This window comes from Mugil cephalus, chromosome 11 (assembly GCF_022458985.1).
Source record: "Mugil cephalus isolate CIBA_MC_2020 chromosome 11, CIBA_Mcephalus_1.1, whole genome shotgun sequence".
Taxonomy (NCBI): Eukaryota; Metazoa; Chordata; class Actinopteri; order Mugiliformes; family Mugilidae; genus Mugil; species Mugil cephalus.
The window spans coordinates 19,246,825-19,307,772 of NC_061780.1; the positions used below are offsets into that span (position 1 = coordinate 19,246,825).

The following is a 60,948-nucleotide window of genomic DNA, read 5'->3' on the forward strand; positions in this document are numbered from 1 at the left end:
GCATCACTGACAAAAGCTTGTACGTGTGACGAACACTGTAATTCATGCATGTTTACGTCTTGACTTTCTATCCTAGTACACTAATTTTGGGGTTGTTTGTTCGGTTTTGGGAAGTCTACAAGCTGCAGCTAGCAGTGTACATCGATACATATACAAACACATTGTTTCCCAACACTGTTTCTTGCTGACCTATTTTTCGTTTTGGCCTCTGCGTACTTCCTCAGTCCATCCGAGGTGTGTCTTTTTTACTTAACATCAGTCTTGCATTAGGAACTGACTGAGCGCACTTGCCTGTTCGTGCACAAGGACTGATGAATCACACCTCCAGAGCGAATAAATTGTTTCAAGTCTGTTAACTAAACTTCGCCACTGAGTCATAAGTGATTCCTGCTTCATGCTCCAAGCGTTACATAGACTAAACACACACGCAGACAGGGAGTTTGGAGAGTGTGAGGAATCCTGGGAAACTCTGTTTTCCTGTTGACTGGCATCGAGCCAGGAGGGGTTTCCACATTTCTGGGGACGGCTGAGGAGCAAATCTCTGCAGTCTCATATGAGGACGGCATGGTCCACACCTGGATAATCCTGCGCTCTGTATAATTTAACACTACCCACATCCAATGAAGCGCAAAGCTCCCTGGAGACGGGTCAACCCGACGCCGCAGCAGCAAGCTAACGAAGAGCTAACAGTGTGTTCTTACTGCTACTTCTGTAATTCTAGGCAATGTAGCTTCCACAGGTGAGTCACTTTTCCCATCTTTATATGAAATGAAAGATCCTGCAGGGAGAAGGAGATGCTATTTTTATGAACATTTAATTACTTGCCACTGTGCAACACAGCTTTCAGAAGAGTTCACTAGTGGTGGTTTAAACCAAATCAGAGAAGTAAATCAAATTTTGCGCATCATTTAGCCCATGCTGCCTGTGAAGCAGTCACTGGAGCAGCATGGTGATAAGTTACGCACACTTACTGAGCAATTTGTCAGGATTTATCTGCCAGGGTATGACTCTGAATCAAGCTTGTTGCTAACATTTTGGCTACTTGGTCTAAACTTTGGCATGACTGCAGCAAAATAGAGGTCTAGCGTGATCTATTTATCCGTCAGGCGTCGTCCACAGCTGGGCTCTTAGTGCGGAGGGGTCCTCAGAGTCCAGAGAGGCCGTCTGCTGAGCTGCTAATGGGTCTACACTTTAACCGTCACCTCATTAGTCAGCTTCAGGGAAAGCATGTTTGGAAAATAGGGGAGTGAAGTCCCTTGTCATGACTTTACTCTTTAAGCCATTGTCATCATCTTAGTTTAGGTTGTTAACATGCGACGTTAGAAAATAACCAACAGCACTGGAATGAAAGTAAGTGGATTTAATCAAGTGTTGTAGTGTACAGACACACACAACTAAGCTACAGGAATCAAATTATGTAAACGTTACAAATTACCTCCACCACAACCTGGTAATAGTAACAATGTAATCCTTCTTGGTTATACCAAGCAATAACCTGAAACCTAAAAAATGAAGCTTTTAAGATGGTAGTAAAACTCTTTAGTACCAGCTTTAAATCCTGGTACAGCTACAATTGTAGTTACTCAGGGAAACATTTTAGAATGAGCTTCCCGTCCTCCCTCTGCTTCAGAATCGAACTTGTCTTGTCCGAACTCCCAAGTAAGCAAGTCTGGAGTCAGCAGACTGGGTATTCATAAACGGTCCAAGTTTCCCCCACAAAGTTTTGCGGGTGGGGAAAGTTTGAGCTGGCTTCCAGTCTTCTTACACGCTCTTATTCGAGCAACAAATGTTGTCGTGTGTGTCATCTGTGCTGAGGGATCCAATAAATGAACACGCATCTGAACAAACAAACAGACATTTGGTTTTCGTTAAATGTGTTCATTAAAATAAGTGAGACACGTACTTTCTGCATTACACCATGACCATCTCCCTAATATATATTTTTTTGAATACATGAATACCAGTGTGGTGGAAATTGTGTGAAAGATAGCACCCCAGACAAATAATAATCACATACCGTAACACTGAAAGAGTTAAGGTATTAGGGTATATCATAATAACAACATGAGACCAATGTACCTCAACACAGGGTTCCTACACGCCTGAAATTTCAAATTTCCATACTTTTTCCAGACCCTAAGTTCCAGATTTATAATTAGAATAAAAATAAATAAAATTTCTGGTATTTGAGTAAATAGTTGTGTGTCATGTAAATCATTAATCTGAATATCTATGCTGTTATGTTGCCAAATAGTTTCCAGAAGATTAAAGCTAGGTAATGTGGTTCATTGAAATATGTAAAGAGCAAAGCCAGATAAATTCAGTGCAAATTCTTTTTTTCTTTTTTTATGATCATCTATGTAGTATACTGCGTGCTCTCACACAAACATCTAGGCTCTGCTGCCAAGTGCTTTAAAAAAAACAAAAAACACACTGATACATTTATTTTTTCTTTAAGATATTCATAATTTTAAGTTATAGAAAATCTAACAGTGATAACAGTCTTGGAAACATATTTTTTTCATACACTAGTTTGCATCTTTCATACTTTTCCGGACCTGGAAATTGATAAAATCAAATTCAATGCTTTTCCATAATTGCATAGGAACCCTGTCAACACACGAATTATTCTCAAAGGTTCAACAGAGAAACATTCACTTACAGCGTTTGCAAAGAGAGAGTTTGTCATGCGATTGTCTGGCTTCCCAAAGTAAGAATACACAAGTCCACTTGGCATGAGTGCTCACAGAGATGACCATAACTATACATACATACGTAAACCACATTCCTGTAACAACTAGTCACACAAAAAATAGGAAGAGGCCCCTTTCTATAACATCAAACACCTAGACAGTATCTCCTCTTACACTGAGGAACTTGTGTCCAGTAAATCATCAGAAGGGGACAGTAATTAACTCAACAGTAACACTATCTTTGTGAGAATAACACAGTAAGGAGGACAACAGCAAACCATTTCGAATTAATGATCAACTGCTAACTCCACTTCCTCACCAGGTCCAAAAGTTTCTCAGCAGAACATTTAATTGTCGCAGATTGTCAATGTTATTTACTTCTCCTGTCAGTGGTTTTAATGCCGTGGCTGATCAGTGTATCTCAAGCATTAAATAAAGCCATGTATCATAAAAATTATGCATAATCAGCATCTTAAAGTACCCAGCCTTTGTACACATATAAATATATATATATATTTTGTCCTGGACATCCATTTGCTCCTCCATTCTCACAGCTCTCCCATAGCAGGTCTGCTCTTTCTCACCGCTGCATGCCAGACATTTGCCTAACAGAGAAAAAATGTCATCTCTTTTGAAACCTTTGATAGTCTGCAAGCTCATTGCTATGAAAGGGAACAGATCAAATGCACGTTTTACACAATGCCACCTCCGACCTTCTGCGGTTTGGAGAGCCGTACCGTGTATTCCCTCAGCTGTCAAAAGCGAAGTATCTTTTTAACGACATATATGTTTTTAACAATGTACCATGGTTTTCATTTTGGCAAACACGGAAGCGTATCTTGTTTTATTATGAGCAAAGTGAAATAGCAAAAGACCAGTCGACTGAAGAAGAAGAAGAAGAAGAAATAAAAAGAAAAAAAAGATCAATTCAACAATTCCACTCTGGACTGAATATGTGTTTTGTGTGGAGGCAAATGAAAGGAGAGAACTTTTATGTAACACCAGGTGACAGTAAACACAGTGACCTTTCATGGCAACAATGCAAATGGCACACAGGGGACAGGTGGCTAAACAAGTACAAAGAGATCAGCTAGTCAACAGGGAAGGGACAAGGAGAGTCAAAAGAGAGACAAAGTGACCTCTGCATCATCAATCTGCCTCTCCGTTCATTCATGAATTAGTGCTTTTCTCATGTAGCCTGACTCTCTGCCCGTCGTGCCTCTGTCTTTAAATCAAAAACTGTTGCACATTGGAATCTCAGGGTCCTAGTTCAAGTGAAGGCACCCCTGACTGCACCTCCTTTTTAACCACTGAACACCACTGTCTCCATTTCCTTAATCAGGGCAGCCCCAGCCTATAGAGGAGCCTGTTTCCCTGGCCTTGAAAAGGAGCACGGGTTACGTTGTCACAGAGGGACATGCAAGCTGCAACTGACTCATACTCAAACAAAGTCAGGTGCTGCTTTAAGAAAGACTTATGTAAATACGCCTGTTTTGTCTCTAAAGGGATGTGTTGGAAGACGCTGTGTTTCATGATACATCTAATGTCATGTGTATTAACTATTTTCCAGCCAACTCCGATTCATGCTGGCTAAGTGGAGAACCTGCGGCCAGAAAAAAAACTCACAAAAAAAAAAAAAACGTCCTCATCCATCTTACTTTCTGGCAGCAGCCATTTGGAAATCTGTATCTCTTTCAGGTCTCTCTAAACATAGCCAGTGACCTTAGTCATTTAGCATTCACATTACTGTGTTTTTCTGGTGTCCACAGGAAGCTAAGTTGGTGTGTGCAACCGTTCTTCTTCCCTCACCCACTCTGTCATCTCAAGTGTGATTACACCATGGAAGAAATTAGCTTATTCATGCTTTAACACATGCTACTGGGAGATGTCACATAACCGCATAAAGACTGACGCTTTAGCCAGCGCACAGTCACTATCATACTTCATCGTGTTAGTAATGCAAGCTGTCACACCACAACGTGAAATACACCAAACAAAACCTTCATGAAGCAGTTGTTTGTCTGAAGGCTTTTTACCATCCGTCGTATTAATTAATTCAGTGAGAGAATGTGTGGGTCCATATGTGCGGCACATATGGGCAGGTTCACGCTGGTCATGTCACGCAACATGCATGCAAGTATGTATGAGGAATGTTGCAGAAATGTGTTATCATTGTGATTCATGAATGTACCTGACCTCCCTCTGTAAAACATATACAGAAGACAGGTTTTCCACAACCAACCTTCAAATGGCTTTTGAATAAAACCCAGTAAGATCAGTTTTTGCTTTACATTTAAACAAATGGTCGAAGAGGTCCACACCACTATCACAGCAGATTATGTTTTTCCTCTTGGGATGGCAGAACAAGCCGTAAATAAAACACTGATATACCAATACAAGTCGATATGTCTGGCCACGTGCATTCTTTTGGAGAGGCATCACTGGACACAAGTTTCACTCTAAATTATCAACTTACTATGAGCTCCTGGAGGAAATATCTAACGGCCTATCTATGCCCCTCTGTTTTCCCATTAGTTGGCATTCTTTGCTAGGCTAGTGGTGTTATCATATACATATATCTATCAAATCGGTTTGATAAGAGCTGAAATTATGGTGGAGATGAGGAAACCTTCTTTGAGGGTTTGTCTCCACAACCGAAATTGTTCCCATTTTATGTTTTCCATCCTTTAATGTCAAAACATTGTTTAGTTTAAGACTTAAGACTTTAAGAATGCAGTAAAAAGGACGCCTTAGTAGAAAACATGATTGCTTTAGTCGTCAGTAAATTGGAATGACAGGATCGAGTCTCCTGAGAGCTGACTCCAAAAAGTAAAACGATCACACAGAAAGAACACACAGATCATCTGCAGCACAATGCACTTATTTAGAGTAAGTGCTAACAGGTGAAAAGGTAACCCTTGGGACTGTTGTGGGAAATACACCACCAAAAAAAAAAGTTGCACGCTCTTTGATGCATGCATTTGCTGTGGCATTGACTCGATAAGTTTCTGCAGTGTCATAAGATTTATTTCCATTCAGTGTTGCATTCATTTTTCACCAACATCTTGTATTGATGATGGGAGAATCCCAATGATTCTCAGTGGGAATCTGGACTCTGTGGTGGTCATTCCATGTGTGAAAATGATGTCTCCCTGAACCACTCTTTCACAGTTTGAGCCCCATGAATCCTGGCATTGTCATCTTGGAATATACCTGTGTCATCAGGGAAGAAGAAATCCATTGATGGAATAACCCCCACAGGTTTGTACAGTAGACACCAGGCATGATAGGTGCATCACTTAGTCTGCCTCTCTTCTTACCCTGATGCCCCATCACTCTCGAACAGGGTAGATCCAGAGTCTAATTTCTATACTCCGTAGCAAAGACTACACAGTTGTTCAGTCCCAATTCCTTGAGCTCCCTTCACATTGTACATGGGGAAATGTTCTTGCTTTCGCTAGTAAACATAATATGGTTTATGTAATCACCGATCACAATCAATCAGGATGTTTTTCCGACCACAATCCTTCCTCTACATTTCTGCCTTTTTTTTTTGGCCAGGCAGTGTACCACTGACATGATGCAAGAGAAAAGTAGAAACTGCAGGGGGGAAAAAAACGGCAACATGTAATCTCAAAGAGAGGGCGACGATACAATGTAGATGAATCGCAGACTAAATTGTAAATTTCTTTCTCGACACCGTCAGCGAGAATTTGTCAGACGGGGTGCACGACGAAAGTGGTTGGCTTCCCCGTGAAACCTCAATTCGCTGCAGTGCTGGAGCACTCTGGTATATTGGGTTTCCATTTCTAAGCTTCTTTGGTGCCAAGGTTGTTTTGTGCAATAATATAATCTTTTAAAGGGACAGACACTCAAGAAGAGGTCTCGATTGGCTTATTGTGAGCAATCGCCCGGTTTGGAAGTGTCAGTGTTTTGTGTTATGTCTCCATGGCCCCATCCACGAAGCCACTGCCATGTTTAACAGAATTCGATCTGCGAGGCTGAAGGCTGGCTATTGGAGCCAGAGATTCTGTATTGGTTGGCTAATTGTAGGTGATGGTGTTTCCTGTTGTGGGAAGGGACATGCTGGCTCTATCACAGCGCAGGGTCGTTTGCGGTCATGCCTAATAAGAAGCAGAATTAGATTCCTCACATGTCTGGAAACCAAGCACACAGAGGAGTCATACAACCGAGAGAAGAAGGGGAGGAGGAGGAGAAGGATGTTGGGAAGGGTAAAATAAAACAGGTCAGTACAAATATTGGCATGAAGAAGAGGAGAGGAGAAGAAAAGCGAGGCATCGATCCTTTTATTGTTTCAGCTGAGGATCGTCTGTAGCCAGGAAGTTTTAAACAAAACCTTTGCGGTGGGGCTAAGTGTCTACAATTATAGCACTATATCATAAAAGATGTGAACGGTATATGTGTGGTTACACATGTCAGGAGAGATGAATACAGTGTAGCAACCCATCCTGTGTCAGTTTTATGCCTCTGTGGTTATTGCAGGTATTATCACTGCGCTTGGAGGCAGTCAGTCGACGCCTGTTCTCACTCCACAGCGGTTAGAGCAGAGGGACTGGAGTCCAGCGGAGCCAGTTCAAAAGTACATGAAAGATGAGTCGCTGAACTTGAGGCGCGGTGCATCCAAGATGAGATCTGCTCCAAAGTAAAGGTACAGCATAATACCTCAAAAGACCAAATAGACCTGGTGCCATTGGTTTTTTTGCTCAACTTAGTTCAACAAATGGCGGTTCCATGGTAGTACAAATGCAACCGAGACTACACATTTTGAGAGCCATGACTTTTATTCTGGGTTCGGTTTAATAAATAAGCCTGTTAGCCAACAGAGGCTCCATACACTATTACTCTTTTAACAGGCATGGATTTATGGGGCAGAAACCCACAACACCAGAATACAGCTGAGCGCCAGAAACCGATATAATGCCTGTTTAGCACTTGGCATGGCAAACACCACCGGACATGTTTTGGACTGCACTGGTGCTTTTCTCTGTTTTCTACCCATGCAGAGTCCTCTTTAATCTGTCTGTCTCTCCCTCGCTTTCCCTCCCACTCCCCATTTTTCTTGCTTTCCAGATTTTTCTCCGAAGTTGTCAACATTTGAACACTCGAGCACTGGCGCGGCTGGATCCCAGAACAACAGGCAACAGTCACATGAGGCCTCAGCGTGAACTGGACCGGCCCATGACCCAGAGTGGGACTGTAACTCAGATACAATGACCTCATGAAGCACCGGGGAGATGGCCTGTTCTCTGACAAAACAAACCACTTGGAGCGCTGTGCAGATACTGGAAGAGGAGTAATCTAAAAATAAGATGTAAAATATCTATACCACTATCACATTTTTGTCCCATTAATGGAGATTTAGCTGGGAGCCCTATTAGCATAAAGACTGGCAGCAGAGAGCAAAAACTGCATCCAAAATGTAAAACCTAAAATGAACCTGGAGAAGGGTGAACAAGGTTTTCAACATCAGTGATAACAGCTAAAATAACAATACACACTAGGAACTGGGATGAAGGCGCAATCAAGTCACAATTACATTAAGTTCCAGTATTTTCTTTGTATCTACAGTGTTTTGTAAGATAACAAACTAATTTTAATATTGAGAAAGCTTCAATTTGGAGTGCAGCGGAGAATGTCAGTTCATCACCAGTAGAGCACTGAGATAAAAATGACAATACACTGATCAACCATAACATTATGACCCTATAGCCCTAATATTAGGTATCCCTTGTGACTCCGAGGTATACTGAGGTAATAAACTTTCATTCACTTTATTGAATGGTCCTTCCTGGAGGTGCACTCCACACACTACGAGAATGACGTGAACGTGGACTTTGTGGAATTCCATTCATAGAATGGAAGCGTCTGTCATTTGAGTTGAAGACTCGTTGCACTGCAGGAGGGTTATACTTAACCAGCTCTGGGGCAGGTGTGGATGGTGTGGTAAGGGTTCTGCAGGTACAGGTATGACGATGGAAAACCTGATAATTACTGTTATCTTTATCTCAGGTAAGTATAGCTGTGCGTGGGCGGCTCTGGATCTGCACGCTGCCCCACTGCCGGAGCACGGAGGCTTGTCCAGGGGAAACAGGAATGGCTTTCCCCGTCAAGCTGTTGCGATACAGCGGTTTATAAGCCTTTAACTGGTGTAATTTTAGCTTTAATGAGCGCTTGAGGAGAGAGGTATGTTGAAAATTGGTACTCTGTTCCAATAAAACATTAAAAACAACGCTCCTGGTAGCCCATATCTTTCAAAGTCCCCGTCATTGCGCCACTTGCAGGGTTTTCGACTGTAATTCCTCCACTACTGTGGTGGCCGCAAATTGCTGGTGGCAGTGCTGTCCCACAGCCTCAAACACGCTTGTCGTTTAACACCTAGAAAACATATTATAATATGGAAAAAAATTATGTTACCAAACCAAAGCAAATCGTCCCAGTCCATCCCATCTTCTCATGAACATTTGGGTGGTGCTATTAGTAGCTTTTTGCGGTCTTTAGAATGTTGCTCAATTGGCAAATTGGATTTAAAGAAGCATTGCTAATTGATCTTTGAAACTAAAGCTTGTCCAAACTCTGACGCTTACAGTTAAGTCACTAAAGACCTTGCATAACATCACTGTTGGCTGAAAACCTAGCATTTCAAGAAGTTCTCCAGCCAGAGATAAACGGCATCTATAAATGTTTTTTTGCTCCCCCAGTGAGTTAGAATAGAGTTTCATGAGGACTAAGAGGCCGGACAATGCGCTAGATCCATTTAATCCCTCAGCTGCACCGAAACCATGAAAAATCACCTCTAAGTTGGTTTTATGAGGGTTTTACACCCAATCAATGATATGAATTCTGCTGTCCTGTTGAGCAGTTTTCATCACGCTCGACACTGAGGCGAATGCAGTGATGTCGCACCATCTGGGCAAAATCACCCCAGGGCTCCCCCCGCAAATGACCTCTCCAGGCGGTCCAGTTAAACATCCTGTCTACAAATTAAGGGCAGAAACAGTGTCCAAACCGAGTCGGGCTGTGTTACAAGCTACCCTCCACAGGGGTTTGGGTCATCCAGACAGGAAATGAAAGGGAAAATGGTTGTAAAATGGGTTCTGCTCATGACTCATCAGGAGACCTGGCACTCAGAGCGGAGCAGCCTGGAGCTCATCCCTCAGCATGTTCTGACCTGGACTGTTTAGCAGTGCCATCACTTGAATCCAGTCACAAGTTACAAGATGTTTATGTTTGAAATGTGAAAGGTCTACATTTAATGAGGTTCAAACTGTAAGCCCAGTTTATTTGTATGACAACATGGGGAATGAACGCATTCATAACACTGTCAAACAGGGCTGGTAAAGTTCAGTGTTTGACAGACTTATTACATTTAACAAAGTAAGGCTGGAATTATGGTTCTCTGAAGATAGCTGCAAATGTCTGGGCAGTTCTGCTCACGGCATTATGGGTAACTTTAGCTTTGTGAAGGCTCACAGATTGAGTCGCCAACTGTCTGCTGCTAAATCTCAAAAAAAGCATAAAGAGGCTGGTTAAAAAATAAAGCAGAAACAAAAAATTAATAGAACGTAACACTCAAAATCCATCCATGCACAAAACATATAGCTACATTAAAGTCTCAGAACAAGCCTGTGCACATTCACTTCTATGTTAGCCGTGTTAAGATGAGATGATGATGTTAAAGAAATCAGTACCTGCAGATAATTTGTTAAGGGAAAAAAGGGAGATAATTGAAACTGTGTCAACTTTGCATTTAAAGGACACGTGAGATGGACTTAAATATCTACCAGATTCAACCTTATTTGTATTTTATTTGGAACGTTATTTGGATTTTTTTTGTAACTTATTTTTTTCTTGGACACTTTTCTAGTTTCTGAAACATTCTCACCGCTCTGGTAAATATTACCTTGCAAAACGCCAGCATAGTCACATGTGACTGCAGAGGTGTGGCTCCCTTTAAAATCGGATCTGGATGATGACTAACACTTATTTGTGAATCAGAGCTGCAGATGCCTTTTATATGCGTATTTTATGCTGCTGCTATACAGCACTATTGATTTTACATGTAAATCTTATAAACCTAGATGACAGTCATGCTGTGGTGTACACTGCAAGCAGCTGGAGCTAAAAGATGAAGCACATGTTTATGAAGACGTCCAAAAATCTATTAAAATCCACTCGGACACATAATTGAATTAAAACTCTAATTCAATTACGGATCCACTGGAGTTTGGTTTTATGTATTCTGGACATGTAACAGGTGGATACAAACTGACTGGAAGAGCAGTGTGTCGATTTCTGGACCACTGATGCACTATTGGTGCTATTTACTGGCGAATGTGTCAGCACTGGGCTCAGTAAGTTTTTTTTTTTTTTTCTTTTTCTTTTCGGTAAAACCTCCAGCTGGCCCTGTGTGTGGAATTACACCCCAGGATCCAAGCAGGGCAGTCTCACAGAAAAGAAAACAGCTGTCAGACAATGAATTACTGTGCTTTCCTGAGGAATGGATGAGGAAGTCGGGAGTGTGTCAGACTTCAGAAACACACACACACACACACACTCACGTGCACATGCTACACACAGATACTGTATGCACAGATACTGTATGCACGCTCGTTCATGTCGAGAACTTCAAGACATACAGGGAAAAGCTACTGTGATTCACAAGTTGAAGTACGACTCTTGTTCGAACGGAACCTCTAAAGCGTATGATATCGTACACGTCAGGCTCAGCTAAGCAAATGCAGCACAAACTTTATAGCAAGGACTTCCCCACTGTATATAAACAACCATGTGTTCACTGCTGTGGCTATCACTTAAATCTGTGTGTGTGTGTGAGAGGGAGTGAGGGAGTGAGGGAGTGGGGGGTGGGGGGGTTAGACTTTCCAAAAATGTTGTTCTTTTTCTGGCGACGGCTCTAAAGGCTCACTTTGGCAGCGATGTGACTTTGCAGTGCAAACAGAGCATATCCTCAGACTGACCCCTGTGAACCAAGAACCTGAGCGCCTGCAGATCTTAATGCCGCCTCAGTCTCGCACATGACTCTGAGTGACGGACACGCAATGGAGAAGAAGAAGATCTTGCAAGAGCCCAATGCTTGTGTTGAAATTGGATAAACACATTATTGAATGAGAGGCTTAGGAAATACTTTAAATCTCTATATCGCATTTTGCGTAGAGCCACTCAGTTGGTGATGATCAGATCTCTCATCGAGACGTGACTGTGTGACAACGAGCTAGCATGCACAGTAAAAACACACCTGAAACCTCATAAGCTAAACCAACAATAGTCAACTTTCATTTGAGTTGGAACACATGTCCAGTGTTGAGAAGAATGTTTGTAAAATATTACGTTACAGAGTACATAACATGCAATGTGTCACGTATCCCATTTACATTACTCAATCTGAGTAATGTATCCTGAATACTTGGATTACTTTTATATAGAATTTTGAATTTGAATTGATTGTGGGAGACCGTGTTGGTCCTACTGTCTTGATAAAAGCCCACAAATACCTAGTATGACGCTATCCTAACTATTAAAAACTATTTATACAGTCTATAAAATGTCTGGACATAAAGTTAGAGCGTGTAACAACACGCATGCTGGGTTTAGCAATAAGTAACAGCAGCCTGTGCAGTTATAGGAATACTAAACATAATGCCGGTGAGACAAATTTATGAACACATTTATGTGGCATTAAATAAAGTATCAGCAAATAAATCTTAATTAATAGTAAGCAGTTGACTTTCAATTTAACTGTGAAAAATATCTCTTTTAGCTACCTTAGCTAGTCATTGTTACATCTGGAGTCGCTTCCTCCAGGTTTTGACCAACTTGCTTAAAATAACTGAAAATCATCTAAAAAATCAAGAGCACAAACGGTGGATTTTAAACAGTGGTGGTAACGTCTGTTTTTATTAATGAATGACACAAATAGCACAAAAAATGTTATTTCACATTTGGTGAAGATGGATGGTAAGTTCATTTAACTGTATGGAGTTTTCTTCCTTTTATGATGTGTCTCTGGAAAATATAGAGATTTCCAATGGAGTCCTAGATTTTCATTGTCCATGTTTCCTACAGTGAGTCATCCTGTTAATACCTGATCATTAACTTGCATCTCATGTCCTCGTGACTTAAAGCTGATTGCTGCCTTTAAATGGAACTCGTAAGCTTATGGTTGCAACATGGGAGATGTCATGTACACAAGAGTCTTTGGCTTGAAAGGGGTAACATCGACTCACGGGTGTCGTCACTATCGCTCTTATACAGGCAACCAATCATATGGGTGGGACTTGTCATCATGTCAGGTGGAAATTGCCTTTGCAGAGTGTTGTCACCATGTTGTGTGTTGAAACACAATTTTCCGAAGAGGCATTTGCAAGCGTCCTACAGGTCTGTCAAAAGAGAAACACCATAGACATACGTCATAAACCTCAATTCCATCTTCTTTTTTGGAGCCTTTCCTTTATGGAGGTGCTTAGAATCATTGTCTTGTTGAAAGGTATATGCCCTCACATTATCCTCAAGCGCTCTTTGACGTGATTCACAAGTCAAAGCTGGATCACTGACTGCAAGCTGTCCAGCCCGTGAGGCAGTGGAGCAAACCTAAACCATAACATTTCCACCACCGTGCTTCACAGACATGAGGATCTTCTCCGGGCTTTGGTCTGAGCCAAACAGGTCATCTGTAACTGTTGTAAAACAGTTCCATCTTCGATTCGTCTGCTTGGAACAAATTAATCCAGCGGTGGTCTTTACATCACGGCCTGTACTTCAAGTGGTTTATTGTTTAAATATGTTGAAGAAGTCACGTTCCCATGTGGGGTCTCTTCATTTCACATAACTATATGAATTTAGGATTGTGGGAAAATGCCGTCCTCATTTGATAGCCAAACACTTGCATACATAAGCTCGTATCTCATGTATAAGGTATGCACCGTTTGTGTGTGTGTGCGTTCTTGTGTTTAAGCATGGCTGCGTGTGACAATTGAATTTAACAGTAATAATCACATCAGCCCTCTGTCTCAGCCGTGCTCATCTAGTTGCATTGTGCTGCTTTCAAAAGAAAATCAATCTCTCTTGCCAGGGAGTTCTCCGCATTTGTCCTCGCCTCACAAGGCTCTCCTCTAAACAATTGGATTTAATTGGAAAGTGATGAAATTTCTTTGTAAGGAAATGATAGAAGTTTACGAGGATCATCTCGCTGGGCAGAAACAGGATAGCCTTATCTCCGTTCGGTTTTACGCGAGGCTAGAGAGTCTGCAACAGTCTGCACCAAATCAGACGAGACGCGTCTAGTCCTTTCACAGTGCCCTCGTATGAAATTACCTGGCTTTTATATCAGCTCTACCATCTGGGTCCTATTACCTCAGCAACTGATGAGCCGGTCTAAAATGGTTTCATTTGTCTCTGAGAAGAATATTGTGGTTTACCCAGCAAAGGTTATGTTTGTTATATGGGGCACGCTAAAATGCACTCCAAATTGCTTGGATCACATTCAGTAGTATTTTTCTCCCGTTGTAAATAAAAAGATATTTTGAGACCTAAATTGATAGCAGAAATGATAATGAAATTATTGTTTTCCCCAGGGAACCAGACAGGAAACTGGTGTCTTTGGTAACAAAACCAAGAATATTTTTCGGATGGTTGGGACAGAATATGGTATGTTTTATTTATTGAGAGTTTGCAGTCAAGTGTATAAATATAACGTCTTAAAGCTGCTATTAGTGGTCTGAAGAATGTGTCTTTATATAAAGCAGCTGGTACATTCAAGGCAGTGGTGGGTTGCATCAGAGCCAAGGATGTCATCTGTTTCTAGGGAAAGACAGTTACAGCAGAGGGTCAAAGAGCCACAGAAACATGCAGGATGATACATGACAGCCAGTCAGAAAGACTTTTCTTGGCCTCATGTTAAGAGAACCACACAAACCATGGTATATAATTCCAGTAAAATTTAAAGAAAATGTCTCAAGATAAACATTAAATGTCTCAACTGTGTCATGTCATGCCGAAGGCTTTAAGTTCACTTTTTAGCCATGTGTTGATAATGTCCTGAAGACTGGCGTCCACTAGTTTGGTCAAGGAAAAACTATGGTGTTGTGTCCCTCTGCAAACCACTGGCCTTGCAGTGCAAATGCTTTCAGGTGGTGCACAGGGCTTAATTGTCTTAAAGAGCCACACCTGCAAGAGGTGTAGGAAAAAAGGCATGTCTGAAGAGGCCTAGAAGTCAACAGAGGCTCGCCATATCCCGCCTGTCTTTGTGTTTCTTCTGAAAAGAAACACTCTCTTTTTGTAAATCTGTCATCATCTCTGCCATATGTTGAGACTCTCAAACCACGTTGTAACATGTTGCAAGAGAAAGATTTTCAGCAATTTCAATTCACATTCCTCACTGTATATACAGAATGTCTATATATTTTCCAGAGTGCTGTTATTTTTTTGCATATTCTTTCAAATTTGATATTGTTTTATTGTTTTTTGTATATATTCTTAATATATACTCCTAATTCCACGCTATTCTGACAAGGAAATTTCACATATGTGGGATAAATAAACAGTGTGTTATGGCGCTCTTCCAGGATAGTCCAGGAAACTTTTGGACCTGTGGATGTTGCTTTGACATGTACCACCCATGTAGACCAGACCAGGTACCCCCACCCCATTGCAATCACTTGATGGAGTGTGGACAACTCAACCCATGGGACCCAAAAGCCACCACAGGACACCCTCAGGAGGTCCATTCCCTGATACTCAGAACTGTTTTGATCAATATTAGGAAGATGGTTATAATGTTATGCCTAGTAACTTCACTCAGATCTTATTTCTACAGTACAGCATCTTCTCATATCACAACTCAAAACTCTCTAATATCTGACTGGCATGAAAGAATGAGAATGTGATAATTATATGAGGGTACAACTCGTGAAATTTCTTGGTTCACAGTAAAACAAAAATCCAACTTTTCCCTTTCTTTGCATTATAAAAAAAAACCATGAAAGCAATGCACCGATGCACACTCCGCCGTGCGTGATCGTTGTGCTGAAATGGGTGCAATATTGTTTACTCTGGCCGCGTGACAGCATAACATTTTCTAGTCACTTGTCAACAGTGGCTAACGTGGGCCGCCCACGTTTATAGGCGTCACATTAGAGACGTGTGCAGCGACAAGTGGCTGCTCTTAACAACCGCGGCACACAAAAACACATCCGTGACACGTGCTGTGAACATTTGTCAGAAGCATTAGCAACGACAGTACGGTAAAATCTAAATAGGTCTCTTAACAGTGATTTTGGGCGACTGCTTCCGTGCTTGTCTATTCCAGCAAATGCTGTACAGCAAATGTGTCACAAAAGGGGTTCTATCAGGACATGGTATTATAATCTTATTCTTATTAAAAAAAAACTCAAAACAACTTTAATTTTATTGGTTTAATGTTTCAAATTCAGCTTTTCTCTGTTCACCACGCTCACACATCTGCCCCCGGCATGTTGGTCGTCCACTTTATATTCAGAGAATGCAGATGTTTTCACCACAGTGTGTTTAAATCCATGTTGGGAAAAGATTTTCCCCTTTATATCTGATTCCCAGTTTAGTCAGTATGCGACATCAGATTCAAACTGCACACAAAGCGCAGAACACAAGCCGCTGAGCCGTGTGCGTATAAAGAGCGTATTGTTTATCAAATGATATTCAACTGTCATGGTTTAATAAGACGGACAGAGGACTCTTTCTCTAGCAGCGAGAGACGACGCTCATCTGAGACTTATATAAGATAAACCTACTAACCTCAATGACACTAATCTCTTAGACGAGAGGATCACCTTCCCTCCCTGCACTCCCTTACCTTCCCTACACACACAAACCCCTCTTTTATTATCAGCTACTCTTTACGGCCCCTCCCTCCAGTCTTTTTCTCCTTTTCCACCTCATTCCTGCTCTGTTCCTCCCGCCCCACTGATAGCCTCGTCCAGGATCCATGAATCACTCCCTTCCATTCAGTCGCCTCAGCTATGTGTTTCCTCCCTGCTCGGGCTTTTCACCTGAGGTGCGGGTTTACAGCAGTCGATACTTCACACATCAGCAACAACAGCTATCAGCTCCTCTTCACTCCCACTGACAGCTGCTGTTGACCTCTTTGCATGTGTTTCTCTTTTGGTGTCTGGTTTCTTTTGGGTTTTCAGCAAATGGGTGACTCCGGGTCAACAGTAAACTGGTGTAACAATCCAGCAGAAGTGTCTAGAATTACCCTCTACTTGACACGCCTTTCGCTACAAAAACTTTCCCAGCTTGGCTCACGCTTACTCCAGATCCACATGATGCATTCACAATTAAACTCCACAAGCAACATAAAAAATGATACTATAATTCAAATCATCTCTTATTGTTGACACCTGGCAATAAATCTGAGTCTGTCACAACAGTAAATCTGTTTTCTCATATAATTTGTGTTGGTTCACGTCCAGTGTTTGCTGTGTTGGGCAACTCAAAGCTTATTGAATACTGAAGGTAAATGGAGCACTGCTACAGTATTTTAATCCAAAGGTGCAATTGCTCCAGTTTATTGATATCGGTTACTTCTGAGCATACGACAAACAAAACAAATAAGCATACATGTATAAATACTAGAAACCCAGACCCAGACAAATCAAAAAAGTGACTTATATACAAGTTGAAGTGCAGTTACAAGTATTGCAAGTAGTTTATTTCAATATTCACTACTCAAAAACTGAAAGTAAAAGTATCATGTAATGTAGTTATTAAAGAGAGCAGTCAAAACTTTGAATCAATATTTCATTTGTTAAGCCTAAAAGGCACTCACAATTTCTTTGGCTGTAACAACAGTAAGGGCAGGTACATGTACATGTCACTAGCCTTGAGAGTAGCCTGTCCGTTCAAAAAAATGGTACATTAAAGATGAAAACAAATTTAGTTTGAATTGCCTGTCGGGATCCTAATTTCCACTTTGATGTAAACTGGGGAAACATTACGTTAAAAAAAGCTCCCAGCATTGAGACCCAATGCAACAGTTAAAGCTAGCTAGTGAACGTGAACTCGCTGGCTAGTTTGCTAGCTAGGTAGCCAGCATTATGTTAACTGACATTAGTTAATCATTACTATTACTAATATTTTCCAACAGTAACCGTAACTTTGATATGCAGTCTTGTATATTTGAGTGTCTTGCTAGCTCAAAATTAACTAGCTAGCTATCACTATGGCTTTAGCCCATTTTAGCCTTACCTTGAAGAAGATGTTTGTAGGCTATGTTGTGTTTCGGCTTTGGGAAGAACACGATTGTTGATCCAAATTCGTTTATTAACTTCAACTCTAACATGAGCAGTTCAGTTCCAAATACCACACCCTAGTGGTTGGGATGAAAAGGGTTGGAGGAGATGGGATGAAAAGGGTTGGAGGAGATGGGATGAAAAGGGTTGAGGGGATGGAATGAGGAGGATCAGGACACCATTATATGCAAGTGCAGGAAATAGAATGACATGGGACGGGCTTAAGTTATAAAAACTCCATTTATCAGATACATGCGTCCACCAACTAGCTGCTAATGTTGCCAGATCAGGAGTTGATCAGGTACCATGCATTCAACCTAGACCATCTGAACACAGAAAACCTTCAAAGTGCTGTATATATAAAAAACAAAGTGTGATGTGTAGCAATTTGACCTGGTGTTAGTATAAAAATACAGAGAAGTGCAGCTTTAATTTGAAATGAGCATTGTAGCTTTTTTTTTTTTTTCTTAACACCTCCTTAGCTATTTGATTCCACAGCCAGGTTAATTATAGATAGTAACTTAGATGCTTATTGTGTGAATTCTGTGCATGGTTGGAAAAGCTACTGAAGAAGCTGAGACATTATGGGACACTGAAACCGCAACCATACATTTTATTGCAGTGTGATTTAATGTATGAAATGTTAACTGTCAACGCGAGGCCAGAAGCCAGCCTAAAGATGCATAAGAGGAAGCGTACTGTCCCTGCTTATGTAAGACATGTTCCAGAGATGTTCCAGTCTTTTGGTGTGTGCTGAACCCTAAGAACAGTAGTGTCCTATAATGCAAGTCCAGCTGTGTCTGTGACCTGCAGCTGACTCTCCCTCTGACTCCTTATCGCTTCCATGGCTGTTAACATACATGATGGATGTTTCCTTACTGTTTGTACAAACTGAGCCCTTTGGAATTTGTTTACAAGCCTGGCTTGATGTGTGTATCTTTGTGTCTATGTTCGGGGGTGGATTGGGGGGTTGTGCTCTCTCATGTGCTATCCCACATGTTTTTGAAAAGTGAAAAAAAAATAAAAATACAATGCCGAAATGATCTTATTGCTGGGATTTCAGAAAGCAGGCTGCATTGTAAATCGAAACAGCATGTTAGCTTGGCCATGGTTGGCGCTCCTCACCAGTGCACTGGACTGGAGGCCGACACCAGGACCAAGTTTGGTTAAGCCGCCCTCCAAATGTTTCCCGCTTATTCCATAAAAACTTTCATCTGGAAAAAATTCTTCACAGCAAAAGTGAAGGGAAAAAAACGAGAGAAATCCCATGAAGCCAGCCACTCTCCGATGTGTGCAGTGGAAAAGCCATTAGAGAACAGATGAGCGCTCAGACGACCAGGACGGACGGGGAACCGGTGGATGAAAGACAAGCATGTGAGCTTTTATTTGAAGATTCACAGGTAATTATAAAGACGTTCTGTGGGACACACTGTGAGAATTCCCTTTGCTTTAGCTATCGCCCTTTGAAAACTGGCTACTGTGGTGAGAGTCTTTCACAACTCACTCCTTAAACTTTCTGTCAGAGCTCCCCTTAAATTAAGAGGGCTACTTCATTTGATGCTGCATCTCAAATTAAGGACCTGAGATTTAGGTCCTTTGGCGCCGTCACATCAATCTGACTTTTTTTTTTTTTTTTTAGAAGAGCAAACCACAAATGAGATGGGTTCTTAAGGGAAGATTAAGTAGAGTCATGCTTGAAAATAAGACTTGCAGCAGGGTAAGCAAATAAATATAACTTGTGGGATAAAAAATTATGTTGCGCGACTTGATTTTAGCCTCTTTATGATATCCAGCCTCTGATGATAAGGGTTGTTGAATTCTGTAGTAAATGCGTATCATGATCCTAGGGCCAATTTAGAATCACCAATGAACCTAGCGAGCTTGTCTTTGGACGGTGGGGGGAGGGGTGCATTTTACTTTTGTGTCGTCACGTTCCTGCTCCGTGCTGCTGCTGGTGGATAGAGGCTATACCGCAACAAAAACGACAAGGAAGGATTGTTTGTTGCTATATCAGATGTAACAGATGACGATAAAAGCATTATTTCTTCAGAGCTTTTTCAGTATTTTCACAAAATACATTCACACAATATTCACACAGCACTACAGCGATATAATCATTAAGTAAGTGCAATCACTCTTCCTGTCTAAACCGGCCTTAAAGAAATTCCAAAGTAAGTGATGCATCCACACTTCACCTGGAGATAATTGGAGGCTTCAGCTGTGATTCCAATCAAGGGGTTAAGACATTCCTTCGCTCGTCCACAGGGAGTATGTTTAAATGTCATGTATGTAATGTTTGAAGACAGACGTGAAAAATACGAACTCGTCCTGTTTAGCATTTGAAAAGGGCGCTTCATATGTTGTTTGTGTACGTGCTTGTGCATGCGTTGCTGTCCAGTCTCTCCAGCCTGTCAATCATTCCTTCACTGGCTCAGGTTAATGAGCCTTAAATGCGCTTAAGCGAAAGCAATAATGTCCTTATCATGTCCGCTATATATAGGACCGTGTCATACAGTGAATCTCTTACTCATTGTGTGTTTTCCTTCTCCATATCCCCCTGTATCTAGGGCAGTTTGTCTTCTGACCCATGTGACAGTCAGCTCTGTTATATGCCTGACAACCATGGGACAGTTGGGCCCCGGTCGCTACTGGTCTTAGCACTGATTGTCATCGCATTGCTGTTGGGGTAAGAGCACGTGGAGGGGGGCCGATAACAGAGAGAATTTGATGAGCAGGCAAAGATCTTCATTCAACAAGAGTGTTAAAGTCTTTTTTTTTTGGTGCATGCAAATCCCCTCACATTAAACAACAGCTCTTTCTGGCAGCAGCAGGCCAGTTCTGGATTGGTTTGTGGCTGGGCCTCTTGGTCCCGCCAGGCCATGGCGGGGATTTGCCTCTTGAAGCGAGTGAGCGGGGAATCCGTCTCTAAACAGCTGAATGGTTTTCATGTCAATAAAAAGACACACAATGGCTCTTCTTCTTTGGAAATACAAAAAAAAGAAAGAAGATAAATCTGAAATAAATCGACAAATTGCTCATGTTTGGCAGAGGTTTCTCTCTGGAACAAAATAATGCGCTTGATTTATTCTCGGATGGATGAATAACAAGAGACATACCAAATCTGGTTTTCAGATATTTTATTGAGGAAAACATCTTTAACCTTTTGACCCACTGGACACATAACATATTATAGCAAAAAAAGCTATCGAGAACATATCCTTTGAAGCCCGATCACAGATTCAAAAGCACCGCAAACACCTGCAGTGTCTGATACACTTATAAAAATAACAATCATAAAAAATATACATACAGGACAAGGATCTTTTTTGTGTGATTTGTAAAAGACTGCATGGCCATAAACAAATACTCAAGACAACACTTACAAGACAATGCAGTAACCCACGACCTCTAACTGATAGGCACAATCACTAACTGACAGGCAGACTGGAGCTAATAGCTAGTCAGCTGTTAGGACTTCACTGAGTATAAAATGAAAATACATTGCCTGCGCAATTCAACGATTACCATCGACGTGGACAGTCATTGAGAAGAAACAACTGAGCAGAGCAGCTATGGATTACCAGAAGTATGCGAGACAGAGGATGAGAGAGAAATGCCTTTTCAGCGAGTGAATTTCTCTTTTCGTTGCAGTATTAACTCGATGCTGGTCGTGGGGCCAAACCTCCAACCTTACGCTTAATTTTTTTCTTTTTTCTTTTTTCTTTTTTTTATCTGCAATCAAGAAAAGCTGCTGTTTGCAGGAATTAGGAGTGCCGGCGAAGCAAAAGCATGTAATCATACCTAAATATATATTTACAATTCTTCAAAACTGTTGTGGAATGAGGCATAAAGAAACGATTAGCATCAATGAAGCAACTTCACAAATGAAAAGTTAAGTTGCAGCCCATGGAGCTGGCATGAATGCATGCGGTGTTCTTCAGATTCCACTCTTTTCATCAACAATTAAGGTGATTAGAGAGCAGAACAGAGAGAATAGTTTAGTACAGTGATGCATGGTAGCCCTAGAGAGATAAACCCCATCACCAGCTGCACCCATCTCCCCAGACCGACTCACTCTCCCCTCTGGCTTTAAACCACCACATTTTCCTTTCTCTCCTGCCTTTTTACTCTCTTCTGCCTCTTTCGCTCTCTCTGTCTTCCATATCAGCACAACATTTACATCAGCAAATGGCCTCATTAAACTTTAGTGCTGTCAGCGGGACCACCAAAATGTTTGGCACTGCATTTGATCTGAACCTTGCACAGAGCGTCTGCAAAAACCCAACCCAGATAAGTTCAAGCTCTTCAGCAGCAGCTGAGGAATTCCCTGCCAGGGTGCTACAGCAAACAGTTCCTCCTCATCCGAGGTGTCTCTGCAAATATCCCTCGACTGTAGGATGAAGCATGGGGCACGCACACACACACACTCCAGCTGCAGTCTTTCCTCTCTCTGTCACTTATCTACTTATTGTTTTCCTCGGATGAGAAAAAAAAATAATCAAAGTACAGCTGTACAAAATATACAGAACATATCACGTGTGAGTATCTTTGTTGCTGATGGTCTGAAAATTTCCATCGAACTTCGTCATGCCAGTTTTAGTTTGGGACATTTTTAGTTTGCGAATATACACACGGAAAATGTGAACCTTGCAAAAACCTACCAATCGTACAATTTGGCAGCTACATTACAGCACAATCCAGACTGACGTGTGGCGCTGTTTTTTCATCCAAATGTACACAAACACTGACATGATGTGCATGATTTCACATATACATTCACAAGCCTCTGGGGTGCTACCGTCTGGTGTGCCTGACTGGAAACGAAGTGGGATCGTATGGCCTGCTCACTCTTTTCTCCGCCCACTGAGAGGCAATAGGCACTTAAAAACACATATATGTTCACATATACAAATAGACAATACAATAGGTCCATATTTTGTTTATTTATTTAGCTATTTCTCCCATCAAAACTGGGTTTTAGTGTTAGAAATGATCAAAAAAATATCTTTGGTCTGTAAACAACCAGAATTATATCGAAATGCAAGGTAGAGACGCCGGTTTGTTAGCCAGACTAGTTTGTCAGCATCTCACCTCGGTTCAGCTGATGCGAAGCAGAGTTCAGGGTGCTCGTTTTAAAGCCCTGCTCACACCTCTGATTTGGTCAAGAGGGTGTGTGTGTGTGTTTGTGTGTGTGTGTGGACACTGGGTTACAAACCCCCGAAAGCTGGGCCGGAGAAGCTGTCAGTCACCGATGCAGCCGTTTGGACTGCCGCTGGAACATGCTGGCTAATCAGTACGCGACAGATTCAATCAGTCTCTGTGACAGTTCTGCTGCTCGGATTCAAGGCCTTCACACGTTCGCATTTAGCCACTGAGCTTTCGAGCTACGCAAATGAGTCTTTTTCCAAACCGCGTTGGCCTTGGCAGGTTCAGGTCGGCGCTATTCACATTGAAATACTTAATTGGAGTGAAAGCCAACTGTTTGCGATTTACCATTCATACTCAACGTATGAACAAAAATGTAAGCTTTGATGCAAAACATTAAACAGAGGACTCATTTTCTGTCAGCTGTTAAGCACTGGGCAGATGTGAGTGTGCAACTATGCTGCTCACTCGTGTTTAAAGAAATGAGACTCTCTCCCCTCCTCCTTTCTTTGGGGTTGACTCAGTTACATGGCAGCCAGGTGGAGTACGCAGGCTGCTGGCAGGCAAACACTGGTTGTACCTGGGCTATGTAGTAGTTACTGAAGTTGCCATCTGCCACATAAGGAGCAGGTTGGTAGTAACATGTAACATTAGCCACATTGGGGATAACGTTCTGCTCAGCAAGCACACGCACTGCAAGCATGGCTATGAGCCCCAAGGTCTGCCGCCTTTCGTGTCCCATCAGGCACACTGTGCTCTCATTGACCACTCCGTGGAGGGTCATCAGGTAGTCGTACTTGCGGTCTTCCAAGCCCACAAAGTGGTTCTGAAGGTAGGACTCCAGCTTGCGCTGCTGCTCACCAATATCGGGGAAGTCGATGAAGAAGCGCGAGCACATGTAGCGCTGCAGAGACTTCATCTCTGACTCTGACGCGGCCCGGAAACCCCTCACCAGCAGGTGACAGTACTTAAGCAGACCCCCGCCCCGGATCTCCTCCGGGTTCCGAGTGCAGATAATCTTGTGACGTAGGTGGTCCAGGGCCTCGCTGAAATCCCCGTACACGCTCTCGCCCATGATGGTGGGGTGAAAGGTCTCAGCCATGGGGTTCTCTGAGCACTCGTAGAACAGCAGCAGGGAATCCAGTTTGATCTGAAAGGAGTCCACGCTGAACTCAAACTGCCGCCGCAGGGAGTCCACAAACTTCAGCTCCACATTCTTCCCGCGGTTGTTAGAGAGGGAGATCAGGCTCCAGCGGTCTGAGTCATTACACACTTTCACCATCTTTTGCACATAGGCTTCCTATACATGTGTGAGGGAGAGAAAGAGAGAAAGACAGTGAGTGCACACATTGAGAGATGATCTTAAAGCTACATTCGTCATGTGGTGCACATTTAGGCCTCATTTTTCATTGTGCAACAAGCTTTTGTATTACAGAAATGTTTGTGTGCACAGACATCAGCTGCATGTTTGGGTGTTATTAATGATACTGACCCTGATATTAAAGCCATAGAATGTATTTGTATGGGACCTAGGTGGCTGAGCTCAGGATCCCTTCCAAATTGGTTTAACTCAATCCTCTTAACTGCAGAAAACCAACATTCTACTATCATGAAACTAATCTAATTGCGCGTTAAGCTGCGCATAATGGTCGTTAAGACGAATCGGCACAAATGCAATTCAATTTTATGGCACATCGAAAAGTAAACAACTGAAGCATGGGAAAAACAACAACTGTGCAGAACTGTCAGTGTGCATGTACCTTTAGCGTTAACGGAGTTATTTTCTCTTTATTCACACAGTCGGGTAAAAAGTCCAGGAGACAGTCCAAAACTATGTCCTTCACAGTCTGGAAATCACTTTCACCTTTCATGTCTGCGCAAAATATAAGGTCAAGGTCCTTAAAGCCGAGTCCGCTGTCTTCGTGGAGAATGTGGCTGGCTGCAGAGCCGTTCAACCGAACGTCCCGGACGTGGATCTGTTTCTCCTCCATCCGACTCCGCACCACTTTGACGATCTGCCGCGGCTGCATCTCCAGAGTGGGGAAGTTTCCCCGGCCGTGGATCGGGATGGTCTCGGTCAGAATGGCGTCCAGCCGCTGCACTTGCTCCCAACTGAGGACACTAACGTTGCTGGCGTCTGTGTCTGACATGAAGCTGGCAGTCGAGCTACTGTCGTCCTCTGACATGGTCGTGAGAAGTCCTCAACAAATTAAAGGAAAAACAAAAATTAAATAGTTAGCCCAAACACGGAGCAAATCAGTGGCCGCGTCTTTACGCACGAATTCCTAAAAGTGGAGTGGCAGTGACTTCATCCGCATCCACACTCTCGATATTTGAAAAGGTCAGAATTTACCTAAAATATATAAAATTGTGATTAAATTATACGAGTCCACGGCTATTGGTAATCGTTGCGATATGGCGTTAGTTTACGCAAAAAGCCTTTGGTTGGAGATCCAGTGTAGCAGTGGCGCAGCAGGGGAGTTGATGATTCGGTTGAGGAAAAATAGAAGTCGGTCGAAGGAGACGTATGGAACGCGCACTAACTTTCACTTCGTTTTCTCTGCGACTTAAAAACATTTGTCCGGGTGCTGCCGTCAATGTGTCCGAGCGCAGCGCATCACAGTCTTTGAAGGTCGCTGATGATCCAGGAGGGGGTTTGCTTTTCCGGCTGTGACTCCATCGCCCAAAGGCACGCCTATGATTTTATGAATTTGCATGAATAAGCTGCTCCTCAAGTCGCCCTTTGGCACAAGCCTCCCTCCGACGATCAAGCCCTCAGAGGAATCTCGTGGGGTTTTACGCACAGCTCCTACATAATTTTAATTACACCTCGTGCTGCCAGAAAATAGCCCCACTAATGCAACTTGTGTGCGATCAGGAAATCCAGCTTGCTTTCCTCGAGTCTGTCAAGATCAACATATTTTTCCCACTTGTGGAGAAGTTAACCGTTACTTGCCCACTTGACAGGCAGCGCCGTTCTGCAGGAGTCGGGTCTGTAGACTGAATATGTCAGCTGTGCTTCACCCCGCCCCCCTCTGACAGTCTGCTGCTCAGTGCTAACACTGCTCAGCATGGTAATACTTTAAGTCTGTATGAACCAGTTCCATAGGCTACCTTCACATTTTTGTTCCACTTCCAGCCTCAAGAACTGTGCAGAGTGTGACTTTACTCCGTGAGATAATCTTTGCTGAACTAATAAACTATTAGTTAAACTGTAGCTAAACCGATTTACAAAATGGCAATATATTTAACTGGGATTAAGATTATTTCTTTATAATAAAACATAAAATCGCAAAATGACACACACACACAGAAGAAATGATGAACAATGAATATAAAATGTGGATTCGGATACAAGACTCAAATGCTCATTTCACGTCGCCATATCGCCCTCTGTGGGTTGATTTAGGTCTTGAAATAAAGTAACACTTTGCCTTATACAGAGTCTATTAAAGTGTCAGATTAAACCAATACACGGCTTTGTTGGTGCTGTTATATAATTTAAAAGAGACAATCAATACCGTTTTTTTGTTCAGGGTCTGCAGCCAAGTGAATGAACAGCTCTGAGAAGCACCTTAAGATATAATTGAGATATTAAGATATCTTTTTATATTTTTTATACTCTTATTTTTATTCTTTAGTCAAACCATATGCTCACTGCGTACACTGTGTGATTGCTGAATGTCTCTTCTGCTGTTAACAAGTCTCCCCATTGTGGGATGAATAATCATATCTTAATCTTATCTTATCTTTTCTTATCTTGTGTGTCAGCTGGACCTTAAGGGTCTGTGAAATGATAATTTCTGATGTCACGTGAAAAAAATAATGTCTCTGTAATAATTTCCCTACATGGGTTATTTGAGTTAGGAACCTACATAGAAAAAGGAATCTGAAGAAATCTACAAAGTCCTTGTTGTTTCCAAGTCCAGTAGCTGTTCAGGCAGCATATGAGAGGGTCAGGCAAAGGTGAGACAAAAGCGGAGGTGAGGCCCTGGGCCCGGATGCGTCACGTTGAGGCGGGGCTGGGGTCACCGGCGCCTCATTAGGCCGCATAAAGCTCTGCGTCACTACATCCACCCAGATCTGTAAACCCTGATTATCCCATTTACTCTATTGCACTTGTCTTAACTCCCACATTGCAGCTCTGGACAGCATCACTCCCTCTGTAGGACACACAGGTAAACTCGCTTACAGTTGCACGCTGATGTTTTTTATTTTTTTTAATGTGAACACTGCAGAAAAACCAGCCCCCAATTCACCAAAGAATGTTCAAATTAGAAAGGAAGAAGCATTTTTGGAGCGTAGTGTAACAGGTATGAAAGATTGACCCTCATCTGTTAGCCACAGCTTTTGTTTTGTTTTCATACTTTGCCTTGGCGTGTGTCAGACAGGTTGAACGCAGGTCTCTGAAATTGAATCCCACATCTGGAAATGTACATGGAACTATTAGTGAGTTACAGTGGACCCAGAGCTGCCTCGTCGATGTGTTTCCCAGGTGCGGAGACACGGTTGCTACGTATTGGACGAAGTCCCGCAGTCGTGCATGGCGTAGACGCTCTCTGCAGAAGCTAAATTAAAGTGACTGACAGAGCCAAACAGCACATATGCACGGAGAGTGCAACACAGAGCACCGACGATGAGATGTTTTGTATGAATACAACTTGGCACCTCGTTACTCAGCGTTAAATGGATGATTCATTATTTTGGGATTATTGAAAGACACAAGTGCAATCATGTTGTCAGGAAATCAAGACTTCCAAAGCAATACACACCTTTTTCCTCTAGTGACATTAATGCATTTGCCTGACAGATGTCTTCGGTTTTATACATTTCAAAAAGTTTCCCTGCTCTAATGTATGTGGAAGAAACTTCAAATCCTCATAAAGTAATCTTTTACAATCACACAAAGTTTGCCTCAGGGGTCTGTGAAACATTTTCTGGACAGTTCAGCTCAGTAAAGAGGAAAGGAGAAAAGGAGTTTGTTTTCCAGTGTCATTTATCTTCTGCATGAGTTGGATTTAAGTAGCATGAAGTGGAGCCTTGCCTTTAAGATATTTTCTCCGGGTCAGGCCTGCACGCTGGGATGGACCATCAACCCCCCCCCTCCTTTGATGATTTAACATCATCCAGTGTGGCACATCAACAGATCGGTGTGTACTTTCATCGCAGGTGACATTAAGCCTTTGAAAATATTTTGTAAAGACACATAACATATGCAAATAAATGGAGGATGGAGGAGACAGGTCGATAGCAGACATTTGATGAAAGACCAAACTTGAGAATTATTATGAGCAGGAACAGAAGTGAGATTTTGGATTTGCTCTTGGAAGCTCGATCAAAGCAAGATGTGATGTCTGATGATGATAATGTGTTGGCTATATTATGAGCCAATTAATGATATAAATAAATGCAGCAGTCGTGACAAATATAAAAACTCCATCTTGCAGATAGGTAGTAAATGCTAGAGGAGTGCAGAGGTTAGTGTTCATCATATGAATATAAAAGGTGGCCACATGTCAATGTTGTGTCTAGAACACAAAATAGGAAATATTCTTATCAACACTGGCCTCCAAATTTGCCAGTTCTGAAACTGATCAAGTATCTGTGGGATGCACTGGAACAAGTCAGATCCACAGAGACCCCTCCCCTAAACCCACGTGATCCAAAACCCCCCATTGTTCTGTTTCTAGACACCACAGGACTCCCTCAGAAGACCCATGTCCATTCTCTGTTATTCTCTGATCGGCGTATAACAAACTTCTTCTCTTACACATCAGCAGTCACTCGGAGTTGAGTAAGGTGATCCTCCTAGGGGGTCCTTCTCGCGAGTCCTCAGATGATTGAAAAGGCAATCCTGAAACCACAAGCTTTTGTGCTATGTGGGCATTGAAGCGATGTGCTGGGGGTGGGATGTGGGCGAGCCTGTTTGGTGGACAGCTTCTCTTTTCTTTGCTGTCACTTAGCTCTGGCAGCCCGGTGGAGATCTTCTCCATCGATGGTGGCTCCATTGTGTAGGGTGTTCCCTCAAATGCTTCAGTTTTTTTTAAGCTAGGTTTTCCTAGCTAAAAAAACTACCTCTTTAGGTTGATGACCTCCAGGATCTCGTTGACCTGTCCTGGGACGAATGCTGTTGGTGTGCAGGTCTTTCCATGAGATGTTCAGGGTCCTGCGTGGGCACCTCTGATGGTAAGACTCCAGGAATCTTATATGTCAGCTGTAGGTGGTCCATGGAAGAGAGTGGGCAGGACGACTGCTTTGTAGACCAGGAGTTTGGCCTGCGATCCTACTGGTATAGCAGATGCGATGGTGTACCTCACTATCTATGTCTGCCTTGGCAGAGAGCTGACTTCCCAGTTAGGGAAAGTTGTCCACATTTTCAAAGGCTGTGTTGTTAACTGATATTGCTGTAGGGGATGTGGAGAAGTCTGGTGAGGACTGATGGAGGACCTTGGCTTTCTTCACGTTTACAGCCAGACCGAGTATCTTGTATCCCCGGATGACGGCATTAAGGAGAAATAATTAAAAAATCTGAAGACTTTTTATCAACCTAGCACTGAGCGGAGGAGGAGAGAACGGAGCCGCTCCTTACGCAATGCCAAAATGTGATACTAGCCAACAAAGTCACAGTAAGTGATAAAATAAAGCCCTGCTGTGATGTGTGCGAGTGCCAGCAACGGAAGTGGAACCAATGTGGACGAGCGAAGACAAGAAGATGCCCTCAGAAAACCCGCAGCGTGTCGGCCGTCTCACAATGGAGTGAGCAGTTTCTGGGCTAGTGCTGCTTAAGAAGACGAGAACGATGACATAAAGAGAAGATAAAGTTCCACTCATTGTCTTCAGCTTTCCGTCTCCTCACTCCTCCTTCGCCCTCACCTTCTCTATCCTCGCTGAGATAACTGGATTTCCAGGAGGGTCACATTAGTTTGTCCCAGCTGTCTGAGAGATATTCCCACTGCTGACGGCAGAGTTAGTTTTGGTTGTGGATCAGAGGCACGCCGAGAGAAATGGGATTTCCAGCCCTTTTCAGTCAAACTGCTTCTGACCCCCAGTGACAAAACGCTGGAGAATCGCTCCGCCGTAAAGGAAAGGTAGCATGGGGTTATGTGGAGTCTGTGGAATGAAGAAGCAGCAGCAGTTAGTCCTGCACAGAAGATCCCTTTATTTCAGCTGCTTTTGATCCCAAAGGGATGGTATGTGCAGTGTGTTTGGTTTTTTAGCCCTTCTGGCAGATTAAAGCTGACGGTTACAGAAGGGGTCGTATTTCACGGGGAGATAAAGAGGTCCATCTCACCTAATCTTCCTCATTATAGTGTCTTTGTGATCCCAGAGCCTGCAGGGCCGGGGACAGCAAAGCAGCTGAATGCTGCTGCTAAAGTACTTTAGAAAGTAATAGATGCTACAGACATGCTGTGATTTTGGTACTATATGTTCTTGTCTCTGGTAAACCTGCGCTCACTTGATCCACCTTAATTGTGTGACAGCTTCTCCCCAACCTGGACACAGGAACCGCCGCTGGAAGGCACCCACATCAAACAGCCACACCTTCAACTGGAAGCCTTTTAAACGCTATAGGTCTGATTGCACCCTTCATCTTTCATGAGCGCATCCATTTGTACTGAGAATGCGTCTTAGGTGTCACCTAAGTTTGAGGAATGAAACAAAATGCAACAGGATCTGTGAGGCTGTCAAACAAACATGAACTGTAGATTGCCTATATTGTGTTACGGGAATATGCTTGTATGTTTTTCTCTGCACAAAAAAAAAATCCATGTATTAAAGTTACACTGATCAGGCATAACATTATGACTACTTTCCTAATATTGTGTAGGTCTCCCTTTTGCCACCGTAACAGCTGTGACTCATCAGAGAATGGACATGATTGAGGGGAGGGCCATCCGTGGATCATCTCATAGATACTTGATCAGTTTGGATCAACACTTTCTTTTTTAATTTGTCCCTAAACTGTTTTTATGTGATCCTGTCTACTTCCTGGAAATCTGTGTTATGTGCATGGTTTTAGACACCAACAACTCGTCAAAGTTGAAGTTCGCTACTACTGCCGGAGCAAATGAAATCTGCACAGATCTGGGCCAACAAGTTAAAAGTACAATAGCAAGTGAAGGTAAAGGTAGAAAACTGGACGCTTCAAGTGACACGCCACAGCAGCAATGGGCAACATGTTTTATTTGGATCTGTGTATATAAGCATCAGTTTGAGCTTTTCTATGAGACTTTGTGTGGGGATATTTCTAGGTGCTGTACACTCCTGTGATAAAGCCTGATCAAAAATAAAGAGAGAAAAAATAAAGAGGAAGAAACGAGGCGATGGCTTGGAGAAACTCATACCAGCGAGCGGGTCTGGTGCTGAATTCTTGTCAAGACTAAATGCGCCATTAACCTCAAACCACCATATACTGTTTGTGTGTGTTATTTTACAAAACATCTCAGTAAGGGCTTTTTTAAATAATGGTGCTAGAAACGCCAAAAAATGAAGTCCCCGCACACATTCATTAAAACTGTCATCACATCCACTGGTTTGGAACGTACTTTCAAGAGAATAAAAAAAAAACAAAAAAAAACAGACATATCACAAGACCGTGCACGCTGCCTGGTGACACATGGCTCTGGGGCTGTCAGACTGACAACAAGATAAAGCGAGAGGACGTCAGCTGGAAGCCGGCCAAGGCAGCAGGTAGTCCGGCACGTTCTGCCCACACTCACAGAGTAAAACACTTCCTGAGGCACTAATGATCTTTGTGTAGCTGCCAGCCGTGGAGAGGTCGGATAATCCTTGGCTAACTGGCTCCATGTTTTCTAAGAAGGATTGAAAAGGGGTGTGTTGAGCCTTTACTCCTCTCTGACTGAAGAGGAACTAAGAAGCCGGAAGACTTTTTGAGCCACAGGTCAACATTCAAGCCAAGGCAGAGTATGAATAACTCCTAAGTAACTCTTAAGGCATTATGGGCTAAAGACTGTACATTTTATCTCTAAATGAGCTGCTGTTCAAACTCTGCACTGCATGTGCAGGAATGGCTGCAAATACAACTTAACAATAACTATTTCAATAACTTTATTGAAATGTGGCTGAAACGAGGTTGGTGTTCCATATCTGCAATGCACCTTTATGATGTTTTAACTATGATATGCAAAGATAAGTCTTTTCCTTCAAATATTAAACGTGTTGGTTTTCAGTTGGTTTGAACTACATTTGGCTTCACAGCAAAAGAGAATAGTTGTGTGGTCTTTGAATACATCTGGTGACCGACTGTAGTCAAGAAAATGAAGAAAATGATAAATGTGAAACTTATTTAGCCCCATTAAATCCAAAATAAACACTTTGATTGCACACTAAAAGTTGAACTTTTAACAGTAAAATGGTGCCAATTTTGTGCTTACAAAAAAAAACATTACAAATCGTTATCCTAATACCATAATCACCTAAGTCATTATTTGAATTATTGTTACAATGTCAATAAAAAATACCCATGTGTTTGCCAATAATTGTGTTTTTCTTGTTTTCTGAAAACGTTTAAATGTGACTTGGGCAATTATGCTAACGAAATGTTTAATTGCATTTACTGTGGGCTAATGCAAAGGTCAGCTACCACGGTGCATGATTCTGCCGTAGCCTTCTTTAATTACTCAACAAAATCATTAGGTTCGGCTTCAGCTTAGTTCACTGAGTAAACTCTTGTTTCAGTTTATCTGAGGTCTTAGTACAAAAGAAGTTGGAGGCCAACTTAAGAGCCATTTATCATATATTTATAAGACCAGAAAAGATGACACAAACCAGCAGCCCTGATAACTGATCAAATCAATCTGGAGGATTTGACTTAGGCCATTTTGCTCCAACCTGGCAGAGCAGGTCAGGAATGGAGGAGTTGTTCCACGGGGCGTCTACAACGTCCCCTTTTTCTCCATAAACAAATTAATCCTGAAGTTATCCTCACCATCTGGAGGACAGCCCTATGACTTTCCCATCTGCCTGACAGGAAGGCTGGATGGCCAAGGCCCTATCCTCCACTGTCTCTCCACAGGAAGAGTGAACCTTCTTCAAATATGCTGCGATGCTCTATCACGGATTTCCCTGCCAGACTCTGCAGTAATGATTCTGAACCGGGGTAAATATAGCCCAGAGAGTAGTAATGCAGCTGTCAGGGGGGACATGGGCAAAGTGTGGAGTAGGTGGAGCGGGTCAACTAATTAGAGAAAGGAAAGCAATTTGCATATATATGTATATGTTATGTACTGGATGTAGCAACTTGAAACAACTGCTCAAATCAAATGAAGACCAGAACGAACTTAGTTTTTCCTAAATTGAATAAACCGAGTGGCTGCCTGGCAAGCTGCCTCAGTTCATACCAAACATTTCAGAGTTTCTCCAAAATCCACAGTGAAAACGGAAAATTTTTAACATATCTGAAAACAAACAAAAAAACAGGAGCACTTTCAAGGTTGTTCCCACAGGAGCAAACGGAGATCTACGCGAAATTTATACCTGTTCAACAGTCCCCTTTCTTTTTCATGGCCCTCCAACAGGGAAACACCAGTGATGATCGGTCTTCCTCCTCGCTGTCTATTGGTTTCGGTTTTACTCTATAACACTCCAGCTGAATGCAGAGGTGTTTTTTTTTCTCCTTCTTTTTGGGTAACATCACGTAATCCATGGTTCCTTGGTACAAGAGTGAGGTGTTTCACTACAAGCCAGTCAGTCACGCTCAAGGTGAAATTAGAAAAATAAGTTGACTTGTACGCTGCCTCTGTTCTGTTTTATTCCCCCTAAATGTCATTAAGGATTCCTCAAACCTTTTACCTATTCATAACTTTTTTTTCTTTAAAATCATCTGCTTCACTGTACTTCGCAGGATATTCAGATTTTAAATTCTGATACACAGCGAAATACAAAGAGACTAAATTGATAAGCTTGATCTGCATTGTATGAATGTAAATCTCCTGCACTATAGCTTTGAGAATGAAGTGAAAAATAGCTCATGGTTAAAGACAAAGGGGTGGCTAACAGCTTAAGGCTAAATGTATAGCTAAAGGCTAAGTGGCCATAGCTAATAATGAATTGATGAATGGTAAAGGCAAAACTAGCAAATTCCTAAACATATCAATAAATAAATAGTTTCATATATTGGCTTAAATAATGGATTATATTTGGATTCAGTGGGTAGCTAATGGTAAGTGATAGTGTTAAATAGTTGACATTAAACATTAATATTCAACATTTAACATTAATAGTCAAAGCATCACAAATCTGTTCAAATCAACATATTTTAAACATTACAGACAGTTACTTGACTTCAGCTGATTGGTGCAGAGAGGGAACCACTGCTCTGCAGCTACCACGACGTACACAAAGTGCATACGCCTCATTACATTATGTAGACCGCTTTTGTTGCGGCTGAGGGACTCATTTTAAAACATGTCATGTGGCAGTACACTACATGCTAAACGGCCACATTTATATTCCGAACACGGGCACACGGGGTGAGCAGTCCTTTTGGTTTTCCAGGTCGCACCGGTGTGATGTCAAAAGGAAGACTTTATTTCCGAGGCTTTTGATTTCGTGTGTCATCTCTGCGCTGCCTAATAGATCCTAATCTGTAATTAACATTTTCCCCACGAGCCGTCTCTGCCTGACTTCCGATGTGATGCTCTACCTGCAATTACAGCCAATAAAATCCCTCAATCAGCACACTCTCCGTTCAGAGCGGGGTCATCACAATTAATCATGGGTTGAGACTTGATAATGATCTTTGCTCATGCAGGGCAGACGACATATCAGAGACGGGGAGATTAAATGGTATTTTTAATAGATGCGCTGAGAGGCGCATTATTCAGTAAATGACTAAGTTTCTCTTTTTTCAAAAAAAAAAAAAAAGGACAGAAAATAAGGCGGCAAATTATTTATTAAATTCGCCTCTCCTTACTTTCTGCCCACTCTAGTTTAACCTCAGTTAGAGACAGGAGATGGATTGATTGCACAGGTGAGATACTTTATTATTGCATGCCATTTACTCTTCACACCCTTAAGTTTCACACGCGCATACACAAAAATGGCATCTAAAGATGAGTACATGGTCCAGATCTGAGGTACCTACTAAGCTTCCACTGGCTCCAGAAAAAGAGCTGGAGAGTAACACAACTGATGAGGAAATTAATGAATTAAGAGGAAAATAAAGACTTCTGTATATATGTGTCATTCTTCGATAAAGGCACGCCATCCCTAAAACACATTAGTAACAACCAGTCACACAATCAGCCCTACTGAGTTAAGTCTGGCTTAAGCTTCGACTGTAGCTGCACCATGTAATGCATTTTAACTATGTGCATTTGAGTTTAAAGCAATATATTAACTGATCCCTGCACTATCATACCTGCCACTGCAAATCAGGAAAATCAGCCAAAAGGTGTAGATAGAAACTGGACCATGAAAAGAAACTAAACGTACTGCCTTGGTAAACAGCTCACTTTACTTATTAACTCCAGCTGATGCTCTGCCACAGTTGATAATTGGCACTCTTACTTTCCTTAATCACATTGAGGGCTTCCACTGATTCAACACACACGCACGCACGCACGCACACGCACGCACGCACACACACGCACACAAGCTCTTGTGGTGATTTACTTTGGACCCATATTGTGGCTTCAAGATCTCAACATATCTTCATTTCTTTGGCAACTTCACATCACTAACAATCACTATTTGTATGGGGGAAGTTGTTTAAGTTTTTGTCTTGTTGAGAAAAGAAAGACAAATAAACAAATACTAACAACACAAAGAGGCCCAAAAAAATTCTCCTCAGGACCACAATCAATTTGCGGAAAACACTCATTCTCTCTCGCAGACATACGAAGTGCTGAGCAGCAATGACATGACATTGAAGTAACACTGCAAAAAGAAGGATAGCTTTGCTTCAGACTCATCTTGAAATGGGCTGGCTGAGTCTGAGGTACTTCTCAACGTGGGCTGATGGGGCTTTGGGAGGAGGGCAGGGGCCTAGCAGAGACCCTGCGAACAATACTGAGCGACAATATGACGAGGTGTTCTCACTTAAATGGCATGTGCTGTGGTGTTTAATATTAGTGTTTGTTCCAGGTTGGAGTTGCAATGGGACCTCTGGAAGACCTCTCCACCACTATCAGCTCATCTGGGTTGTCACGCGCCTTATAGTGGAACAGGAGGTCCTGGATGGCCCGCTCCTCGATCTATCAAGACAAGAAAAAGGAGATTCATCCAGGGAAACTGTGGGAAGTAAAACCACACTTCATCTGAAGGGGGGAAAAAGAGAAAATGCTGACAGTGGGAGCTATATGGTAATAAGAGTGTTTTACGTAATGGCAACCAGAAAGCCACAGAAGGAGGAAAAAAATCGTTTTGTGAAGGCACTGACAGAAGACTGGCAACAGCTAAAGGGGAGCAAAGACCACTGTCAGGAGGCAACACTGGAGATGTGATCTGAAAATGTGATGTTCATTAGGTGAATGTCAGCCAGACAAGAGGGAAAGCAAGAGAGGGAAGCAGCAGACAATTTTTTTTTTTTATAGTTGGATGCTGCACATAGAAGCTATACAATCAGTCACAGCAGGAGTGCGATTGTGTGCGAGATTATGAACACACGCAGACGAGACACATTACCTGGATGAGTGCCAGTGGCTTCTCTCGACTGCGGATCAGCGCGGCTTCCTGTTGCTTCTCCTCCTCCACGATGGAAGCAAAGGTCACCAGGGAGGAAAGGGGAGGGCTGCCAACTGCACCCAGCACCCACGGCCTGGGGGCAGAGACGGGTGAAACACACACGCACACAAACAAAGAGGATAGGTATCAGTGTCTGTGCTGCGATAGTGAAAGCAACAAGAGTCTAAGTAGGTGGACAAAGGTTGAGTCAACCACTACTGACAAGCTCCTGAGTGAGATGCAGGCAAGACTACATTTATTTTCGACCGCAGCTGCAATCGATCAGGATGTAAGGTAGGAAGAAAACCGGATTAAATGGATTAAATAAAATATGGCGTTCCACAGGAGTCAAGCCTGGGTCCCATTAATTAATGATTATAGGTATTTACATTTCTCACATTACTATACTTTAAATACTTGAGATCTATTTATTTGACCTAAACTTGGACACAAAACTACACATATGCCTTGTACAATTGTACAACTGTATACAGTGAGTGTATATCCTGTCCATCCATCCATCCATCCATCCATCCATCCATCCATCCATCCATCCATCCATCCATCCATCCATTTTCTTCCGCTTATCTGAGGTTGGGTCATGTTACTAAGTTGAGACCAAGCGGCAACCTCCACGTCTGAGAAATGAAACCCACGCAGAAGTGTAAAAAAACTGCAGTTCGTGTAAAAAAGCCAAACTTTACAGCGATATTAAACATGTTTACAGCCTGGTACAAAAAACTATTATGGTCTCAACAGTTCACGTCATTATTCATGACAACTGTATGAGGGGTAGTTTTTTTTCCTAACTCAGACAGTAGCCTGAGCTAACAGGAAGTGGAAAGTTGGGCGGGTGGGTCTCGACTGTATACAGTCAAGTGTATACTCTCTCCATCTATCCATTTTCTTTCACTTATCCAGGGCCGGGTTTTGTGGCAACGGGCTGAGTACGAAACTCCAGACATCTCCCTAGAAACACATTCCAGCTCTTCCTGGAGGATCCCTCAGCGTTCCCAAGCCAGACGGGATAAATCCTCCTTCCAGCGAGTTCTGGGTCTACCACGGGGTCTCCTCCCAGTTGGCCCTGCCCGGTAAACCTCCAAAAGGGAGCCAGCCAGGAGGCATTCACACCACATGCCTAAACCACCTCAGCTTTTGATGCAAATGAGCAGCGGCTCTACTTCGAGATGCTCACCCTGTCTCCAAGGCTGAGCCCTGCCACCCTACAAGGCAACCTAATTTCAGCTCATTGTATCCGTGATGCCATTGTTTTAGTCACTAGCCCCCACAGCTCATAACCAAGATAGACTGGTAAAGCTTTGCCTTACAGCTTCTGATACAGTGCCCACATTACTGATACAGTGCCCACAGTGCCCACCCCGAAATGAAAAGACATCTTCTACAAAGTTCAGTTACTATGCAACACAGTCATTAATAGGAGGTCTCAAGGTTTTTGACAGAACTGGAAAGTGGGCTTATTGTCTGTCTTTGGTTGTGTTTGCTGTTGTTTTTTGAAATCAGGATGGCTCTGATTGTATGTACCCTCCACGCTCATATTCTCATAACCACCATCACTCATACATAAAGCACCTTGTAAATGTTACACATATTGTGCTGTATAAATACATTTACACGAACTGAAAAGATATTTCCTTGAAAAACCAGATTGCAGAACGCACTACTTCCTCAAGTCAAAAAGCATTTAGCTTGTGGCTTGTGTTGCTTTTTCCTCTCTGGAGAAGATCCAGGACATCTATTCAACATGACATATAAAATATGACATATCTTACAAAAGACACGAGCTGTTCAATTTGATTTATGCGCGCTTTCAGTGACTTTTGTTTTAGTTCACAGTTCATTTATAGTTTTCAACAAATGTGGCCAAAAACCTTCCCGATCGCTCATCATGATGCATGTTTAAATAATATGGAAAGTGGGCCCTGTGTGTGTCTGCGAGAATAGCCAAGAGACACCTGGATATATTTGTAGGAGACATAAGTAGAGATAAAATGCCAGACATTCATTGAAAGTGCAAAGATTATAAAGGTATCTCCATTAAATCTGACTTGGGATCTGGAAACAGTGTCCCAGAAGGGAGGCATGAGAATGTATGAGGCTGCTACTGCTGCTGCTGCTTCCTCAGCCTTGAACTCGTCTGTGTCTGCTCATCCAAATACCAACGGGAACCTGAAACCTGCTCCCTGTTCTGTGTGATCTGTTGTGACACGGGGGCTGCCCTTATCACTTCTGATTAACATCAACGGCTTCACTCGGGTGACTCACAAAGCTGTTTAATATCTACAAGTCTGCTTCTGACACTGCAGCACAAAGCGTGGGCACACATACGTCGGAGGGAGTGTGATATCAGATAAAAGAAATGCACTTATAAAAAAAAAAAAGGGGGCTAGACAGCTACACTTCACTTCCAAGACCTGAAATGAAGGGAAACAATTTTTAAGGCCTAGCTGACACATTTAAGAGACATAGTTGCTTTCTGTCCTCACATACACAAGCGGACATCAGAAAAAGACATCATATAAACAGCAAAACACTGTTACTACAGCTAGAATCACTGTCTGTGTATGCGGTGTTTATCCAGCCCTTGTAACGGTCAGAGTGACTCAGTGTCTGTGGGCAGGTCAACCCGGCTGCACTGGGTCATTCAGAGCGGTTCACCCCACCCCGAGCGATCTAGCGCTTACAATCAACAGGCTGTCCAGTCAGCGTTATAATTCATATTAAAAAACAAAAAGCTGCCTCTCCAGGAGAATCAGGGACACAAACATTAATCGTTACTTCCTCTTTTGTTTCTCAATTTTACAAAACAGCATTGTAATCCTTGTTTTGCCACTGACAACATATTAAAAAAAATAATATTCAGTTTTATACGTTAACGTTCATTATTGTTACCAACACATTTCTATAACGACAATGATGTATCTTTGAGCTGTTGATTTTAAAACAGCAACTTTATGATTGCACCTCAATAGTGCCCCCAAGTGGAGATAAGCGGTACCGAAAAGAAGCAAAGCAAAGAAGCAAGGTCCGTCCTGTGTTTCTGCTTCGGTGTGTACTATTTACCAGGTGAATATCTCTAGTAAACTCATAGTTTGACTCGATTCACAATCAGTTGTTATTTCAATTTCACTGAGTGTCAAATCACTTACCTGCTAAACTTTGATAAATAAGACATTGAACTATGAAAGTAAAGAGGGTCAACATGAGCTTGCAGTAAGCTATGACAAAAATTTCCTCTGTGACTCAGTTCAGAATCTTCAGAAAATAAAAAATAAAAATCACATCCCACCCCTATTACGTATTAAGTGCATTTCTCACCCAGTGGGTTTCTCTGGTTCGCTGCTTTCGGCACATTTGAATGTGACCCTCCTGGCAGCGGTTGCAGGAGGTGCAGCAGTGACGGGGGATCCCACGGCAACGTGCCCCCTCGGCGTTCCAGTTTGACCCGCTCTGATTAAACGGTTCTCCTCTTCCTCCAGCAGAGCTCGAAATGAGCAGGAGGACGGTGGCGACTGGACAGCCGTTGCCCTGCAGGTGAGAAGAAATGTAGTCACGACCGAAGCAAAAGACGTAGCTCTCTGAGCAGATACAGCAACCTCTTGTGTTGGACAGTGAAAAAAAAAATAGCCTTTTCCACAAGATATTCTTTTCAGATTAGAGCAATTTAGATCAGATGAGTAAGTGGGATTGATTTACTACAAAAAGAAACAGCCAGTTTGAGTTTTATTTGGTGTCTGAACTTGAATTTCCTTTCTACTTTTTTTCACCATTATAAAGACATGTGGAGATCTACATTCAGCTTGTGTCATTAGGCCGGAAACACATACAGTAAATACTACTGACATAAAACATATTAGCAAAGGCTTAAAGCTTAATAATAGCTTTTTGCCACACTAAATCTTTCTGCTTCCAACTTTCAATTCAATTTAAATACTTGTGTGACTTTTGACAGTACGTTCTCCTGTGGTTGTCTCACCAAGCGCTCCCGTCTGTCAATTTGATCGTCTGTGACGCACCAGTTAAAGCCTGTAAACCCGTCAAACGGATCCGGGAACATATTTCATGACAGTTGTGTACAGTGGGCTGGAGTGTTCTTTATATTTGGGTTCACTCACCAGGCCTTCCCACTGGTTTTGGATGGGGTGACTGCGGGGGCTGGTTTGGATGCAGTGGACTCTACACTAGTCTCCTTGCTGGCCAGGGCCAACATCTTCCTCTGCTTCTGAGACAATTTGGTGGAAACAGGGGAGTGCTTGATGTTGGTGCTGACACTGTTGGGAGTAAGGGAATTAAACAATCTTTATTAATAGGTGAAAACAATTTGTGGGCACCACTTACGCTAAATCAAAAAACAGTGTACGTGTGCATGTAAAGAAAATCGATCACTTAGTAATTATGCATCATCACTCTATATTATACAGAAAAGTGGTTTAATTATTATTTGCTAATGATTTTCCTAGTTAAAATGAACACAGTATACTCCTCCCCACCTTCCAGGGCTTTTAGGAGTGGCTCCAAGTGTCTGTGGGGAGTTGGCTTCCATGTCCATGATGGTTCTTAGATCCAAGACTGGAGGTGCACGAGTTGGACTGTAGATTGTAAAAACAGTCACATTTAGTACGTAGGCAACACGGCTCAATTTTCACTTGTTTTTCATTAATGAGGGATGAAAACATTTCCTCCTTTTCGTAAACCGCCTCCTCACATCAAGTGGGAGGATATAAGGTTATAGTTAAGAATGTTTAATACTGTTGGCAGGGGAGAGGAAAAGCAAAACAAATTCATAGAAGACATTTCAGATCAGTGACTTGATCTTACCAAGGAAGTGCCTTGGGTATGGTTTGCGGTGCTGAATTTGGGGGAGTTTGGAGGCCGTTCCTCAAGGCAGTTGGGGTGCTGGGTGGAGTCTTCAGCCCTCGACCGAAAGCCTTCTCATCCTGCACATAAAACAAACAATAAATTGTTGTTAATACTTTCAGTATCAGTACTAGTAATCAGTGGCCCAGCTGTCCAAGCATGGTAAAACTCTTTATAAGAAATCTGAACTGCTCCCACACAGTTACAAAAAATGTACTTTAAATATCTGACTTAGCAGTTTTCACCCCATCAGCCCATTGCTGACTTGACCAAATGTAAGTATATACTGAATATTACTTTTTATTAGAATACTGGGCGGGTAAAAGATGATTTTACCCTCCTATGCACGTGCTGCACATGAAAAATGTCAAACTAACCTCAGCTCTGTCATGGAAGATGGGGGACTGCATCTCTCTGGGACTGCCCACCCCCATATAGCTGCCTTCTGAGTCAGATGTGAGAAGCTCCTGCAGGGACTCTGTGGAGTTAGCCTTGTTTGACTTCACCAGGCACGGGGACACCACTGAGCAAAAAGAGAGCAAATTAGGACACACCACCTAACAAACAGGTTCCTTAAAAAACGGTTGTGAAAGAAAAAAAAAATGATGACATATGTGTTGAATGTGATATGTGAAATAACATATTTAGTGTAAGTGAGACGTGTACCTGCAGCGGGAGGGCTTTGGATGATATCAGACAGGGTGTAACCTCCTGAGCTGTCAGAGCGTCTCCTTGGTTTCTTTTTAGCCTTCATCTTGGCCTTCTTTAACAAGATTTCCCTAAGGACGGATGATGTTGCATTATTAAAAACGGATTACAACCTTTAAAACTTACGACACCTAAAAGGACGAACTGCACGTGAACCGCTATTCGCATTCTTGCGTGTGTACCTGCTCGAGTGATCCAGTTCTTCCTCTGGTTTGGGGCTAAACGCAGAGTCCAAATCTTCCTCCTCGTACACACTGAGGTCTGGTGCACCAGGATACGGGGTGATGATACGCTTCTGCATTGCTGGGATCTAAAATAAAATTAAAAACTATTTACCAGACAATCCATCACCGTTTGATAGTTTACTTATGTGTCTGACAAATTACTTTGACGTACAGCACTGCTTTCTCATTTCATTTTATTAAAAAAAAACTCAAAACAAAAGAAAAGACAAACGATGAGCAAACACTGAAATCATGGAAAGAATGATGCAGACTGTTTCTAGGGGTGACTCACCATCCTCCTGTAGGCTGCCGAAAGCTCCACAAGCACTTCATCACTAAGAATATCCAAAGCTCTGGGGGTAACGCAGTAAATCAAAAGAGCAGAAGAACAAACACGTATTGATTAGAGAACATGTATTTAGTTCCCTCTTTTAATCCTGCTGTGGAGCTTAGACTTTCCATACATGCAGTTTCCAAATGCATGGAAGATCTTGTACTGACCACCATGTAATTTAAATCATAGGATTTTAACTATAGCTGAAAACGGTACATAGTTTGGAACCACCACTACTCAGACACCTTTTGTTTTTTGCACGGACATGCACGTTAGTACATTCTTACATATATTTCCAGTCTTCTTAAAGTATTTTTCTATTCTGTTCTAGTAACATTAGCACTGTGCACGGTTTCAATGTTTCAATGAATCAAAAGTGGAAACGCTATGAACAGGCTGCAGTATTATCCTTTTAATTCTGGTTCTCACTTTGACTCCAGCAGGGCGGCCATGTTGAGCACGATGAACTGGAAGCAGGACAGTTTTAGCTGCTCTGCGTTGTACATGGCTGCAAACTCCAGCAACTCCGCGGCATTCTTCAGAGTCACTAAGGAGAGAAAAGCAAGGAATTTAACATTTTAAACTATGCAAATGTCTGCTCAGCTGGTTTATAGCATCTTCCAAAATTATTCTGTATGAGAGAGCTATCACACACTTCATAATGCAGAAATTCACACATTAAGAGAAGCTCTTCTGAATATATATTCAGAATTTCAGGGAAACTAAAAATACAAATGTTTAAATTAATCTTAACTTGTATTTTTACATGGCATGAATGCAGCATTATGATGTTCAAATCAAAGAGCTAGTGGAAGGTGAGATTACAGGACAGGAAGTTGGGAATAAGACTAATGGAACATACAGTTCTCCGTGATGATGACCTCGCACATCTCCTTTAGGCGTGTGATGAGCAGCTGGTCAGCTACAACCAACACGTTGCAGACAAACTCCACGTTCAGAGACTCTGTCGGGGGAAAACAAGAACTGTTAAAAGTTTCCTTTCCATCATTTCCAGTGCTCATGTTGGAGTAGAACTCAACACGTGCTCTTTAAAAATTATCAATAAAAGAAGCTACCTTTAATAGTGGGAGACTCGTCTGTGTAAAGATACTCGAGAATGACCTTCAGAACTTCGGAGCTGGTAGGCATCTCCAACGCAGAACAGGAGGTGGCCTAAAGGGAATGAAATAATATTATCAGCTTGAGTACGGCTGTGAATTTTTACAAATTCTAGGGAATATAGGCGCAAGAAAGAGAAAAAAAAAACAATACCTCAATCCAGGGGTTTCCCAGCATACTGTGGAAGTATTCTGCAGAAAAGATGGACATAAAAGTGAAAACACTGCTACTAATATTGTGCAATTTTAAATACATCCAATAAATGGGGAATCTAGCTCAGAGTTCCACAATATGGAGAACTGCAGGTAAGGAGAACAAAAACAATGTGATGAAACATTGCTTATAGTACTGATACAAAAGAACCAGGTGGCACTTATTTTAACATGAGTCATACATTTTTACACAAAACAGCAATAAGCATTCTAATGTGTTTCTTTGCTGATGACATGCCGGCTCATCCACCTTACCAAGTCTTGCACAGAGGACGCTTTTGTGACAAGGAAACTCTTTCCCATCTTCAGATTTCAGAGTAACGTCACAAAGATAAGAACTGTGCAGAAACAAAGCGAATAAACTATGAGAAAATGAAAACGCTGTGATCAAAGTGAAAAGCTGCGCTCTAATCTATGGCTGGATCTGCCAATATACACTCACTCACGCACCATTTTTGTTGGTAGAATCTGAGTTTGTTTCCAGTTTTCTTTTGTGTAACATTGATCTTTCCGTTTTCATATTTGACACCATCCAGTCTGTGCAGATATAAAAGAAACGCCATTAAATCATTAAACCATAACATGACATAACATAACATTGTCTCTGGTTTCAGAGCGCGCTCCGTCTCTCACCGAGCTGACAGGCTGCCCAGGCCGAGCTTTTTTGCAACACCCTGCAAGGTTTTGACAGGGTTGGCTCCTCCTTCGTTGGTTCCGGCCTTGTCACCTTTGCCTCCTTTGCTCTTTTTGCCAGGCTTGGAGCCCTTGCTCTTGGCCTTGTCACCATCGCCTTTGGTGCCTGGGGGAAGGGAACGGTACACCTCAAGGGCTGAGCGTCCTCTCAGACCCAAGTCCTGCAGGCTGCTGATAAGCCTCTCTTGTTCTGAATCCTGGCGAAGGCAATGGAGACAGCAGAACACCGTCTTCATGAAATAACCACAGCTTTTGCAACTGAGAGTTCTTGTTTTGTCTGTTTTTTTTGCAGCTTCATTTACAGCTTCAGTACAAAGAATCACTCACCTGGTTTTGTGCCATCAACACGCCCGAGACTCTCGGCCGTGCCCCATGCACCAGCAGCTCACAAGAGTCCGTGTAGATGAAGTGGAGAGCGTATTCCAGCATGTCTGCTGGGATTTTTTCCAAAATGAGTAAATCACAGCCGACCGCGTCTTCGCTCTTCTTCACTTCGCTGTCGAGCTCTTCAACCACCTCACAGCGCTCAGACATGAACTGTTTCCGGAAGAACTCGGATCTCATGGACAGAATGTACTTGTGAGCTGGGAAGGTGCGATCCCCAGCCTGAAGTGTCACATCGTGGATGCTGTCCATTTCGTCCGCCTCATCCAGAAGGCTCCGCAGGTGTTGGGAGAAGGAGGATGGAGAAATGATTGGAATCTCATACAGGCTGGAGCAGATACACAGGGTAGAGACAAACATCAGTTACGTTACTTACAATAACTATACAACTAAGATTCAAATGATCAAAAATTACATTTTGCAGGCAATGAACATGTGAAGGTGACAATTTAAATAAAGAAATTACGCAAGTAGACCAAAGGCTTTGTCATTATAAGATATCAATTACATTAATGTCATAATTTATGCCCAGACAGCTACAATCCTAAACAAAAACAATCCAAGTCAGAGGTTATTTTTATTTTCTTCCCTAGAGGAAGAATCTGTCCTCCACCTGTAGATGGCAGTGTTGGCTGAGGCGCCAGTAACTGCACTTGTAACACAGTTAAGATGATTTCTTTCACCATTTGTTCCTCTCACATAAACCTGTCAAGACTCTCTTTATTTGATCGGCTTCACATCTATAAACTGATCTAAAATGAATGCAGTCTAACGCAATAAAAAACACACGTATAAAGGTTCAGATGCTGTTAAAACTGCTGAAACGATGAGGTTTATGGCGCCGTTTAACCGTTTATTTAGTCATATACTATAAATGAGTGGGACAAAAACAAATCTTCCAAAAACACTAAATAGCTGAATTAACACCTCTATAAAAAAAAAAAAAAAAAAAAGAAGTAATTCATTAAAGTAGGTTTGTTACTTTTAGGGAGGTGTACCTAATAAACTAAGTGTATGCGCATAATTGTACACATTTTCTCTGCTTAAAGGAAGATCATCTACCTGGTTTTGGGGTTAGCCTGAAGCACTCCAAAATTGCGCCCTTTAGAGTCCATGGTGATGCTGACAGCCCTGTGGATGTGGGGGAGTTTCTCGAGGCGGATTCGTTCATAAGTTGTGCCGGCATCTGAATGACCGCAGACCTCCACACTGACCTCTGGAAATTTATAAGAAGCATTTATGTCAGTCTATTGAATAACGTAATCATCCAGTTAAATCATTTTTCATTTTATTGAAGCACAATTACACTGATTGGCCGCCTTATTATTTACCCATTATGAGCCGCCCCGTCTATAATAGGGTCAGAATTTGGCTAAAACAACGTGAAAGCATCGATATATTCTGCCTTATATCAATGGTTCAGGCTGGTGTTGAAGGTGTATTTCATTCTTTTGACACTTTTTGGGCCCTGTGTACCAAGTGATTATCATTTATATACAACAGCTTTCCTGAGCCGTGTTGCCAACTATGTCCCTAACACGTTGAATCTAAGTCATGAATAATTATGCCAATTCTGATACTGAAAGAGCTTCGGTATTGTCAAGGTGTACCTAATAAATTGGCCTTAGAGTGCACAGTATATTTAGAAGACAAATCAAACAGATATTACATGTAGCATACCATAAAAAATGGTATGTTATAATATGATCATCATGCACCATGCCTGGCATGGAAACAGCTGGAAAGAAAGGCACAGGATAGAGGACTCTGGTGGACTGTGATCAATGGCCTGTGCTCCATTAAGGACTGGTAGGTGAAAGAAGAAGAAAATTTAAGTCCATTGTGATTCCTAAGATATTGCACCAGTTGCTATTCAGTCTATTCAATCCATGTGTATGTATGTTTTCTTCAGTGCTCCACATTAGAGACCTGTGTCTTTCATTTACAACTAACACCATCCTAAACATGTATTTGTCTTTTTGCAACTCTGCTGTTCCTTTTCTCAAAGTATAACACCTTAAATCGTAAAAGAAACTTTGAAATGTTCTACTGCCACTATTTGATTTGTTAATGCCTATTTTTTTTTTTTTTAACAAACTTAATGGTTCATTTTTATGTTGCAGATTTAAATCATCTAAAGAACCGACTAACGCTTTTCCAACTTTGCGATGAAAATATACCATGTTCCTCTGTCCCTCACCTTTCTTCTCCCCATACTTCTTATATTCGCCAGCCCACACTCCACTGAAGCCTTCTCCGTCCTGAGTCACAAACATCATGCTGTTCTTGCTGAGAGCGATGTCCGACATGAAAACTTGACGCGCATACGCCCACCGGCACTGTCTCACCGAGCTGCCAGAGGAACGCCAGCAAAACACCTGACAGAGACGGGGAAAGAGGAGGGAAAATGTACGGAAAGTTCCATAGACGAGTCTTACTCACCGTTTTTATCTATAGCATACCACACAGGTGAGGCTGAGTTTGGACTGTATAGCTGTCTACTGTGAAGCTTAGGTTAGATAACAATGGGAAAAGTAAAGTGAGGGTAAAAATAACAATAGGACACATTCTCTCACATTTAGAAACTCAACAGAGGTGAACTTAAACTTCTGCTTTACTGTGCCGTAGTAGATTAAGACCATGCTACACACCGAGTGCCAAAATAGTAAAGCACAAAGCACTGTTCTTTTCAATAACGCACTTACCCTCCCAGCTTCATCTAATGCCAAGACGACCACCTTTTCCCCTCCTCCCTCGTTCAAGAGCTGTGGGTCTACTCTGTGATCCAGGCTGCCGCCACTGACCAGGACCTTTCTGATGTTGAGCTGCCTGAAAGAGACGAAACAAAACCATTTGTTGGATTAGAGAGAACGATCTGTGTCACACTGAAAACACAGCATTTATATTGAATACATTGTATGCAGCTACTGCACCCAACAAAAAGGTCAGAGAAAAGACCAAAAACCATTTCCTTATTCGTGGGTCCCTGACTAACAGCAGCCATTCATTAAGACTGGCAAGAAAAACTAATGAGCTTCTCTTAAATTGTCAATACCAGATCAGATTGTCCAAGTAAAAGTAGAATTGTCTACGTATATTACCTCTTTATATTTGCCTAGCAACTATCTGGACAAGGTTTTTTTATTACTTAAAAATGCTTTAAAAGATCTTTTCAGTGCACTGTTTTGCAACCTTGATTTGATTCAAAATGTTAGGGCTCTGGGTCATTGGTTTCACACTGTCATTTCTGACTGCAAAAGGATATTTTCAGAAAATTCTGAAGCCCTTCTGTGCATGGTTTTAACAGCAACAAAACCAGAAAGAGTTAGCAACTAGTTAGCAACGGATTCTTTAGCAGCCAAATGGGAATTTGGGAATTAGTGGTGATAACAAGTCATGAGCCCAATCAGAAATAAAGGAAAGTCAATGCTGAACGGTTGGAAACACAAATGACAATCTATGATGCTTATTCCATGACTACACCATAGTACTGGGTTCAAATTGCAGGCACCAATCAATCAAAAACAAATAAATAACTTTTAAACCCCTTTTTATGTAGCACGTGTAATAACGGCTGCTTGATCTCTTACTATTTCATTTACCTAGAAGCCATTTTCTTGCACTGGTAGTCAGCCAACAGGTAAACATCCCCCTTCTCCGTCACAACTACTGTTGCTCCATCACTAGCTGCTGCCATGGCTATAGTAACATCCTTGTGGTGCAGGGCTGACACTTGCCGAGGAGATGTCACACACTTCTCCCCATTAGGATCTAGCAAGTAACCTGGAGATAAACACACAGAGGAGCACATTATCATATCAAGTTGCCAATCGGCAGTCTGTGTGCGATACAGACATTCTGCTGGAGGGCCATCCCTCTTCACCACAAATGCGTACTTTTCAGCAACTGCAACAAGATTTAATAATTGGAGCGCTCTGTTTTTAGTCTGACACAGTTACATCCTCAGTGATTTTTAACTTTATCTGACTCGACCACAATGTTTGCGCACATATTTAATCTGAAAATAACTACATTTTCCTGTCACCCCAGTGGTTTTGTTGAGACATACCCAGCTGGCCTCCATTAAGTCCCATTGTATAGACAGCCTCCCTGGTCCACAGCACCGTGTGGAACTTCCCTGCCGCAACTCCAATCACTGTCCTGCCTTTCAATGTCTTGGAGAACACCTACATACGCAACATATCACAGAGACGTTACAGGTATGGGGCAAAACTGATCTCAAAATAAAAACACAAAAGATCAGCCCACACGCTCCACCGTTGTCCCCTATACCTCCTACCTGTTTGGGGACATGTGCTGAGGCGGGAGGAGGAGACAGGCCCAGCTGGTGGTAGCTGTTGAGGCCGAAGGTGTAAACATATCCCTCCTCCGTCAGCACCACTGTGTGGTCTTTAGCTGCTGCCACCTGGGAGCAGTGGTGGGACATGAGACCCTCAACCATCCGAGGAACCTTGAAGAGAAATGAGAAGGGAGAAATGATGAGGTTGTGTATGCAGAATTTTAATAGGTTCAGCATTTAATGGCATCTCTTTAGTCTTAGTTTTGTCTGTAGTGTCCCATTTGTATCTGTAAATAAGAATATATGAGACATATAGCAGGTCAATCAAATCAGACACGATGATATCTATGTAATGTATAACTGGGTGGCTGAAATGAATGCAAAGTTAAAATAGAGTTTCCAGTCATTTGCAAAAAACTGAACATGCAAATGAGCGTGGATATTCCTATTTCCACATGATTTATCCCAAACAGGTCCCCCAAAACATCCTATTGGTTGAAGAATGAATAACTCATTCCATTATTTTTTTTCCCCACGTGAAAAGAATCAGTTTTCCCATGAAAAAAATGCCTCTTTCAAATGCTACAAAATCCAGGCCCGTAACCACATGAAGCAAACAAATAACAAACTGAAGCGCTTTTGTTTGCAAGTTTGCATTTATGCAATTTTGTTAAGAGTGTTCAACAGTAGTTCAACTGGTTAGTTTACAACTCTGCTCCTGTTGTCTTATGAGGACGCTGGAGTCGGACCAAAATTCTTAGCATTATTAGATCACACAAAAATCCTTCTTTTCCGGGTTCAAGTCATATGCTTGTGGCTGATCCACAGAGGTGCGGACTAATCATTGTCTTGTGAGCAATCCACACTCATTTCATTAGGTACATCAGTGAAAACAAATTGGTTTTCATGATGTGTTTAAACTAACTGAGGGAGATGCTGATTCAAATGCGTTTTCATTATGTAGGCAGTGGCCTGTAGTACTATTGATTGCATTTTGTTGTTACTGACATCTGTTTCCATACTTCTGACAACCCCATTGTAGTCAGTGCGCTAGGCTGAGTAACAGAAAAACTGTAATTAATTAAATTAGATGTTAATTCAATCCAGTTTAACAAAAACAGCTGACAAAATGATCATACAGTTGAATTACCACATTTCTATTTCAACTGCTTTAGTGCTGGACTGTTACTTTAGAATGGAGGTGTGTAATGGCGTACCTAACGTTTTGGTAATCGAGTGTATATAATATATTGCAAATCTCACCATATAAGTCTGTTCATCTCCATGACCAAGTCTTCCTCCCTGTCCGTGCCCACAAGTAAACACTTGGCCTTTCTGCGTCAGGAACACGGAGTGGAATTTACACAGGACCACCTACAGGGAACAGAAAGAATTACACAAAGAATACAAATAGACTTTTGTTTATTACCCTTGTTGCTTTCAGTTTTAATAAGCCTATTGTAGTGTCACTCTGGAAACTGGCACGTGCCTTTTAAGGCTCTTGTCATTTTAATTTTGACCTCATAGCTGAGGTTACAATACATCTCTTTCCATGCGCCTCAGCCAAACCCTCATGTAGTGATAGTAAAACACTACGCCAATAAAAGGCCAGGGCACAAGTGGAAAAGCAAACATCATTACTAATACATTGCTCCCCTCAAGCCTTCAATAGAGCGCAGGGATGTTTCCCCAAGTATCACATTGATGTGGACATTCACACACACATGCATGCATACACACCACTGTCGCTCATTTAATTAAAAACATGTCATTGTGGAATTAATATTTAACCTCTGGCACCTGCTGCATTGGGTTGGGAAGACAAAGACTACGCTCAGTGCCATTGGGTCATTGTGTGGTCATGAAATCGACCTGTGCCTCATTAGCTTTATGAAATTACTCTGCATGACATGTCTTGCAGGTCACAAAAAAAAAAAAAAACGACAACAAAAAAACACCTTTCAAATGAAGGCTCTTCTGTAAACAACAATAATACGACACAAAGCACGGGGGAAGAATTCTTTGTTACAAGATACGCAGAATGCACTTGACAAAATAACAATAACTTATCAAACTCTATCGTTCTGCATTACTTAAAAAAAACAATAACTGACACCTGGTGAGCATGACCACCACCACCAGCACTGGTGCCAGGAGCTATATTAATCACACTAAAAGCGTCTGCATGCCAAACGCATGAAACAGTATCTTGGCTGGCACTGTGTGGTAGCATGGATTAACAATATACAGCTCCACTAAGCCACCAATGAAGATTATATAAGAGATGACAACGCATGCCTGACACATGAACAATACCCTGTACTGGACTCATGATATGAAAAAAAAAAAAAAAAAAAGTTGGGAAGAGTTAATTCATCACAACTATAATTCATGATTCAATTCAAGAATACGCATTATTACAGCTGGTCTTCTTAATATGAGTTAACTGCACGGGAAAAACATTTTTACATATGCTGATTTACCCTGTGGAGACAGTTGTGTAATACAGGGCTCTGGGGAGGGGAGTGTTTTGCTGGTTTTACCCATGTGATGAGCCTTATCTGGAGTACCCATGTGCATTGCTGTTTTTTCTTTTTTTTTTTGATATTGTGTATTTTGGCACAGCGTTGCCATATGAGGCAATTATTGGAGTGATAGAGACACATGCGAGTGGGGTATTCATATCTGGGCAGGATGAAAACACTTTCTAACTCCCTTGAGATGTAGCACAGCAACAATGTGTTGTTAGCCTACCTGCTTGATATAAACTCCAGTCCTGGCAAAAACATCCACGAGCTCAGGGTGCTGCCGGCTCTCTTGATTGCCGTGGCCCAGACTGAAATTATTATTGTTTCCCCATGTGTACACTTCAGTTGGATCTGTAAGAAGGAAGAAAACACTATTACAAGCAAGGCTAAAACACTGTCTCCACCAGAGGATTGATTTAACCACAGGTCTTTTCTGTCATTATAAGAGGGGGATCCACACTGGGATTTGCATGCATTCTTCAGAAATTCCCTTTTGCAAATAATATAAAAAACAACATAAAAATACTGCATGAATCCCATGTGTACAGCGCATGTGTGAGATAGCCCACTGAAGAGTGTGAGTCCCTGTGATGCTGATAAGTCGCGTGACTCTTCTCAAAAACGAAAGTATTTAATGTTGCATCATCAGATGAAAGCTTGTCTTACCGGTGTTTCTGAACACTACATGTGTCGGTCGGTCCTTCATTGTCAGGTCGAGAACGGAGAGACCCTCCTTGTCTTGAGTTGAGAGAAGCCCCCCATGCTGAAAAAAAATTAAAATCCGGGTAAATGAACACATTACCAAGCATATTTTTTTTTTCTTCTATTATCCAGAATTAACACAGACCTTGACCAGTGATATGAGACAGTGGATCTGCCCATAGAAGGCGCTCCGATGCAAAGCTGTCCAGCCAGACTCCTTATCCTTCAGCATCACGTCAGCACTCTTACTCTCCAGCAGCCATTCCAGCAGGGCCTTCTTTCCCAGCGAGGCTGCTAGATGGAGGGCTGTGCGACCGAAGGCATCCCGCAGGGTGGCCGCATTGTAGCAGTGTGCGTTTAGGAATTGCCGGAGTTTCCCCTCAGAGCCACGCGTCAGTGCGGCTACCACCTGGTCCGCATGCTGCTGTGACCGGCATTTGGAGGTGCAGTCCGGCGTTGACAGACTCATCATGAACCCTCCTCTCTTTTGTGCTACAGAGGCCTTCTGACAGCCCACCACCCACAATTGCACACAAACTCAAAAAAAATGTGCGGTAACAAGCCAATAATGCTGTCACTAAAACTGCCAGCTATGATGCTCAACAAGAAATAAACAGAAGTACCAACAACGAAAAGGCCGAGACGGTTTGGAGTGCTAGAATTGTGCTTGTGTTGAGGTTCCACTGCACCCTAGCGACCCCAGAGCCTTTGAGTGACTTGTTTCAGTCCACCATCTCGACCCACAATCGAACGCAAACTAAGGTGCTTGCGGTATACAATGGCATTAGGAATTCAATAAATACAAAACTTGTGGGTTTCTTTTTTCTTTTCTTTTCTTTTTTTACAAAATGTACATATTAGTATTTGCAAAAATAGCTTTTCATCTAATTATTTACAAAAGGCAGCGATTTCAAGAACCCTCTGACCTTCTCGTCCAGCAGTCCAACCATCAAACTTGAGGGGAAAGGCCTCCTTTCCCCCCCAAAACTCTCACTTCCTTTTTTAAAACTCCATAATTGTAGGGGGCACCTGTGGGTGGAAACACATTGCAGTCATCAGTGATAAGCAACAGTCCTCATTCCCACATTTTATGCACATGCAAACACAATGGTGTGCAGCTGTGAGGTCGAAAACTGCTAGGGCAAAGTTCAAAACAAGTCCGACCTAATTACAGACTTAAGTAGCTAAGATAAGCTGAGGTGACAGGTTTATGAAGAGCCAACTCACTGCTGTTATTAAGAGGAGTATAATTTAGACAAATGTGAAGCAAACGCACCACTCGCCATTGGGTTTGTCGTAAGTGAAATACCCATGTGCCATCTTCTTTAATAGGGAAATATTAGCTAACTTTATTTCCATTTTCCTTATCTAACTTGGGGCAGTTGAAGCGAGATGTGCCCAATCAGATGCTAACGTTAGCTACCTCACCTAGCATTAACCCAGCCGGATAATGTTACACGCCAAGCAGCCACAGCTTGTTACGTAATTCCAAATGTAGACGCAAACTTGAGGCCCAGCGTGGACAAATAAACCAATAAAAGTATGTTTGTAATATTTTTGTCCGGTGTGGGAAGATAACGTTTGTCAGCTAATTCCAATCTGACAGCTACCTGAACTGACACATCATCGCATCAAGCTGTGGGAAATTGACGCCGTATCTTTTCTTACCTTCCGCTAGACGAAGAGAAAAGATGACCAGGAGAAAGCTGCAACAACGACGTACGTCCACTGTGTCATTACTACAAATGAGATATGCTTGCGGATTTTTAGCTGGTGCCAAATATGAGAGGGCTTGTAGTAGCCTCTGAAACCATTCAGGTTACGTATAAACGCTAGTCAGTGTCGAGACTTCTGATTGGTCGAGGCCTTTACATCGCGTAGTCCGATTGGTTCGTTTTTGTTGAGTTCAGAGTATGCTGTTGCTGGATAAATTATGTCACAGGACGTATTTGTATTCGAGTTTTATTTTATTTTATTTTATTTTAATTTTATTGTTTCTATTATAGGCACGTTAAAACAAAAATACAAAAAAAAAAAAAAAAAAAAAAAATTGGGTAAAATCCTGCGTTAATGATAAATGCTACTTATCTTTCTTGGTCTCTTCGTCTCCTGTGAGTGGTTGTGTTATTTGTGTTCAATAAAATGAAATTAAAAACATCATAAGAGCCAAATCATACGACAGTACGTACAAGATTTATATGAAAGTGACATCTTATTTTTCAAAATAAAAGAAAAAAAGTGTAATCCTGTCAGTTTCATAAATTATTAAATTATTAAGTTAAAATCGTTTTATGATGAATGTTTTGCTCCTAGAGTAAAAAATAATTTGATGTGCCATGCTCATACAACCTTTGGAGAATGCCTTACTTAGTGTGTGGATGGACGGCTTGTAGATCGTCCAGAAGAACACTATTACAATAGTTTCATATGCAGCAGTCACACTTGGAAAGGAGTATCAATTTCACTTACAATCCAGGTTTCATGGAAATACTCAGATGATTGCCACATTGACCCTTGCTAAGAATAGGAGAGGGTCAAAGGAGGGTAAAGCTAGAGTTACACCAGGATCCACACAGGGGCTTCCAAATATGACATATTGATGAGCGTGCCCTCCCTCACCATTCAAGCATGAACACATCCACAGTTTTCCTTCTTGGCTGTATAATCCGGCACACAAGGCCTCCACTATAAAGGCACCACGCAAATAATTTATCAATATTCGGTTAGGTTGTAATCGAGGATATTTAAATTAAGGATAATTGCGTTCAACTTTCTGCATAGATGTATAATGAGCTTTTCAGTCATTAGGAAATTAGTTTTAACCTTTATCTCGAAAGTTCTCTTAAATGTGAGCCAGGCACCACCATCCAAATGAACACAAGTTATATTTATTTTACCTTTATTTTAGTTTGGCACCTATGCGATTCTGCATTGTTTTGCCTTTCAATAAATCTTGACAATGCTTTTCCCCCCTGCCTTCAATAGACGGTATAGACCGCCCTAAAGGAGATTGTGTCTTCAGGGTAGAAGTACGCCCTGTGATGTGACATTATCAGCAGATCAAATGATTAATGGGTTTCCTTTAAGAGTTTTCTTTTGGCTTCTTGGTTCCTTCAGTGTTTTCCGCAGAGACTGTGGCTTATCAAACAGGGTTTGTGCTGAGCTGGACTGAATAGCAAATCTTAAGAGAGGCTCATAGATCAAGACGGTTTACCAACAAGAATCCAGGGAAAAAGCTATTTCCATGCTATGATTCAGAAAGATGAATCCCTTTCCCTTTAATAAATATTTTTATGAGAACATAACAAAATGTGTGTGAGTTTGAGTGGATTTTGTTGATAAAGATGGTATTTACCTTGGCATTCACACTTACCATGCGAGCCAACAATGCAAATTATTTATTCATATATATGTATATATATGTATGTGTGTGTTAATTGTTCCCTCTACTTTGCATTTCCTAAATATCTTTTCCTTTTCCTCTTGCACTGCACTTTTAATTTCCTGTCTACATAATTATCATAAAATATAAACACAGCACCGCTGCACTGCAGCAATTACTATCAATAAAGAGAAACATAATTGCAGTTTTGCATTTAGATTTGTTGACTCGTTGCTCCTCCATTCTGTGCTGTCCCACTTTGCCTAATGCTGTTGGCTGGTACGAAGTTTTTCTAAAAATTCATCTCGATCACATTAAACACTGTTCCATTTTAAAATATGGACGAAGATGGTAATAATTTAGATTGCTGATTAACAGTAATGATTATGTTGATTAATAGCAGCATTGTAATTCATAAACAGTATTTTAGTGGTTGTTTGGTGCCACTCAGCATTCACACTCTGAACTAGGGGGGTTTCAAACCCATTTTTACAGAGGGACTGCATCACTGTTAATACTGTTAAATAGCTGTGTCCGCATTTTAATATATTGTATTTTATCATGAGTTTTAATATACGATGCTTACACAAATATTGTGTATGCATTTGCATATGTAAAAACATTTTATTATAACATAACATTAATTTAAAAAAACAGGAGGTTATTAAACATTGCTCCGTTAATGAATGATCAAACTATTCAAGTAAATAACACAGAATATCAAAGTATCTAAACTATATGCTGAGGAGTCTTTCAGCCTGATGACACGTTCATCCTGAACCCCCAGTCACACATGTAGCACCATTAGCACGCTCCAATCACTTTCGGGGAAACTTGTCACGATTTTAATCGTTTTGAAGACAAACTGAGGTTCATGAAAAATAAAAAAAATAAAAAAGACACATGTAAACATCACTGTGTGGGAAATTTGACATCATAGCCCCAAAACAAAACTTGTGTAAGTTGCCTGTTCACCCCCTCTTTTTGGATAATGGTACGCTCCCTCCTAACAGTGTTTGGTCTTTCCCTCTTCACTCCCGACGACTTGGAGGCGGTGGCTGGGAGTACGTATGTAATAAATGGCACCTCTGGGAGAAAGGAGGCTTTCTGTGTCGGGGAGCCAGCAGCACGCGAAGAGCCAATTTTAATATCGCGCACCACGACTTGCCTTTTTTATTTGCCGGATTTATCCCGTTTTTGAAAGCGAACAGAGGACGGCCGAAGTTTGCGAGCTTCACTGAAATGTAGACTCATTATCCTGAAGGAGGATGGTGTGGGGGTAGTTACATGGAGTTGGGACTGGGAGCTGTTCTCGAAAGGATAAAGGTGGGGCATAGTGTTGAAAAACTTTCCTTTGTTCCCCGCGGAACGACCAGACGCTGACTAGGTTGGATAAAGTCTTTACGCACGGTCTGCGCACACAGATTTGCAAAAAGCCGAGATGCGCCTGTTGAGCACGCCGTGCTGGTGTTTCAGCGGAGGCATCCGAGGCGGACTAAACAAGTCCGGCATGGTGCGTTTACTTTTCCTCCTCGCGATCGCGCTGTCCTGTCACGGCTGTCCGCAGAAATGTTTGTGCTCCTCGCAAACTGTGAAATGCCAGAACCAGGACCTGGACGCGATTCCGCGTTCCATCCCGGACAATACCAAACTGCTGTTCGTCACAGGAAACAGCATTTCCCGTATTAGTGCTGCCTCTTTCCCAACCCGCCTGAATCAATTAACAGATCTCTATCTCAGTGGGAATGAGATGGAGTTTGTGGATGAAATGGTATTTTCCAACTTGCCAAACCTGATGCGGCTGGACCTGAGCAACAACAGAATCGAGAATTTCAGCGAAACAGCTTTCCCTGATGACAGTAAACTGCAGTTCCTGAACCTCAGCAGGTCCTTCCACAATCATTCCAACACCGACGTTGTTCTCGATTTCCTGCGCGGCAGAAGCCTCCTCCAGCTGACAGCCTTGGACTTGTCCAACAACGACCTGGTGATCCTGCCGGACGACATATTCACCGGCCTCCCTAACCTGGTGAACCTCAGCCTGCAGAACAGCTCCATCATCACCATCCAGAACAGGACTCTGAGGGTGCCTCCGCTGCGCGAGCTCGACCTGAGGGACAACAGCCTGAGGGACCTGCCCCCCACCATGCTCGCGGAGTTCAGCCTCAAACCCGGCCTCCGCATCCAGCTGGCGGGGAACCCCTGGCGCTGTGACTGCTTCCTCGAGGACATGCTGGCGTGGCTGAAAAACTCCACGGAGGTCGTCGACACGCAGAACCTGACCTGCGCGGACCCCGACGCCCTGAGACGCCAGCCGCTCTTGCAGTTGGACCAGTCGCAGCTGAAGTGTAAGAGCAACATGGAGGGCGTGCTGGAGACTTCTTACGTGTTCCTGGGACTGGTGCTGGCCCTGATCGGTGTCATATTCCTGCTGGTGCTCTACCTGAACAGAAAAGGCATCAAGCGGTGGATGTACAACATCCGGGACGCTTGTAGGGACCACATGGAGGGGTATCATTACAGGTACGAGATAAACTCTGACCCACGTTTGGCCAACCTGAGCATCAATTCGGATGTGTGAGGGAGGACGGGACACTGTCTGGGACCCCGCAGTGAGCTCTTAAACGACTATACATTATTAAGATTTGCATGAAAGTCTTCCTCCCCTCCTCCTTTCCCCCCAATGATACTATTTAGACACCACACCTGTCACAGCTCCTTATTAACCCCTCTCACAACTTCCCGTTCAACCGCTGGCGCATGTCCCGTACTGGCAGCTGTTAGGTCACTTGAGTTTTTATCGCGTGACGTTGTTCGGACAATGAATCATGGTTTCAAGTTTTTTTTTTTTTTTTTTTTTTGGAGAGCCACAGAGAGGGATATGTTCTATTTTTACTTTTCCTAAAGGATAAACGGATGGAGTGCATTGACTGTAAAGTGAACGAAACTTCCCCTGCATCTTTGTCAATATGCATCTGCGGCAGAGAAATGTTACATTGCTTGAGTTTGTGCTTTTTAACTTGTCAGTACGTGATATACAATATGCCTTTTTTTTTTTAACGATAATAGTTGAAATTGCATAGCCTTTTGAAATTTACTAGGTGGATGTGATTGCTCCTTTTTTTTTTTTTTCTGTGAAGATATTCAGCTAAATAAAATGCCTCTGGATTGCTGGTATCCATCTTGGCTAAGGGCGTTTAATCTTAAGACTGAGGAATGTGATCCAAGGGCCACACACACATTTGTGCCTGAGGCAGGGCCACGGCTAGCGTCAACCATATGGCAAATACTGAGTCTTACTCCAGCTGTCAACGAGGTCAGAAGCGTGCCTTATGGCATCCAGCAGCCTAACAGTTTTTTTTGTGCTATTTTAATTCGTGTTGCTACGGTGCGAGAAGTCAAACTCTCGAGCTGAATAGAAGACACACGGTGTGAATTTAAATGAGCCTACATCTGTAGGCCTGTAGGTGACGAGAGTAGTCAATTGTTATCTCCTGTTCAATTTGCTTCCTGTTGTGGATCTCATTTTAAAAAAAAAAAAAAACTGAAAAGAAAAAAACCTGGGCTCTGCTGAGAATTCCCCTGAAATAGTTTGCAGCCGGTGGGCACGTTTCGCATCCAGCGGCCGCCACCAGTGGACTCCGGCAGGTACTGTGAGAATATCAATATGCTCCAGCTGCAAAAAAAAAAAAAAAAAGCCGAGAAACAAATGGTGTGTGCTGTTCTGTGGCACATGCAAATTAAGCCAAACTGAACCCGAGAATCGCACGGGGAACACAGAGGAATTATGGAAATCAGCTCAAGTGGCTTTGCTTCTCATGTAACCCTGTCTTAGGGGAACTAGCATCCTTACGATAAAAGTCTTCCATCGGTGTTTATACCCAGCTGTTTTTCCATACTGTCCGGTAGACTGCGGATTCATATTTAATGGCATGATATTCCTTTGAAGGGCGTACCATGCACGCTGCTCTCCAGAAGTCTAAATTAATGAAGATGTTTGTTTTGTCTGCTCGCAGGAGTGATTGTGAACTTCCTTGGCCTTTTCGAACAGCACCTAGAGATAATAATTTGCCTCGTCCGCCGTCTCTCCCTCACAAACACAAACCATCTCTTAACAACTGGCCTCACATAGCCTGCAGCTGCATGTAATTTGCAACACAGGCAGCGCGGCCCGTGCACAGATTTCCCCTCACAGTTTGCCAAGGCTGTATCCGTAGCAGCAACACAGTCTGGCTTCTTGGCATAATATTATCTGTGTGTGTGTGTGCGTGTGTGTGTATGTCAGTGGGATTTTTAAATTTTTTTCATCAGCAGCCGCTGTCGTAATTGTAATTCTGTCTCTGAATGTGTCTGATTAGGGTTGTTTGATATCAGAAAGGGACGCCATGTGCAACATTGTCTATCCGGCTCTCTGGCTGCTGCCAGCACTCTGTTGTGTGTTTCCTGAAAAACACAGCAGCCGCTCAGGACTCGTTGTCACACCTTTTGGTTTCACGCCTCCCACCTGGAAGTCTGTCTACGTGGGGGGGCGAGGAGGGGGGTGGGGGGTGGCGGTTTGTTGAGAAATCATTCCTGGGTGGCTCCGTGCGATTTGGAAGGTTAATTTCAGCCGGTCAAAAAATCCCGAGCCACGAGGTTGTCGTAGCCCTCGCTATGGTTTT

General features: G+C 42.3%; 3 protein-coding genes across 3 annotated transcripts; 1 reads left to right on the plus strand and 2 right to left on the minus strand.

The window, feature by feature from the left end:
- Positions 1-21,117: 21,117 nt before the first annotated feature.
- Positions 21,118-26,126, minus strand: tent5aa (terminal nucleotidyltransferase 5Aa). The gene is made up of 2 exons (XM_047599539.1): positions 24,901-26,126; positions 21,118-24,440 (listed from the first exon to the last, which is right to left on the minus strand). The coding sequence occupies exons 1-2, from the start codon at positions 25,324-25,326 to the stop codon at positions 23,661-23,663; spliced, it is 1,206 nt and encodes a 401-aa protein (XP_047455495.1). The 5' UTR covers positions 25,327-26,126; the 3' UTR covers positions 21,118-23,660.
- An 8,994-nt stretch (positions 26,127-35,120) lies between these two features.
- Positions 35,121-54,732, minus strand: ibtk (inhibitor of Bruton agammaglobulinemia tyrosine kinase). The gene is made up of 30 exons (XM_047598587.1): positions 54,574-54,732; positions 53,832-53,934; positions 53,051-53,410; positions 52,870-52,966; positions 52,430-52,554; positions 50,939-51,049; positions 49,676-49,846; positions 49,445-49,562; positions 48,978-49,158; positions 48,081-48,204; positions 47,576-47,753; positions 46,438-46,591; positions 45,319-45,703; positions 44,932-45,188; positions 44,749-44,835; positions 44,554-44,636; positions 44,240-44,277; positions 44,044-44,140; positions 43,830-43,931; positions 43,397-43,514; positions 42,926-42,986; positions 42,592-42,719; positions 42,368-42,480; positions 42,079-42,224; positions 41,663-41,781; positions 41,335-41,433; positions 40,960-41,115; positions 40,163-40,372; positions 36,788-36,920; positions 35,121-36,357 (listed from the first exon to the last, which is right to left on the minus strand). The coding sequence occupies exons 2-30, from the start codon at positions 53,853-53,855 to the stop codon at positions 36,232-36,234; spliced, it is 4,101 nt and encodes a 1,366-aa protein (XP_047454543.1). The 5' UTR covers positions 53,856-53,934; positions 54,574-54,732; the 3' UTR covers positions 35,121-36,231.
- A 2,238-nt stretch (positions 54,733-56,970) lies between these two features.
- Positions 56,971-59,464, plus strand: tpbgb (trophoblast glycoprotein b). Its single transcript, XM_047599814.1, has one exon. The coding sequence runs from the start codon at positions 57,729-57,731 to the stop codon at positions 58,866-58,868; it is 1,140 nt and encodes a 379-aa protein (XP_047455770.1). The 5' UTR covers positions 56,971-57,728; the 3' UTR covers positions 58,869-59,464.
- The last annotated feature ends 1,484 nt before the right edge of the window (positions 59,465-60,948 follow it).

Coding starts and splice junctions, on each gene's coding strand:
- tent5aa (XM_047599539.1), bottom strand. CDS start 25,326: ATGTCAGAGGACGACAGTAGCTCGACTGCCAGCTTCATGTCAGACACA. Junction 24,441..24,900: donor TAACTCCGTTAACGCTAAAG/GTACATGCACAC, acceptor ACACATGTATAG/GAAGCCTATGTGCAAAAGAT.
- ibtk (XM_047598587.1), bottom strand. CDS start 53,855: ATGGTTGGACTGCTGGACGAGAAG. Junction 44,836..44,931: donor CTGGGCAGCCTGTCAGCTCG/GTGAGAGACGGA, acceptor ATATCTGCACAG/ACTGGATGGTGTCAAATATG. Junction 42,481..42,591: donor GAACTGGATCACTCGAGCAG/GTACACACGCAA, acceptor ATCCGTCCTTAG/GGAAATCTTGTTAAAGAAGG.
- tpbgb (XM_047599814.1), top strand. CDS start 57,729: ATGCGCCTGTTGAGCACGCCGTGCTGGTGTTTCAGCGGAGGCATCCGA.